Raw genomic sequence first — 72,089 nt, forward strand, 5'->3', positions numbered from 1 at the left:
AGAAGTGTCTTATTCTTTATTCGTTTAAATACCCCGCCACGAGTATTAAGGTGACTTTGTCAAATAGAATGAGAAGTTAAGTAACAAAATATAATGAGAAGTTAAGAAACGAAATATCAAAATTTACCGTTACACCAATTGGCAAGATGGTGAACTTGTGCATGCACATGTCAGGCCGGGTATAAAATTTTTCTTTCATAAAATAAAATAAAGTATTTATGGTCTGCACAAAAAATTACTATGTCAGTAAAAGTACAAGATAGCCAACATGTAAAGAAGTCAAGATTAGGAAACTTACATCACACTCGACCAACGAATTCGGGGTAATCAATTCCTTGAAGAATTGCTTGGCGAGTGGTTTAAAGAAGTTCTCTCGAACCTTGTTGTCCGTATTGTCATCCGAGATCCAGCCCATCATTTCTGTAAGGATATTGTGTGGAACATCATGTGTTGCGTTATATGTGACGATCGCTCTAGATAGTGACGTAGCTACACTTGGGAGAGGATGCTTAAACACACTTTTCTTCTTTACTTGAGCTGGAGGTGTATATTTATCAATAGGTTTCCTCTTACGACTAATTCTTCGAGATTCCTACATAAACAGAGAACAAAAGATTACTCATCAAGAAATATAAAAATATAAACAAAGATAACCGATCAATAAATTACTCACCAGTGTAACTTCTTCTGTGATCATAACAATCCCAGAAGTGTTGGCCTCTGGGATGCCAGACATGTCAGCCTCTGTATGTGGCATGATGAGTAAAGCAGACATGTCGGGCTCTGTTTGTGGGACGTTGGCCTCTACAGGTTTGACGTCAATTGGTGATGTTGTGGTAGTATCGAGCTATAGAGGGGGTGGGAGTAGGTGAAGTGGTGGTATCGGGTTGTAGAGGGGGAATGAGAGTGTCAGAGGCAGTCGCATTATTGGTATCGGGATCCCGAGATGGATTGTGTGACCTTGTCGTCTTCTCATTCATCGTGGAACCCTTTGATTAGTAAAGTAAAATGATGAGTTCACGAACACGTAAAAACTAAGCACATAAAGACATAAAATGATAGTAAATGCAAACCTTGCACATAGACTGCACACGTGACAAGATGGCTGACAATTGCCTTTTCATGTCCGTCATGTTTTCCTCCATACTGGATACGCGACTATCTAAACCCGATATACGACCATCCAACCTCGATAGTGAGTTTTCAATGGTCCGTAGGTACGAATAAATAGAATCGTCGGGATTGGCTTTCTCTTTGCGGCGGGCAGCACACTCAGGACACTTCTCATCCACAAGTCGCTCTTTACGGGATTCCGCAAGATAGACATCAAGTTGGTTCAACTCGTCCTCATCGCGTACGTCCCCCATCATATCATGGAACATATCATCACTAGGTGTGTATGTCTCTCCTTCCACCCTTCCATATTCAGCATCTTTGTGCTCAGAATGCTCAGGTTCATCCCCTCCCTCCACCCTGACAACTTCATCATTGTCATCTCCACGATGATCATCACTGTCTCTTTCACTTTCAGGACTACCCCCATCACTAGTCGACCTATTGCCACTTTCAGAACTATCATCATTCACACCTAGATCAAATATAGGTCGTCTATCCACTGGAGTATCCCGAAACTTCTTCTTAGCATCTGACATGACAGTATCTTCTTTAACCTTTGTCTGCATTAACAACCTAGTAAACTGGTTAGTGTCAATTTAACAACCAGATAAATATATTATGCATAGAGTAAACGCACATTGTTAGATTCGAATATCTCTCTCTCGAGTACTTTGAAGGACACTGAGTGGGAGCATGACCATCGTAATATGCGGGGCAAAGCCACCTTGCTCCTTCGCTCCGCAATGTTCCCAGCTATCGATGAAGCTAGGATCTCGTACGTCCATACCTAAATAAAATTTAAAATATATTAAGAACAATAATAATGTTAAATCAAACAACACAATTATTATGTTAAGCAAATTTACCTGGAATGCTTGTGGAAATCCACGTAAAGAGTACTTCACAACGTAATTTTTATTTCCTTTGTCCCTCGTTTTGTATAGACTGCTTTTATCATTTAACGCAGTCTTTAGGGCATCCGATGTTCTCTCTCAAATAATAGTACCTCAATCAAGACTGTTGTAGTACTCTAAGTTTTGAACGTTCTTAAAACGTTTGAGTTCCACTGCATTTTTTTGTTTGTTTTTTCCCATCATTACAACCTCAGTATAGTAGACTACTGTGATCTTCACAGCATCCTCATCATTTTCAAACTCCAACTCCTTGTATTTTTCTTCAAGTTTACGGAGATGTAAGGTATCCTTCATCACTCGATTACCAAAATACTTGATAGCAAGTTCATACGAGGATTGCTGGTTCTGATCAACTCGTGTTGGGGATTGCCACAAACCAGTCATCAACAAAAAGTCATCCTTCGAAAAAGTGACAATCTTTCCACAAACAGAGAATGACATTGAGTCTGATCTCGTCCTCTTCACTTCTCTCAGCAACATGGGATGGATAATTGGGTTGTTAAACACCATGTCAACGTTTATAAATCACTCAAAAAATGTTCTCTTGAACATGTCTAACTGCCTTGGCGTAAGCTTCTCCTTCACAATCTTGTTTGCATTAAAAATGTGGGTCAAGCTCGTTACTTGATCGAAAAATCGGTCGGCTTTATTCTGAAATGTGTTGCCATCTTAAATCACTCCTGCATGAAATAAAGATTCAATCAGTAAACTTCTTCAGAAAAAAAAAATTGTAAAACAACATTCTATTTAAATCTCACTAGATTCACTCTCGCTAGACTCGCTCTCGCTGGATTCACTCTTACTGGTATCGCTCTTACTGGTGTCGCTCTCTCTGGTATCGCTTTCTCCGGTATCGCTTTCTCCGGTGTCGCTCTCTCCAGTATCGCTCTCTTTGGTGTTGCTCTCTCCGATGTCACTCTCTCTAGCAACGCTCACTTATCTCGCTCACATTCTCTCTTTTTACTCGTCTTCAACCACATAACACATCGAAAACCAGAAAAACAAACAAAAAAACCATAGGTTCACAGTATTTCTAAACCACACCCTTTCTGGTGTCGCTCTCTCTAGTATCGCTCTACCAATTTCACTTTCACTTATCTCGCTCACAACTCTTTCTACTCGTCTTCAACCACAGAATACATTGAAAACCAAAAAAACAATAAAAAAAAACCATATCAGTTTATTTCTAAACCTAGAATGACCCACAAAGCCCCATTATCGATCACTATAAGACATTTTCAGACACAGATTGAAAGATTTACCGATCAGATTCGATTTGTCGGTGACAGTAGAATCGTTTGCAAGCTGAAATGATGGATTCTAAAGAGTTTTTAATTTATGAGCGATACGAAGCGATTAACCTTGGAAAATTTGAATGAAGAGTTTTTAGTTTTATGGGTTCTCAATGAAAAGGTAAGAAGACGAAGAAGTAAGGACAATTTACGTAATTTGGTATGGTGATGATGTCAGTAGAGGGTCAATTGACATTATTTTTTAAAAATGGGTCAATTGACATTTTGGACCCAAAAATTGGGTCATCCGTACAAATTTTCGTGTCTCGTCTTGTAATCAATTACAAACCTTTAAATTCTGTTTTAGAATGGATACATTATCCCATACCAAACAAAAAGAACTTAATTAACCAAATACAAAATGTCTTAGTCTTCTCAAAATTCATATGAAATCTGGATTATGAAAAATTCAAATTGCTGAAGTATAAAACAGTATTCAATGTTCCATTTGGACAATATGAATGAAATGTAATGCCATTCGGACTAAAAAATACCCATTCTGAATTTCAAAATATCACGAATGACATTTTTAACCCATATCAAGAATTGTTTATATTGATGATGTTTTAATATTTTCACAATTCAAAGAACAACATTTTAAACATTTAAAAATATTTTACAAAATAATTAAACAAGATGGTTTAGTTGTTTCTCTACCTAAAATAAAACTATTTCAACAAAAAATAAGGTTCTTAGGATACAATATTTTTCAAGGAAAAATAAAACCAATCCAAAGATTGATGGAATTTGCTAAAAAATTTCCAGATGAAATCATTAATAAAAATTAATTACAAATATTTTTAGGTTGTTTAGATTATATATCAAACTTATTTCAAATTTGAGATAAACATGTGAATCTTTATATCAAAGACTTAGGAAAACTCCCCATCCATGGACTCATCAACATACATGCATTATTAAAACCATCAAAGGTCTAAGAGTCTTCCCTGTTTATCCATCATTAATCCACATGCATCACTCATTGTAGAAACAAATGCATAAGATATAGGATATGATGGCATTCTCAAACAGTCCAATAATGGTCAAGAACAACTAGTTAGATATCATTCGGGTATTTGGCTAGGATCTCAAAAAAATTATTCAACCATAGAAAAGGAAATTTTATCAATTGTTTTATGTACAAACAAATTCCAGAGTGATTTAATCAACAAAAGCTTTTTAATACGTGTTGATTGCAAAGCAACTACAGATGTTTTACAAAAAGACGTTAAAAATATAGTTTCTTGACAAATTTTTGCCCGATGCCAAACAATACTTTCTTGTTTTGACTTCAAAATTGAAGCTATAAAAGGAAGTACAAACTCCCTTCCTGATTACCTCACGAGAAAATTTCTTCAAGGAAAGAGTGAAAGAGAAAAATAAAAGAAAGAATGAATTCTACTTGCAGGAAAGAAGAAAAGAATGATCTTAATAAAAAATAACAACGATCAACACCTCTACAAACCAAAACCTTGTACTCTCAAGCATTTCAATTTCTCAAAGGAGACTCATCATAAGCAATGGAGGATCGAAAGGGGAAAAATCCTCAAACAATACCATTATCAAATAAATTTCAAATTTTGGGATCATCCATTCCTTCAAGGTCTTCTGCCTTGACAATCAACTATTCTCCTATCAAAACTGAGAAGTCATTTGCTCATCCAATCACTTACATCCAAGCCATTACAAACTCAAACTCTCAAAATTCAGAAGTTATACCCTCAAGCAAAATCTTTAATTATCGACCATCTTCATCTATCTCTTACCATAATAAAACCTAATTGAGTCGGAATTCCTAGGTACCTCTATTCCTAAAACAATCCAAAAAACATTTCCGTCAATTTTCCATTTTATTCTAAATCATCCACAAAAAAACTCACTTATTCTATGAATTTATTCTTGTTGATACAGACTCAATTGAAATCACTCATAATGACTCCAATAGAATTGTCTTTTCAAAAGTTAGGATTCTTCATGTTCTAACTCCAACCAAATGGAATCAAAGTATTTATACCGGAAAAAGATTTTCTCATAAATTTCCTCCACAAACTTATTCATACATCAATTATCAAAATGCTTGGTACAATATGATTTGGTTACATAATTTTAACCAGTTTTGGTTCAATGTTTGACAAAACATGTATTCAAAATTTTCCATTATGGTTTAATGATCGGTGAGATATATTTAGCCTTAATGAGACTATCTTACCATACCAAATTCAAAGTTTTAAATATTTTTCAAATAATATTTTCTCAAATTATTTTGACTTAACTCTATGTTTTTCAAATTATTTTCATCTGGCATGGATCTTTTTCTGGAATTACTCAATCACATAATCGAATGGACTCTCCCATCTTTTTCAAACATACAAAATCAAGTGGTGGGACAAATTCCACACAACTATTGCTTCAAAAAATGTGGTGGAAAATGATTTTCCTTCTATCCCCACAACATGAAGCGAAACCTACAAAAAAGTCAACAATTTTTGACTCAAAAATCAAGCATAATGATTGCAATGGCACAAGTATCAAATGAAGAAGAACTCAATGTATCCTTCAACAAATTTCGTCTCAATCCTCTACCAGTTAAGCAGAAAATACATCAAACCTTCAAGAAAAAGAGGATGAAAACGAATTTAGAAATTTTATGCATCACATTTACACTAAAACACAATCCACCAATCCAAATTAGTAGAAGACACAATTCTCAAATTACAAATAAGGACAAATTGTTGTACATATGTCATTTTAAATTTTAAAGTGTCAGTGTATTGTACAGGTGTAATTTTAGACTTTAAGTGACATCTTTTGTATAATGTATCCTACAACCCATGATGTAAAGAATAACGTGTCATTGTAAATTATAACGTGTCCTGTTAATGTAATGCATGAAAAACATCACATCTGTATATAAAGGAAGCTTAGTATGGATCGAGAGGTAGAAGTCTTTTCCAGTCTTTTGAGTATTTTGCCTTGAGAGAAAAAAAAACTTGTACTTTGACAAAAAATTTAATAGAACTTCTTCATTTCTCCACGTATCACCTTGTTGATTCCAACTCCTAATTACAAAATTCAAGTAAGTTCTTAGCAAATTTTATATTTTCAACATCTACTTTATTTATTTAGAAAATCATATATTTTTTTATTATATTTAGATTTTCCAAAAAACTTAACTTCATCATTTCCCATATATTCATCATTTACATAATTTTCTATCCCATACATTCATCATTTCCCACAATGCCATGTGTCAAGCATGCAAACATCCACATATCCTACGATACTACCTCATGCTTCATGTATCTACCTCGTACTGTCCACATGTCACGTCTACACACATATATATACTCACTGTGTCTAATGGTCAATTGGTAAAAAAATCTATTTTACTTTTTCTTGTAGCAGTGACCGTTGGAGGTTGTTTTTAAAATTTAAAAAAAGATTGTTTTATATATTTTATTTACTATTAATCTCAACCTTTGATTTGAATTTTACAAAGATCCAATAGTCCAAATTTAATGTGGTTTTCATCATTTTCCTTTTTCTTTTTTAAACACTTCATTTTCTCTAAATTTTTAACGACAATTTTCCTTATTTTCAATCCTCTAAAAATACAAAGTCTCCATTGTTGCTCTCTCCAAGTTTCAATTTTTTTCTTTTCATCTTATTCTTGAGAGAGATATTTTATGTGGTGAGGATTGGTTTGTATTGTGATCTTAATATTGTAAATCCACTCTATTAAGAGAGTTGTAAGAGTGTTCTTTAACATTTCCAAACTTTTGTAAGGGTTGCGCTTGATCTTGAAAAGAGAGTGGTCGTAACGGTTTGATTGTTATCCGTGAAAACAATTGAGTTTGCTGTTGAACTCGCAAAAAGAGTAGTGTAGCAGTTAGACTCTAATCTGTGGAAAGAGTCGATGAGATTTCTATTCGCATACCCAAGAGAAGTTTGGGAAGTGGATGTAGGCCGGTTGTGTCGAACCACTATAAAAATCTCCGGTGTTGATTTCTCTATCCCTATACTACTTTAATTTTGCAATTATTGTATTATTATAGTTTATTACATGAAATTAATTGCAATATTTGTTCTTGAAATTTATTGTTCATATTTGTTCACTTTGATTGGTAGTTTTTTAATTTGTGTATCTTTTACCAATCTTATTATTAGAATTAAATAGCTTAAAAGTGTTAATTTTTATTTATTATTTTGGATTAAATTTATTATTTAAATTACTTTTTAGAAAAAAGTTTATCAAATTGCTTAATTGGGCCCACTTAATGAAAAAAGTTTTAATTAATTTTAAGAAACCCTATCACCCCTCTAGGGTTGCCATACCGATCCTATAATTGGTATCAGAGCCCGTTACTCTCTTATTGGTGATAAAAATTTTCATAAATCATTTTAGATTGGTACCCATTGTTTGAGTTTTCCATTCCTACAATTGGTATCAGAGCGGGTAGCTCTTTTACATGAAATTAATTATCAAATATTATTTCGATACTAAAAGTATCTTATTAATATTTTGAAAATTTTATTTGAAAGCTTAATTGCTAGAATTTTATGACGATTTTAGAAAGTCAATGTGTTGATACACCTCGTTTCATTAATGGTAAAAATTTTGATATTTAGAAAAAGAGAATAAAAACATTTTTGCTGGCTATTGATTTTAATATCTTGTATGTTTGTGAACATAATTTCTCTAAATTAAATTTGAATGATAAATTGTTCTCTTTTAATGCCCAAACCATAAATATCATATGTAGTGGTTTGGATAATAAAATATATGATAAAATTCCACCATTTGATTATGCATATGATATGTGGAATTTTCTTGACAATAGATATTAGTATAGAAAATTCTCCTTGTAGTATTAATGATTTATTTGATGTGAGGGAGAATTACAATTCTCAAAATGAAAGAAAAATCTATGAAAGGGAAAAAGAAAAATGTGATGGAACTTTTTTGTGCATAATGTCTCATTTGGATAATGATTCCATAGATGAAAGTGACAAAAATGAGGTAATTCAAAAATTCCCTACTTATGATAAACTATGTGATGCATTTAAAAGCATGCAATGTGATTTTGAAAAACTTGGATCTAAATATTTAAAATTATCCAAAAAAATTAAAGCATTATCTATAGAAAATAAATCTTTGGTATATGAAAATGCATGCTTGAAAAATAAAGCTAATAATGTGATGTTTCATAATAAAATTGATGGTTGTTATGAAATGAAAATTGGATTGAATGATCTGAGAGATAAAAATGAGAAAATTGAATCTTTCTCTTTGAAATTAATTGATGATGCTAGTTTGAAGAATAGAATTAATGAGTTGAAAACTAGTATTACTTCTCTAGGAAAAAAAAAACTTTTCTCTTATTGATAAAATTAAAATTCTTGAATATGATATTGATGAGAAAAACAATCTTTTGGAAATGCTTAAAGAGAAAGAATTGTTTGCTACTAAAGAGCTTGAACTTGCATAAGAGTATTAAGGGATTGACTATTGGTACACAAAATTTGGATAAGATTAATGACATTGGTAAATCTTGTAACAACAAAGGGGGATTAGGCTATGTAAAGCAAAATTGTTCATCTACTTCTTAGAGTACTACTTTTGTTAAAACAACCCCTCATATGTCTTAAGATAGTTTATTTAATGTGCTTAAATGTGAAATCTAAGTTAGCACCAAAGCATAATATCAAATTCTATGTATAAAACTTCATACTAAATCAAAATAGGCTCATAATATGAAATTTGTTAGTAAGCATGAAAAGACTAAATTTAAATTTGAAAAATCAAAGTTTGTACCTCATCATTCACATGTCAAAACTAATTGTATGCATAACGATAAATGTGTGCCTAGTTATGGAATTATTAGAAATGTGCATGAAAAATCAAAATTTGTGTCTACATGTCATTATTGTGGAGTTAAAGGTCATATATGATCAAATTGTTTTGAATTGAAAAATACTCTAAGAAAGAATTTTTTTGTTAAGAAGATTGTGAAAAATCAATTAGTTAAAAGTAATTTTTGCCCAATTTGTATGTTATTCCTGTGGTAAAATTGGTCGTGAATATCATACTTGTTGTTTGCCAAAGATAATGATATTAATTTTAGAACTAATTTGAAATGGGTTCAAAAGTCTTTGCTAACTAACAATGAAGGACCCCATAAATGGGTACCAAAATCTTTTAGTTGAGCTTTACTTGTAGTTGATTCAATAAGCAAGTGTTACTTGGACTTCAAATGAGAAATTAATTCAAATTGGAGCAGCTAGTATAACTTGTTTAAATCCAACAAAGAAAAATTGCACATTTGGTAATTCTTAGTATTTTTTTGAATTATTGAGATATTTATTCTTTTGGTATCTTTATGGCAATTATATCTCTTGAATGTTTTTTTTTTTTGTAAGTTTGAATTTAACAGCATGAGCATTGTATGTTTATCTATCTATTTAGCTTTTATCTATTTTGCTTATAATTTGGCTTTTTAGCCAATTAGATATTTGCTCTATCGTTTTGTTTTTCTTGAAAAGTTTTGAGCCAAAAGGATATTGAGTTTAAAATATGTTGATTATCCTTTTAATGAAATTGATTAGAGTTTTTATTAAATGCCTTTTGAGCATGAAGTTATGCATATTCTATGATTTATATTGTTGAATAAAAATCATTTTGATTATTTTATTTGTCCTAGGTTAAAAAGAATTGATCATTGAGCCTTTTTTTTTTTTTTTTTTGAAGAGTTGTTAAATTTTTTTCCATAGGGTAGTACTCATAAAATTGCTACATTCTTGAATCCCTGGTAGCATATTGTTCAAAATTGGTATAAATTCATTTGTGTTGCTTCCATATTTATATTGATTTGCTAATATGGCTTTTCTATTATTTGGTATCATTTGTTTTACAACAATTGGTGTTTATGTTATAATATTTGATATTTTGGTATCTCAATTGTTTGATTTACTTGAACGATTTTGTCTCCTTGGTGTTTAATGATTTTTCTCATTAGAAGGAGATTGCTTGATTTTAAAAGGAGTTATGTATTTTATGTATAAATTTCATGTATGAATAAAATTGATTCCCATATTAGTTTATTGACGTGTGTCCCTCTTATGCATATTGTTTATCCTTTTAGGAGGAGCAATTGTCTTTGGAATAAAATTTTATTGAAAAATTTGTTTGATATTTCTACTCTAAGTTGATATGTGTTAAATGTCTTTTTGTCCCTTATTAAGGGAGAGTGTTCAATTGATTTCAAAGAGGATAGAAATTTGTGAAACCGATCATAAATAGAATTAGCCTACACTTGATTGATTTTTGTGATGCCTCTTGAATTTACATGTTGTTGCTTATTTTTAGAAGTCATATCGATAGGAGAAGAAATATGCAAAATATTGTGTTCAAAATTTTACGAGAAACATTCACGTCTTTATGTATTTTCATAATTATCATTTTTTGATTGATTCCAAAAGGGGCAGAGATAATTAGAAAAATGAAAGCTTGTTGTTGAAATATACTTGTTTTTAAGTTAATTAAAATTATGCATGTGTGTTGATTGTGATTCAAGTTCATATTTTATATCACATATCTTTTTGGAATTCATTTTTCTTGAGAGTTTGTCATCATAAAAAAGGGAGATTGTTGGTTTTTTTACTCTCAAATTAATTAATTTTAATTAAGTCATTTATTAATATTTTGATGATAACAAACTTGCTTTTATTCATTGACAATTTGACTCTTTTGAAGTGTCTATTGTGTAGAGCTTGGAACAACGGTTCCAACGCAATTTGAATCACTCAAATTAGAGTTCAAATAGAGAAGATATAGCCGAAACAAGCAAAAAATAGTGATGACATAAGAGTCAAATTCATCAAATTTGACTCAATTAGAAGATAAAAAGTGGACCATTTGAAAAGTGATACATGGTGGGTTTTGGTTGGATTTTTTTTTTTAAAGTAGATTTTGGGCTTTGGTTTGGTTTTAACTTGAAAAGAGAATTAATATGGGGTTAAATATTTAAGTTAGATTGGATTTGTGCATGTTGAGGTAAAGGATGAGCTTGAAGAAGGAAAATGTTTAAGTATGGAAACTTAGCTCTCGGTTACTTATAATCTGGCTTTATAAAGAGAATTTCTGGCTATGGGCTGATTGTGCTAAAGGGTGTTTAAGCATCAAGTCAGCGCAAGGCAAGCATCGAGTAAAAGTAATCGAGGAAGGATCGAGCATCGAGTAAATGTTGTCGAGTGTCGAGTATAAGTGATCGAGGAAGGGGTTGAGCATCGAGGGTAAGCGAGGAAGGGTCGCGTATCGAGTAAGGAACATGCATCGAGCGAGCTCCCAGTGCCGAGTTTCCCCATCGAGTATCGAATCCTTCCATCGAGTATTTAACAAAAAGTCACATAATTTTCCATCGAGTAGGGACCTTTCTCCATCGAGTTTCCCAATGAGGATCAAGTTGCTCGAAACACTCAGTTTTAAACACTCAATTTTAAATTTCTCTTTTATTTACCTGGACAGATGGATTAATCTCGGCTTTTAATCTCCACTAGTGGGTGAAGTGACTTAAGGAAATTTCATACAAAGGGTTGGACAATAGTATAAAAAGGGAAGAGAACTTCAAGGGCTCGTTTTGGACAATTTGCTCGAGCAACCAGACGAACTTGGCACCATTGAAAAGCTCTACAAGTCTAGGTTCTAAAATCGAGCCTTTGAAAGGGGTTCTCCTTGGAAAGAGGACCGGAGAAGGAAGGAAAAGTCGAAGGTTCATTTTCGGGCGTTTTCGAGCACTCGACGAAGAAACGTAGATCTAAATCGAACCACTTAGATTTTCAAGTTGAAACTTTAAGGTATTATCGTGAACACCAATTCAAGTAAGTTTGTAGAAGGAACTTTGACAATAAAAGGTCTAGGATTCGAGGTACATATTTTGGAATTTAAATCTAGGATCTTTGCTTAAGCAGGGAGTTGCGGTTAGGGCTTTCAGGAAAGATTTGAAGGCCCAGGATAAACCACAAGAAGTTTCACACTAAAACTTTGAGATAACATTTTAATAAAATTCTGAACATGTTTGGAGAAGGAACCTTCTTAAAATGAGTTCTAGTTTTCAAGTTATTTACGTTAGAAGTTGAATCTGGAAATGTTGGACGAATAGGCAACTCCTTGCTAAGTATGAGCTTGGTTAAAAGAGTAGTCTCAAAAGGGAGGCCAAAGTAGCAACTAAACTCTTATTCTTTTATGTGTTGGAGCTACGTCCATTGGGGAGGTCTACAAAGCTTAGAAGGAACCAAGCCCAAAGATCTGTGAGTGACTAAATGTTTTCAAATATGTTCACAAAAGGGACATACGTTTCAAATGAATTTCATGCTAACGTTTATGGGTTTTCCAAGCAACTAAAGTTTATACTTATGTTTTAAATGAGTTTTACAAAATCCTAGCATATGTTAAAAAGGTATGAAAAAGTAATGCAACTACATGTCCATGATTGTGAAGTATACATGTTGTATGGTAATAATGTTATTAGGGAAAAAGCTAAGTAAGTGCTAAGCCTAAAGCTTATGATACTCGAATTTCCTATGAATATTACGTTTCTAATATACCGGGTGCCAAAGGTATGGAAGGCATCCGAGGAAGTACTTAAGGTGTTGACGGTACTTACTATACTCCACGTGCACGTAGGTAGTTCTTCATGAGAGGCCGAAGTATGGGTCTCCTAGTTACAATCTTTATAATGGGACCGACGTATGGGTCTCACGGCCTTGAATGGACATTGGGAGCTTGAGCTATGAATGCTCGTTCTCAACTAAGGTTTGATAGTATGATTGATTATAACACTATGATTAATGTATGATACTATGCAAGTTGCTTAAGATTATTTTCCAGCATGTTATTTATTTACATTAAAGCATATTAAAAGCTTGAGAAGAAATGTATTTCTATGTGTCACTCACTGGGCAACCAGCTCACAGTTTTCAAATGTTTTCCTTTTTCCCAGATGGCGGTCAGTTCCCTCGCAGTTGAACCCACTGCAGTTTGCCACCCAAAGTTTGGTGACCTTAGGAAGAAGCTTAGGTTAAGCTTGTTTTGATGTACACATATTTGGAAAGGAGTTGGAGACTTGTGAAACTTATTTTTTTTTTTCAGATACATGTTTATTCTTATCATCTTATTTCATTGGACATATGTTTGTTTTTGGAACTGTAATTAAGTCTTGCATTGTTTAACTTCATGGTTGTGTTTTTGCCAAGTCGTTTGCATATTGAGGTTTTAAGCAGGTTCACTTAAGTTAGGAAGTAAGTGCTGGCATCTAGATCGTAACTGCTGCCGCCATATACTCTTTCGGTTTTAGAGGGTAAACTAGGAGGGGGTGTGACATTGAAAGTTGTTTTTAAAATCGAAAAAAAATATTTTACTTCTAATTTCAACCTTTGATTTGAATTTAACAAAGATCCAATTGTCCAAATTTAATGTGAATTGAAGGAACTCTTATCAAAGAGTACCTCTGAGCGGAAGTAAGATCATTCCAAATTCATTGACAGAAATACCACATTCACAATCAAACATACAAGTTATGCATCTAACAACAAATTACGGCATGCTAAGACACTTAAAAAACAAAGGTGCGAGAGACATACCAATTGAAGAACTCTTATTCTTTTTAAATCTCGCTCTCGTCCAACAAGCAACTTTCGTTGTCGTTGAGATCGTCAAGCCTATCATCCACCAAATCTCGCTGTCGTCTACTACCGAACGGACTTCTCACGAACAGATAGAAAGAAGGACACAACTACTCAAAAACCTCGATATTCTCGGAGTGAGAATCCAGAAGGTGTGGGCTCTGTTGGATTTGGTAGAGGGAAGAAGGAAGAAACGATCGTTTACCACGACCAAGCAAATGGGAGATATCTGAAGTCTATCGTATAGACGGGTGCTTGATCGTTTAGCAAAAGATGCACGATCGTGTAATAAACTAGGGCTGAGTAAATCGCTCGGGTGCACGATGGCTTAGAAAAAAACTAGACGATCGTTTAGGTAAGACTATGCGATCGTTTAGGAAAAGTGCGCGTGTACACGATCGTTTAGTAAACTTTGAGCTATCGTGTATGCTCTAGTTTGCTAGGTGATGGGTAGTGTACTCAATCGTGAAGTGATTATCTCATCATCTTGCAAAATGAAAACTATTTTTATTTTATCCTTCAGTTACGAAAACTGAATGTAACCTCCCACTATCTCATTCGGTTATGGAGAAAAAAACCAACAATTATATTATAATTGTTTAAATAAAAATAAATATAATCATATTATATTTATAACCTATAGTTTAATATCACATCATATGCAACATATAAACCATAATCCTTTTCTCCTTCACTAGATAAAATCATATTTATATCCTTTTCCTCCAATTAATGTATCTCATACATCATGTCAACCATATCATATATAATTGACCAGTTCAATCATATCATATATAATCGAACTCCCTCTTGTCAATTTGGACACTTCAAACTTACCCAAAAAACTGATTCCCAACTTGAATCCATTGAGCTACCAAAGGGGACCTTATGGACCTATGGCTTGAAGCTCCAACGGTACGTGAATAACTGAGTAAACTCTTTAGCCACGAGATCCACCATCCGTTAATTGTCAGGCATTCTATTAAAGACCGACAACTGCACTCTTCTCACCACAGATATGTGTCCATCGGATATAACCAATCAACAGTACGATAACCCTTCACAGATGCTCGTAAGTACAACTAGGCCAATTTACCATTTTGCCCTTGTAGTTACATTTAACTCCTTAAGTACCACCGATTCCTCTAATGAACAATACAACATAGTCCTACTATGTGTGAACACCTCTCGGGCCATAAGAAGATGTGTGGCGCCACATCGTTTAAGCCCCGAAATCAGCCCTTAAGGGAGCAATCTATCTACTTACCCCTACTTCGGAGAAAAAGTGAATTCCATCTTGTGTAGCTGAGTTCCCAGCTCCCAAATCAGACGAATCTCTAAAGTGGTAGGTTTGAGTTGACAATTTGGTCATTCCCACCCATACAAATTAAATAACCGTCCTCAAAGGCAGGAGTTCCCAACTCACTCAGGATTGAGGTCATGTTACCTATGGTCATTCTATTGAAGTGAAGTTTCTGTCATAAATGCATTATATAACGAGACTATAACACTTCGTGGTCCAATCTTATACAAACTCCTTTGTATAGGGCACCCCCACTCACACGTCTTTACATGAATGATCAGGACCAGACCATCTGTAGCAAGTCACAACACTTGTAACTATTCTACAAAGCGGACCGCATCCATAGCGTTACCAGGATAAAGTTTCCCTCCTATATCCATATACTACAAACTATTTTGGTTATCACTTAAGACATGATCCACCTGTATATCTCCACATACATGTTTAAGTTACAACGACAACCAGGGATCCTTGTTAATTGGTTTGTGGTAAAGCAATTAAAACATCCAATGTTTCATAGAAAAAAGTGAATAAAATATCATATATTATTACATCACAAGCGTTTGTTCAATACAGTGTTTATAAACTACAAGACCCAACGAGAGTTTAGGGCATCATCCCCAACAGTTTTCACCATATTCCTTCTCTTTTTAAACACTTCATTTTCTCTAAATTTTAACAACAATTTTCCTTATTATCAATCCTTTAAGAATACAAAGTCTCCATTGTTGCTCCCTCCAAGTTTCAATTTTCTTCTTTTCATCTTATTCTTGAGAGAGATATTTATGTGGTGAGGATTAGTTTGTTGTAAGCTTAATATTGTAAATCCACTCTATTAAGAGAGTCGTAAGAGTGTTCTTTAACATTTCCAAACTTTTGTAAAGGGTGCTCTTGATCTTAGAAAGTGAGTGGTTTATAATGGTTTGATCGTTATCCATAGGAACGAATGAGTTTGCTCTTGAACTTGCAAAAAGAGCGGCGTAGCGGTTAGGCTCTAATCCATGGAAAGAGTCCGTGAGATAAATATTAGCATACCCAAGAGGCGCTTGGAAAGTAGATATAGGCTGGTTGTGCCGAATCACTATAAAAATCTCCGGTGTTAATTTCTTTATCTCTATACTACTTTAATTTTGTAATTATTGTACGTGTTATTATAGTTTATTACATAAAATTAATTACAATATTTATTCTTGAAATTTATTGTTCATATTTGTTTACTTTGATTGGTAGTTCTTTAATTTGTGTATCTTTTAGCAATATTATTATTAGAATTAAATAGCTTAAAAGTGTTAATTTTTATTTATTGATTATTTTGGATTAAATTACTTTGTAGAAAAAAGTTTATTAACTTGCTTAATTGACCCACATAATAAAAAAGTTTTAATTAAAAACTTAATGAAAAAGTTTTAACCGTACTCACCTTTTTTCCTTTTAGCATTTATGTTTTTTTTAATGTTATGTCAAATTTTTAAATAAAGGAAGAGAATAGGTTTTGTTAGTTTAAATTTAACTTTTTGGTTAAATTTTTTGCTTGAAATTTGTTGAAAGTAAAAGTTGTAAAAACATAAAGAAAATAAGTTTATTTGCTTCAAATTTAATATGCGGGTTGATTTGTTTGAAGTTTGTATTGATAGAAACTTACTTGTTAGATTGGGAGAATTAAACTTAATTAATAACGGTGTGTTAAGGATTAATGCAAAATTAGGTTCTAAATTTACAATGTTTATTTTCTTTAAATTTACAATATTCATTTGTTTTGAATTTACAAGGTTTGATCTAAAAAGAGGGGGATGAGTTTATTTATTTTAAATTTACAATCTTTGATCTAAAAGTGGGCTCAAGTTTATTTGCCTTTTTTCTGTGTGATATTTAGTTTTTATTTGCTTGTTTTGAAATAATTTGATTATATTATGATTTAGTTTGTTTGGAGCTTAATGTGTTTTCAAACAAAGTATACAGCTCTTTAGCTTAGAATTTGGGTTTGTTTGCTTAGTTTATTTGTTTTAAATTTGGCATTTGAGTTTGTTTGCTTTAGTTTATTTGCATTAAATTTTAATTAAGGTCTAACTTTAATTGTTGGATTGAGATTAAGCTTGGTTGTTCAAGGATTGTTAAGTTTTCTAACAAAAAAGGGAGGAGGTTATTTGCTTTAAACTTAGGTATTCTTAATTTTGTTTCTTTATTTGAGCTATTTGGTTTTCATTTACTTATGATATTTTCAAACAAATTAATATAGATATGTTTAGTTTTAGTTTAGATTATGTAACTCTTTCAATACAAACCTTGAAAGAGCCTAATACAAGTCGAAATTACTCTATGTTAAAATATAAGTTGAATATACTAACTCATAAGTTAAGTCTAATTTTTTGTATACTTTTTTTAGGCTTATAAATTTTGTGAATCAAGAGATGGTTGAAAAGTATAATATTAAGAATGAATAAAGATTAGATTAAACTTCGAGATAAATTCTCAATGGATTATAAAGAAGGAGTAGCCCAATTCCTTGAAGTAGCAAAGTCTCATGTTAATGACTGTAAAAAAATAAGATGTCCATGTAAACATTGTATGAATACAATGTGGGAATCATTTGATGGGATAGAACGACATCTACTCACAATGAAATGTCTCCCTTGTACATTAGACGGGTCTATCATGGAAAACCTGTTACTTTATCGAGGGAAATTAGTTTATATGATATAATATAATGTTATTTGTTTTTGTTGTGGTTTCGAATGTAGGGGATAGAATAAAGTTGTGCTTTGAATTATGTTGCTACCTTGTAGTTATAGTAGCAATGAAAATACTTTGTATAATGCAATAAAATGTTATTTGTTTTTGTTATGGTTTTGAATGTGGGAGCTAGAATAATGTTGTTGTTCTGAATATTAGGTTTGAATTGTTTTTGTTATGTTTTAAACATGGGGTGAGTTGTGTTATTGTATTGAATGCTAAATTGAGGATTGTGAGTTAAGGACTTTTGTGTTATTGTTGTTTTGAATATGTGTTAAAGAAATGTATATTAATGGTTTTTGTTTTTGTTGTTGTTTTGAATGTGAGTTGAGAATTGTTAGTTAATGATATTTTGTGATGTTATTGTGGTTTTGGATATGTGTTAAAGAAATGTGAGTTACTGATTTTTGTTATTGTTGTTGTTTTGAATGTGAGTTGAGAATTGTTACTTAATTATATTTGTAATGTTATTGTTGTTTTGAATATGTGCTAAAGAAATGTGAGTTATTGACTTTTGTGTTGTTGTTGTTGTTTTGAATGTGAATTAAGAATTTTTGTGTTGTTATTATTATTTTGCATTTGTGTTAATAAAATATGAGTCCACAGTCATTGTGTTGTTATTGTTGTTTTGAATGCTAAATTGAGAATTGTGAGTTAATGATGTTCATATTGTTTTTGTTGTTTTGAATATGTGTTGAGAAATATGAGTTAAACACTTGATATATATATATAAGTTAAGAAAAGAAGTTTAACTGGTGTTTTACTTATAATCTAAATTTTATATTATTTTTTTTTTATAGGATCAATGTTATGTCTATGACTTCGCAGTGGACCAGGATTGAAATATTTTTATGTCAATGTTGTTAGGTTTTATGCCTTAAAACTCATAGATAGTAAGTGTTATTAATTGACCGTCATCAATAAAGAGTTATTCATGTTAATTCAATAAATGTTATTGTGTTGTTTTCTATATTATCTTAATAACCCTAAATCCAATAAACTAACATCCAAGGTTGCCTTATGAGTCTTGAACTTTATGTGGAGACATACATGGATCAATGTTCAAGATACAACCTAAAAGGTTTATAGTATAAGGACAAAACTGGGTACTTTATCGTGGTAACACTATGGATACGACCCATTTTGTATTTGATACAAACGCAATGATCTAACTGAAGGAACTCTTATTCAAGAGTACCTACGAGTGGAAGCAGAACTTTCCAATTCATTGTGACAGAATTACTGCATATACATTCAAACATACTTTCATGATGCAAAAGGGATAAAAAAATCATACCAGATGAAGATTTCTTCTTCACAGCGAGTATGAAGCCCAACCATCAATAGTCATCACTAGGACAGAGGGCTTCGAAGAAGACAACACCACTTAGAGCCCTCAGTATTCTTGGAGTGAGACTCCAAAGTGTGGGCTTTGTTCAGATTTGGTAGAGGGAAGGAGGAAGAGCGACCGTACACAACGATCAAACAAGTAGGAGAAGAGGTCGTCTATCGCATAGACAATATGCTTGATCGTTTAGGTAAAATATACGATCATGTAGTAAAAGTAAGCGATCGTCTATACGATCAAGTAGGAAAAGGTAAACGATTGTCTATACGATCGTGTAGGAAAAAGGTGAGTGATCGTCCAAAACGATCGCATAAGAAAAACTAAGCGATCGTCTATACGATCGTTTAGTAAATACTGGGAGCTAAACGATCGCTTAGGAAAAATGTAAATAATCGTTTAGATAATAGCATGCGACGGTCTAATCGGTATACAATCACTTGGCAATATCGTATATGTAAACGATCGTGCAGTCCTATCGTATAGGCACTGATTTTCTAAACGATGACACTATCTTTTTCACAATACCCGTGCACACCGAGATCAACATACCATCTGCTATTTATAATGCACTCGTGCGTTATTTTAAACGAAGAGGCACCTTCCCATTTCCTTTAAAACCGTCCAATTAATGTGATCTTATCACATTCATAACTTATAAATTAATATCAAATAGTAATTATAATATTTTTTCCTCTACTAGATATAAATCATTTTTATATCCAATTTCCTCCAAATTAATGTATCTCATACATAAAGTTAATTATATCATATTTAATTAACTCATTCAATTATATCATATATAATTGAACTTCCTCTTGTCAATTTGAACATTTCAAATTGACCCAAAAACTGATTCTCAACTTTTATCCAAGCTACCAAGGGGACCTTATGGACCTATGGCTCGAAGCTCCAACGGTACGTGAATAGCTGACTAAACTCTTTAGTCACGATATCCACCATCCGTTAACTGTCAGACATTCCTCTAAAGACCGACAGTTGAACTCTTCTTGCCATAGATATATTTCTATGTCCATTGGATATAACCAATCATCAGTACGATGACCCTTCACAGATGCTCGTAATTATAGCAGGCCAATTTACCATTTTGCCCCTGTAATTACATCTTCCTCCTTAAGTACCATTAATCCCTCTAATGAACAATATAACATAGTCCTACTATGTGTGAACGCCTCTCGGGCCATGAGAAGGTGCGTGGCGCCACATCGTTCAAGTCCTGGAATCAGCCCTTAGGGGAGCTATTTATCTACTTGCCCCTGCTTCGGGGAAGGAATGAATTTTATCTTGTGTAGCTGAGTTCCCAGCTCCCAAATCAGACGAATCCCCAAAATGGTAGGTTTGGGTCGGTGTTCTGGCCACTCGCACCCATGCAAATAAAAGGACCGCCCTCAATGGCAAGAGTTCCCAACTCACTCAGGATTGTGGTCATGTTACCTATGGTCATCCCAATGAAGTGAAGTCTTAGTTATGAACGGTGTTATATAACGAGACGTTAACATTTCGTGGTCAGGTCTTTTACAAACTCTTTGTATAGGACGCCCTCGCTCGCATGTCCCCTACACGAATGATCAGGATCAGATCATCTGTGACAAGTCATAACACTTGTGACCATTTCACAAAGTGGGCCGCATCCATAGCGTTACCAGGATAAGGTTTCCCTTCTATATCCATATACTACAGACCATTTTGGTTATCACTCAAGACATTATCCACTTATATGTCACCACATACATGCTTAAGTTACATACAAATAACCAGGAATCTTAAGTTTATTGGTTTGTGGTAAAATGAAAAAGCATCTAAATGTGCAAAGTCAAGTAGTGAGTAGATATCATTTATATTATACATCACAAGTGTTCGTACAAAGTTGTTTACAAACTACTGGACACGAGACTTTAGGGCACAAACCCCAACACTGACACATTCATGTAGGTGACATGCGAGTAGGGGTATCCTATGTAATGAGTTTGTATAAGACCAAACTGCGAAATAGTAACCACGAGATGTAACATTGTTGACTAGTTATGTTTCTATTTCACTAGGATGACCTAGACAACTTAGTCTTAATCCTGAGTATATTATGAACTCCTTTTCACGAGGGATTGTCCTTTGAATTGTATGGATAAGAGTGGCTAGTTTGCTGACTCAATAAGCCTACCATTTTGGGGAGAAAACCAAATGGGAAGCTGGAAACATAAAAATATAAGATGAACTTCACTCTTTCCCGTCTTCAGTGTAAGTAGATAAGTGTTCCCTTAAGTGGTGTCTCTGAGACTTGAACAAAGGGCTCTACCCTCTCATTGGCTCGAAAGGGGTTTCTGTTTATTGATTGAACTATAAATAGGTTGTTCATCAGAGGAGCACTGGTATTTAAGGAGTTAAAAGTAACCCAAGGACAAAACGGTAATTTGACTCAGTTTGAGTTACAAACACTTGTGAAGAACTAACTTGCTATTATTAGTCTATATATGTGGACACAAAATATATATGTAGTGAGAAGAGTGCAACTATGGGTCTTTAGTGGAGTGTACCCACAGTTAACGTATATTAATTAACTTGATCAATGAGTTTAGCCAATTAATCTCATATCATTTGAGCTTCTGATCTACAGGTCCACCAAGTCCCCCTGTTAGCTCATTAAAGGATATTAAAGAAGAATGATTTGAATTGTTCAAATCAATTTGAGGAAATTGTATATTAATATGATTAATATATAATTGATTATGGACGTGATCTATAATTCAAATTAAGTTGAAAAGAAACATTTGAATGAGATTCAAATAATTAATTCAAGTGAATTAAATTCACACATAATTAGTTAATAAATAGAGAGGTAGTTAAATGTATAAAAGTTAAATTGGATTTAATGTATAAATAATTATTTAATTAATGTGCTAATTAATTAAATAAGTGTAATTTTATTAATTTTCACAAGGAAAAATTGGAAAAAGACTTAGAGAAAGGGGTTGACCTTTCTCCATATAAAGTCTTTCTTATAGCCATTTTGAGGCAAGCATTCCTTGTGCAAATTTTTCCCTAAGCCACAAAAAGAAATCCTCTCTACTCCCCCAAAGGGTTTTCCTCTCCACCATCTTCCAATGGTTGGATACCACCTATCATTCTATTGGAATCTTTGAGAATAACAAGGTTATTCTTGTGGTCGTGTTCAAGATTGTTCGAGGAAACGTTCGTGTTCAAGATCATTGGAGGAGTCGTTCGTTGGAATATCGAGATGATCGTTTTGGGAACTTGGGAATTTACAAAGATGAGAATGATTCTTTTCTTTCTCTATAGCATGCTATTTCACATGTTTATTCTACACATATTATGTTTTAGTACACTGATTTTGTTTATGTAAAATTGATTTGCGGGATGCAAGACGTTCACGCGCTTCTGCTCGGGATCGAATCCCATCAAATGTTATGTGTTAAACTTAATTTTTTTTAAAAAAAAAAAATCAAGACTCGTGTTTTTGTTATTTCTAGTTCATACATGTCTATTTCATTTTGGAACAATATAAGTTGTAAGGATATTTGTGACTATTTAAATGAAGTTCAATTGTTTTTTGTTTTCAAATATTTTGCTTCATACAAACTATCATGATATTTAACTACAATTGAAGTTAATAGAAATGTAATGTATCTAAAAAAATAAGATAATTAAAAAAAATTAAAGTCAATGCCGACGCTACATAGATGTAGGCAAAGGTCATCTATTCCGACGCTATATGTTAAGTGTCGGCAAAAAGTCAATAAAGACAACATATTCCAATGCATACAAATGTAAGCACAGGGAAAGCATCTTGCCGACGCATATAAATGTTTTTGGCATAGAGGGTCTATGTCGATGCTATGTATTCGGTGTTGGCAATTCCATGAACTTAAATGGCATGAGCATAGACAGTCTATGTCGATGCAAACATAAAAACCGTTGGGATAAGGTATCCCCACAGACCTATCCCGACGATTTTTGCCGACGTTTTAAAAGCGTTGACAAGGTCTTTTGCCAACATTTTTCAAGGCTATTCTGACGCTTCGTAGCATTGGCAAAAGGTCCATTTTTTTATAGTGTTATACAATATAGTCTTAAGAGATCTTGTGACTTTTCGTATCAAATGTGCTATATATAATTTTCAGTCATCTTTGATATGTTTAAGTTATGGGGACCTAAATGTTTCATCTTTTTCTCAATATTTTTGAGAATTTTCAATTGAATTCTACTCAAATACCCATTGGATTATTAGAATATTTTATCACTTTTAAGATTAAATGCAAGTATAGTTTTGAACTTTCATGTTTATATCTATCTAGTCAACTTTTTAAAAGTGTCAATTATATTTTTCTAATTTTCAATTTCCTGTTTTAATAAGTCCTTGAACTTTTAAATTTTCAATAGATCCCTAATCTTTCGATTTTGTGTGACATATTTAAACTTTCAAAAAGTTTCTATTTAGATTTTCAATTGCATGTCTAGTTGATTCGTAATTTAAAAAAATATTGAATAAATCAAAGATTTATAAAACAAAATTGAAAATTTAGAGATATATTGAATATAAAATGGAAGGTACTAGAAGTTAATATACTTTTTTAAATTAAGATACTTACTATATATAAAATTAATTGTTTGTACAGTATAATATATATTTTTTAATGGAAGAGGAAACTGATAATTGTTTTAAATTACACTCTCTATCAAATGATATACTGAATTTATTTTAATAATTCAATTTAATTTTGATTCGAAGGCAAGTTTGTCAGAGCCTCAGAGGAATCCCAACCACTGAATCGTACAGTCTCTACTTCAAATTTTAATTTTAGAAGTTGACTAATAATAATTAAGAAAATACTCAGTTATTATGACAATTAATTAAAAAAATCACGTCGATTTATGATGCGTCATTTTCAAAGATGAATAAAAGAATATTCAAGAATATTTAGAGGTCTACGGCACAATAATTTAATTATTCATGGTCTTTTTAGTCATGCAAGACGAACTTCGGATATTTAAATCGAAAATCACTCTTAATAGATGGATGTAGCTGTGTCAAGTACATGTTACCTTTTTAGTTTTGTTGTTTCTTTTATTCAAAAGAAAAAAATATATATCATCACTAAATTGACATTTATTATTTTTCTTGAGGTCAAACTTTCAATTTTCTATATCTCTACTTATCGTACTTGTAAAAAGAACTATGTTAGTAAGAATATATTGATATATACCTATTCTTTTGAAGTTGTAGCCCTAATCTCTATGCTCATCAAGGTTGTACTGTACTTAAGAAATTGGTTAAAATATTATTTTGTTTTCTATATTTTGAAATTTGTTTAATTTTAATCAATGTACTTTTAATTGTCAAATTTTAGTTATTATACTTTCAATAAATCATAAGTTTAGTTTCTATTACTAGTTTATTGTCAATTTTTCAAAAAAAATTTTGTTGTCTTATTAACATTTTTATTATAAAATTTGAAAATATATCTATTTATTATTTTTTTTTCATAGATATTATTCTTATTATTTAATAATTTAGTAAAAATTAACTTTAAAAAAATAAATTTAAAATTTATTGAAAATATGTTAACTAAACTTGAACCAGGAAAAGTATAGACACTAAAATCATCTCAATAACAATATTTTAACCCCAAAAAAACATTGAACTAAAAAAACTATATTATAAAAATATTCTAAAACCAAACAATCATTTAAATCAAAATCATGACGCCAGAAAATATTTATTTAAATAAATCGATTGAAACCCCGAAAACTGTACGGAAAGTTAATTAATAGTAAAGGCGCCTTCAAGTTTCAAGTCAAAAGATCGAGCGACGGCTCGCTCGCCGGCGAGGGGTTTTGAGCCGCCGATGGTTAGCGGTCCCTTTAATTCTTGATTCCTCCGCTCCGGTCCGCTCCATTGAAATGGTGGGCTTCTGGCCGCTTGATTGGGACGTACGTGTGGACCTTGGCTTGTAACAAGCTCCCATGATCGAGGCATTTCCTTCGTGTTCAATCCAATGATAGAAAAGTCAAATGAGGAATGCCTATCCGATCCCTTACTCAGCGAAATTTTTGTTTGGTTTTGTGTCGATCATTCGGTGCCAATTTGTCGTCAGCTATCTTGTTTTTCACCATTGGGGATTCTTTGAACAGCCCGAAATCGAACGTCTCTGAGATTGCAATGGGAGCCTTTCGTGGGCTTATCCTCTTCTTGAGATGACAGGAAGAGGGGACCAATATTCTCGCCATTAATACGAAGCTTCCTACCTCCCTGTCCGCTGGGGGCTGTCCAACCCTTTTTCCTATTTTCCCATTTCTATATATTAGCCAATTTGAACAGGGAAATTTTAGCAGCAACTTTTGGTTTTTGCTTATTTCTTATCAGAAGTCTTCTACCGGAGTTTGCGGTAAAGAAACAACCCTTTGAAACGAGGATCCAACTAGAACGCTTTTCTGTTTATGGGGACTAATTATGTGGATTGCTGATACAATGAAAATTGGTTAGTTGTTTGGGGTTTTTTATTTTTTGGTTTTTTCTTTTTTCTTTCTATGGGTTTGTTGTGAATCTGTTTGATTTCGTTGATGGAATGTTGGTTTGAAGCTTATTATCTCGTTCTTTCTCTGTTTGGTGGTATCAGCATGAAAGTTTTGAAGGTTTGACTTACTTCTGATGGGCATCTGCTTAAGCGCCAAACCTATATCAGAAAGAGATGATAATACAGGTATTACAAGGCTCACTTTCTTTGCTAATGAGACAGTATGGTGGAAGTTTTTAGGCTTTTTGTTTGTCATTTCCAAGAATTTATTTTGAGATTTCTTATTGATTTACTGAACTTGTTCGCCTTCACCAAGTTAGTTTCATATCTGAAGAAGGGGTGGAGTAATGTCCTTTGTAAACTTGTCTTGTTGAATAGTTTGATATCGATCATACAATGTTCATGAGTTCTTACTTTTATTTAATTTCCAGACTTTAGTATCTTTGATTGAACTGAAGTAGTCTCAACCGAGATTTAAACGTACACATGAGGGTTTTGAGTCATGTGAATGGCCATTAGTTCATTAGAGGGCATGCATTTGTTTGTGCAGGGGTGAAGAATTCAAAAGATGATAGTGATAGCAGTAACGGAAAGGATAATGGTGGTGCAAGTAGCAAGATCTCATTGGCTTCGGTGCTGCCAGCCCCTCGGAGCGAGGGCGAAATCTCACAGTTGTCCAATTTGAAGAGCTTCTCTTATGCAGAGCTCAAAGAGGCAACACGGAACTTCTGTCCTGATAGTGTTCTGGGAGAACCTGGTTCTGCTTCAGTTTTCAAGGGCTGGATTGATGAACATTCATTTACTGCTACGAAGCCTGGAACTGGAATGGGTATTGCAGTCAAAAGGCTTAACCAAGATAGTTTTCGAGGTCACGGAGAGTGGTTTGTGAGTCATATCTTTTAGATTAACTTCAGAGATGTCTCATTGTCATACCTGATTTCTTTGTCTTTTTCTTCTCATATTGACCTCCCTTAGCATCAGATGGCTGTGTACTAACATGACCCATTTGTTAAACAAATTTGTCATTCTATGCTGCACAGATACACTCATGACATGCATTCTTTTATCAATTAGGCTGAAGTGAATTTTCTGGGCCAACTTGTTCATTCTCACCTTGTGAAATTGATTGGCTATTGCCTGGACGATGAGCAACAGCTCCTCGTGTCTGAATTCATGCCTCGAGGATGTTTGGAAAATCATCTGTTCCTTCGTGAGTTTCCTCCATCCTTTGATGTGACTCAATAAGAACATTTAGAAATATTAGTGATTGACACTGAAGTTGTCATTGCAGGGGGGTCCTATTTTCAACCTCTTTCTTGGGGCCTTCGGTTGAAGGTTGCACTTGGTGCTGCAAAAGGGCTCGCCTTTCTCCACATTGATGAAAGAAAAGTGATCTATGGCGACTTGAGAACTTCAAATATTTTGCTTGATTCCGTAAGTCATTGGTGAAAATATAGCTTTGTGCCTATGGTAAAAATAGCATCATGGAATTGGGATCTAGATCCTTCAGTTATTTGTTTACTTTTTTGAAAGATAGTCGTCAAGCCATGAACTTCATTTCTTTTATTTTTAGGACTACAATGCCAAACTCTCTGATCTTGGGTTCTCCAAAGACACAGGAGCAACGGGCAGTAAAAAGAATATGAATGCCTCATATGCAGCTCCAGAATATCTTGCCACAGGTAATATTATGATTGAAACCAAACTATATTGAAATATAAAAGCTGAATTTATGAGATAAATCGAGTAATTTGAGGAACTTGGACCCTCCTTTTCTTGAGATCACTCAAGTCCTAAACCAACTGAATCAATACTTAATTTTCCCCTTCTCCACCCGTGCTATTTATAACAAATTAGCACAATTCATTCTCTAGTCAGTTACTAATATATCCTTAAAATCCTAATAATTTTCTTTGTCCTAATATTATTCCTATCATATTCAACACAACCAGAAAACACTGCCGTCTAATTTTTATATCCACCATTAGGTCATCAAATTTCAACTCGTTGCATCAAGTATCCTTGGTTCTGCTTTCTTTTTCCTGATAAATAACTTTTCTGTGTCATTACTTATCTGAGAAACTTGAGGCTGCTATGTAAAAATAGGTTGAGTTAACTTAGTTCGTTGTATTCTTTCAACAAAACAAGGATTATATTAATTTTCTTATGTTGACCACTTTGTCCTTTCACTTACTGTAGGTCAGGCAACCACAAGTAGTGATGTTTATAGTTTTGGAGTCATTCTATTGGAAATGTTATCTGGAAGAAGAGCCCTTGACAAGAATCGACCATTTAAAGAACACAATCTCATCGAATGGGCAAGGCCCTACCTTGCAAACAGACGAAAGATTGCTCGAATAATTGACAACCGCCTCGAAGGCCAATACTCATTGGATGCAGCCTATAAGCTATCTAGTCTGACACTGCAATGCCTGTCCATTGAGCCCAAGTCTAGACCGAGCATGAATGAGGTTGTAACAGAATTAGAAGAGCTACAAGATTCCACATCCATTAATATCAACAGAAATTCAACACAAAATCGCAGGGCCCGTAGACATAGTGCTGATGATGCCATTGCCCATCATAGTACTCGTGCCCATCCTAAGCCTCCTGTTTCCTCTGATCATACGTAAGGGGACGCAGGTGATAGTTTTACAACAAAACATAGAAGCCTGGCATATACATATTATAGTTGAATGATTATACTTCTGTTGCTACTACTATCTCTTTACCCTGGCAATTTCTTGGTCAGTTTGTTTATAATAGAAGGAATGGTTCATCTGAAATTTTTGTTTGATTATCAAAGATAAGATACTGGGGAAGCATCTGGTTAGATATCTAAGTTTATACTCAGTTTATCCGTTGCTTCTGAAGTGGGTCAATATTCGGTTTCATGTATTTTTTTCATTGTGATTTGTTGGTGTCTCTTGAAGCGAATAGAATGAAATTATGAGTTACACCAAAATTGCTTGAACCGGTTTAACATTTGTTATGCGAATATGGAGTGCACAAAAACGAGTTTGATATATTTTTGGAAATGAAGGATATGGTGTTCTTTTATTATTTATTTACTTATTTTTTACTTAAGCGCACCATTTATGGAAGATGATTTGAATTTCTGACTGTTTGGTCGAGAGTTTATATTTTAACTAGATGGACTATGTTTAAGTTGTACTAGAATGTGATATTAGCGTATGAAATTTAAAAATGATATTAAAAAATTAAGTGTTTGTTTGTATTTACTTGAGAAAAAAATATTTTTCAAAAGGTTCATTTTTATTTAACCATTTTTGATAAAAATTGATTAAAGATTTGTTTGGATTGACTTGAGAAAAAATATTTTTTTAAAAAATTCATTTTTATTTAAACACTCTTGACAAAAAAAAAATATTAAAAATACTTTTCAAAAGTTATTTTGAGTGATTGTCAAGCACTCTAATATTTTTTTAAATAACTTATTTTTAAAATTAAACACTTAAAATGCATTTCAAACACATCCTACACACCCTAAAATATACATGAAATGCTATTTTGAATGGTAGTCAAACATTTTAATATTCTAAAATGACTTTTTTTAAAAAAATTAAACATTTGAAAATGTAATTCAAACTCACTCTAATATGATTGTAAGTACTATATATGTATTTAATTTTTTTTTTTTTGGTAATCTAGAAATTATTTAAATTTGCGATCTTTTATAAGGATTAATATAAATTTTAGTTAAGTATCCATAAATTTATTTAAAGTTCAACAATTAGAAGTTATCACAGGCAGTTTGCGACATGTTAATGTCTAATTCCATTTTTCAAAGTTCACCAAGTGCCAACTTGTTGCGTTGTGTGTTTCAATTGTGTTTATGATGCTGAGGATAAATGATGATGAAAAAGATGTTTAATCTATCTCTTGATATGAAGATGATGCTATGCGTTGGGTGATGATAGATCTATGAGCGTGCACACCTTGCTAATACATACAAGTTCTCTTAAGCTAGACCAAAGTATAAATCTAACTTAAGCGTCCTAGTAAGCCCATGGTCGAACGCGGAGACTCTAGAGTATTTTAACGCAGGTTTGGTCTTTGGATCTATTGTAAAGGTTTCCTAATTGTTTGATATGCGTTGGTTATGTACACTAAACGACTGACACGCATGCAAGAGGAAAATAAGAGTTCAAAAAGAGGGGAAAATGTATCATGGATGAGTGGTTTAAGCGTAGATGGTATGTATTGATTTCCTAGTGGTAAAAACAAACATATATAAGCACAATGACATTGAAATGAAAATGGTATAGATGTCTGTACAATCTAAGTGTATGCGTGATGCATTGGAGATCTGTTCTTTAATTTATGTTCAACATCTTTTGATGCAGATGCCACACTTATTCTATCTCTAAGTGCATGTGTTGGTTAAAATGAACAAACAAGTGACATAAATAATTCTATCTCTAGAATTACTTCATGCCCTAGTTTGATGCGTTCAACAATTAGGTACTCTCTCGAGTGACTAATTGCGTTTTCACTTCAATCAACTGATCAGATAGATTAAAGTAATCAAATTTATGCATTCATCAAGCTAGAAAATTTACAAACACAAACAACTTAGACAATTAATAGATAGAGATGTGAAGAATGGTCGGAAATGAGATTGAATTAATGATATAAGTTTTGGTGCAAATATCTTAGTTCAATCAAGTGGAATGAAGAATGAGAATGCAACATAAAAGAAAGAAGTCAAGCTGTAGGGTTCAATCTCGTCCCCTTTGGCTTGTTTTTATGCTTGCTATGACCAACTCGATGGAGGGGTTGAAAGAGACGCCTCTCTCGAGCTTCTCTCTAGCAGCACCTCGTCACCAACGATGGAGAATGGCTATCGTCCCTCTTACTTGCTTGCAGACAGCAAATGTGAAAAATGACTCTCTCTCTCACTACTGGCTAATTTTCTAACTTCCTCACTCCTTAACTTGCAGATAACTCCTCCTTATATAGGCAATCAACTCAGCCACTTGGTAATGTGATTGCATTAAATTCCATACCCTAGGACAGCCACTTGCCAGTTTACTTCGATCAAACGCTGCCAGTCAGATGCCCATTGCTGCAAGTTGTGATTTGACATGGATTGCACGAGCCAAATTTATCTTTCATGCGTCGAGTAGTCTGGATGCATGCCCCTTGCGTGGGCCTTGTCTACAATACTTAGTGAATTTTCTGATTCCTACATTAAAGTGTGTAGTTTTTCACTTAAGAAGATACTTTTGCATGAGTTTATCACATATATACAATTTCATGTGTTTTCCTTCATCATGAGTGCGTTTACATAACTTATAATCCTAATTATTCTAATTTTGAGAGAACAATAACTTGTGTTTCTACAAGTTATCACCAACCACGACATATTTCAACTAATTGAGATATATATCCGATCAAAAGTTTGTATCTTTCATCTGACATTGTTGTTGATAAAAAGCAAAAAAACCACTCCTTGTGGAGCCAACCACTCAATCGCTTAAAGTATATGAGAGGTTCAATTTCTTCCCATATGTTAATTCATTAAAAAGTTAACTAATTATAGCTAATTTAAGTGTATATTTGAGAGTCATTATTAAAAAGTTAAAATCAATTTGTTATATTTAAAACTTCTATCAAATATGTCTCTAATCACTTAAAATTAATTTAACATTTATACTTTTAAATGTCATTTTTATATATTGAAATTAATTTTAAATAACTAAAATCGTATTTAATAGTAATTTTAAAAATGATAAAAATGATTTTAATTATTATAGATGTATCCCAAACATAACAATTTTAAAAAATTACGACGTTTGACTTGCTATCTTAGTCTCCAACGGCGAGAATGTTTACAAATTTGGTGCACATTGTTCCTGCAGGTCGCTTGAACCTTCAGCTTTTTTGGGGGCAATACTTCAATCTTCAGCAATAATTTGTTAAACCCATCTTTGATTCTTCTTTTTGTTCGGCATTTCTTCAGTCTAAGTATGCGAACGGGGAATTTTCTCTCTGGGTATAGGCTCATTCAAGCATTTCGTCGAACAGTTGCTAGCACTTCTTCTACGGTCAGTACAATCCCCTTCCGATTCAACTTTCTTTGCACTCAAATCCCTGATAACTCATCGGCGAAAGTTCTAGAATCAGAATTGGAGGGACCCAAGTGCTTGTCTTTGAGAATTGAGAGAATACCGAAGGGAGAATCGGTTGGGTATGCCTTCAGGAGCTGGATGGGCGATGGTTTTCCTATTCATCGAGGCGACATTTTTCATGCCATCAATCGCCTCAGGAAGCTCGAAAGAAATAAGCGCGCACTCGAGGTTGCTATCTCCTTCTCCCTTTTTATATCTCTCTTTTCTTTTCTTGTTTTCTTAGATGTCGTGAATTCTAATCTGTATCATGGTAGAGTTGGCTGTAGTGATTAGTTTTTTCTTATGCATTTAAGGATGTAATCAAGAACAAAACATTGAAAAATAGAAATTTCAAGTATTTTCTAAATCATTAAGAAGCTGGAAGTTGCGGAATGTGTGAATTTGGTTGCAATATCTTCTCCACACTTGGCTTTACCGGTTAGTTAGGATGTAACTGAGAACAGAACATCGAAAAATAGAAATTTCAAGTATTTTCAAAATCATTAAGAAGCGGAAAGTTGCGGAATAGATGATCTTGGTTGCAATATCTTCTCCACGCATTGTGGAAGTTGAGCATGAGTAAAGACTATGAGGATGTGAAGCCGGAGATTGTATATTCTTAGCTTCCATTAGATGTCATCATTTCACAATGCATATAAGAGGACATTGTTGTTTCTTGAGTACTCTGTTTCTTAGTGTAATGTTGTATGTTGTAGTTCATTATCTTCGTTTCTGTTGATGAGTCAGAGTGATGTAGCCATATCAGGCCTGCTTTATGATCTATAAAGTGATCAAGAATTGCCCTTGTCACTTGAGTAGATAACAAGGCCCCTGTTATTAATTTGATTAATCTCTAGAAAAACAGGAGAAAGATTTGTCTTCTGTTAACGGGGCCCTTTTGTTAATTTGGATTTGTCTTCTGTTCTTGGCAGGTTATGGAATGGGTGATCAGGGAGAAACCGTATCGAGTAAATGAATTGGACTACTCCTATCTGCTGGAATTTACAATCAAACACCATGGCATATCACAAGGTGAGAAGCTCTTTTCTAACATCCCTGTGGAATTTCAAGGAGAGTTGCTCTTCAACAATCTGGTGATTGCATGTTTAGATAAGAGAGCAATTAGACTCTCACTGGCTTACATGAGAAAAATGAGGGAAGTTGGCCATTGCATATCACACTTAGTTTTTAACCGCCTCATAATACTCCACTCGTCTTCCCGTCGTAGGAAAATTATCCCAAAAATTCTTACCCAGATGAAGGCTGATAAAGTGCCCTTGCATGTTTCTACATTTAACATTCTTATGAAAATAGAAGCCAATGAACACAATATTGAAGGGTTGATGAGGGTATTTGGTGATATGAAACGAGCTAAAGTTGATCCAAATGAGGTGTCTTATTGCATAGTAGCTACTGCACATGCTGTGGCAAAGTTGTATACTGTAGTTGAAGCCTACGCTGAGGCTATAGAAAAATCTATCGTTGGGAGTAATTGGTCGACCTATGATGTCCTAATCATCTTGTACGGCTATTTGAAGAAGGAGAAAGAGCTAGAAAGGACTTGGGGTACCATACAAGGATTACCCCACATCCGGTCTAAAAGTTTTATACTAGCAATTGAAGCATTTGGCAGAATTGGTTTACTAAGCCGTGCAGAAGAGCTCTGGTTAGAGATGAAAACCAAAAGAGGAATTAAAGCCACGGATCAATTCAATTCTATTTTATCTGTGTATTGCAGGCATGGGTTGATTAAAAAAGCAACAGAAATCTTTAGGGAAATTGAAGCAAATGGGTGCAAACCAAATGCCATAACCTTTCGAAATCTAGCTTTTGGTTGCCTGAAAGCTGGTTTGGTGGAGGAAGCCATGAAAACACTAGATCTGGGATCAAATACAACAAGCAGCAGCAAGAGAGTTAGAAAGTCAACCCCATGGTTGGAAACCACTCTTTCAATGATTGAGATTTTGGCAGAGAGGGGAGACGTTGAAAATACTGAAAAGTTGTTTGAGGAACTCGAGGAAGCAAGGTATACGAGATACACATTCGTTTACAACACTTTGATCAGGGCTTACGTGAAAGCCAGGATTCATAATCCAAATCTATTGAGGAGGATGATCATAGGAGGAGCTAGGCCTGACTCTGAAACCTACAGTTTGATCAAACTCTCGGAGCAGTTTCAAAGCTAAATGAATTTGAACCATTGATATAATTTCAACGGTCAGCATTGGTTGAGAAGCTAACGTCATGGTGGTCACCTGCCTAAGTTTTTAATATTTTATGAGTTTCTTTGCCAAATACAGTAAGGTCATACATTAATCAGGTGCATGCAAATTAGCTCAGACTATAGGTAATGCTTTTATGAATGATCCATACTTCACCTCTGTTAGATTCTTATTACTCTATCAGGCGTAGGCAGTCTTCTCCCTAGCAGATAAGCCGTGGGTGTCTCGTGCCAACTTGGCTGACAATGGATGGTTGATTCACGGGCAGCACCCCCACCCAGCCTACAATGCAGACTTCTCTAAGTCCAAGAAGGAAGCCAAATTTCAAAAGTAAGTAGCCATTGACTTTGTTTGGATGAGGGGAAAATTTTGGATATCCTAATCTTTGTTTATGACTTAGGAGTGTTTGGTTTCTAGATTTTACAAACCCTGAGAAGAAAAAAGGACACCCCATTTCACTCCACACAAAACACACCCTCTTCCCCTCTCTGTCTTTTTCTGCTGTAAAACTCATCACATCCTCAAAATGAAGATTTATTGGATCATCATATTCAAGCCTCAGAAAACCACATGATGAAGTTTAAGACAAAGCATTTACTGACAATCACAAGAAAAAACACAATGAAGATAGGGACAGATTTATTTGCTATTGCAGATAGATTTTTATTCAGCTTTTTTATTGTCTTTACTTTTAAAGGAAATGTGTGATTCATGAGTGTAGGACATAACAGGACAGGTGATTGAATGATATATCAAAATTGGGGTCCTTTCTTGTGAATGTATTTGCAAAAGATAGCTGAGGAAGGACTAGGGAGGGCTGTCCCACAAAGGAAGGGCCTCTGAAAGGGAAATAAAAAGGAAGAAAAAAAGAAGTAAAGGGTGCAATTAGCAAAACATGTTGGTCCCTTTTCGTGACATTATTTTGGTTGAAGAAAAGAGAATTATTTATTCGATAAGAAATAAAGTTTTAGTGCACGTTCTTTGGATTAGTTTATCAATTACAAGATATTTCAAATGAATATTGTTGGGTTTTAAATGGTTTTTTTTACTTAATTTTTAAAATTTATTATTATTTAAAAAAGAAAACAGAAAAAAGAAAAAGAGAAGGACCAAACGATGTTTAATATAACTCCACTCTTCTTAGGAGCCTATTATCTTTCACATTTTAGTTAGTGAATTTTTTAGTTTGGGTAACAAAGATCTCTAATTAAAAAGATCTATTAGGTCATTTATTCAGTCTCTAGATTTTTAATTATGTCTATTAAATCTACGACATATTCAAATATTTTAAAACCTAATTAATCTATTAGATTTTAAATAAAAATTTGTAACTAATAAAGAATCTTATTTTTTTTATTGTGTATTTAAATTTTTTAAATTAAAAAAATAGAAAGAAATGGTGAAGTATTTATCTGATGCATGATAAAAAAAAAATTCATTGAATAATTGTTTTAAATAATAAAATTATTGAAAACATTTTTTAGTATAGTAAAATGTCATTATGGGATAGACCACAATAGCTTTCTATCGTGGTATATCGTGGTCTATCATTAATAGACAATGACATTTTTCTATAAATTTGTAAATAAGTTGGTTAATTTTCTTTAATTAATAAATCATTTTCAAATGTTTGAGAATTTTTTAGACATTTTTTGAATTTAAAAATCATCTATTAGACACGAACTTAAAAGTTCAAAACAAATCATAAACTTTTTAAAACTAAAAACAACATTTTTTTTTTTTTTTAACAAAGAGTACAAAACGATAAGAGTTAAAAAGTTAATAACACCAAGTCACATCCTAGTCAGTACCTCGTCCCAATGAATTAAATACTTTAACACTCATAAAACTCATTCACATGTCACCAATTTATGCCAAATACAAAGAACATTGAGATGCAAATCATGCTGTAGTTGATCTCAAACTCTCCATTTTTATACACACAAGAAATTTTTTTTCAAAAAAATCATTTTTTTCTAGAAAAATACAAAACTGCCAGGAAAATATTTTCCAAATACAAATACAAAAACACAACTCACAAGAGAAAACAAAATCACAAAATTAGTTTATTTCAAAACTGGCTGGCTTAACACCACACTAAAAAAGCCAACTTCCCATTGGATTATCCAACGAGTTGTGAGAAGAAAAAAGAAATGAAAGAAATAGAAGTCAGCAGCCGACCTTTTGCTTTGGACCATTGGAGAGGCAACTTGGCCAAGTGTAAGGAAGAAACAGAGCCCCAAAATTTTGATGGGTCACGAGGATAAATCATGGTTTAGGTGGAAAGGGATCGAGGAGCTTTTATTGAGATAGATTTTTGAATCGTCAAGTTGTCTAAAGTTTCCATCGTAGGAAACAAATACAATGAAAGAAAGCTTCCAAAGCTCTTAGCCGTAGACCCAAATCAAGCGGCTCAACAACTATAACACCACCACCACCCTTGCATTCTACATATTTATCTCGAATCACCCCCCATTGATTCAAAATTTCCCCATCTCAAATCCTCCGTCAATAGGGACCTTCAGAGAGTATTGGGAACACAGAACAAACCCTTTTTCTCTATTTCATTTTTGTTGCTGATTGATTCAAGAAGAAGATGTGAGTTTCATCGTTTTTTATTCATTTCTCCATATGGGTTTGGCTTGTTTTTATCTTGTCTTGTCATGTTTTGCTTTAGATATCAAGTTTTGGATTGGAAAAGAGGTTTCCTATCTTGTTGTTGTGTGTTTTTCTTCATTCTGCTGGAAATTTCTTTTGAAAATTAGGAAAAAGTAGTCATTTGTGCAATTTAAGAGTAGTGATTTCGTGTTTAATTCTCTTCTTCTTCCTTTTTTTTGGTTGTGTTCAGTGCTAAACCTCTGCAGGTTGGGGAGTTTCTTGGCTTCTTCTAATGGGTGTCTGCTTAAGTACTAGAATCAAAGCTGAAAACTCATTTAATACAGGTACTTGAAGAATTTCTTTACTTAGCTAGTGAAACAATTTGGTGGAAATTATTTGGATCTCTTGTTGTTTAGTTGAGGGCTTGTAGAATTTTAGATTTATGTAGTTAGATGTCTTCACTTTTAGTCTTTTACCCAGTGGTTAGTTATATGGTTCAATTGGTTAGTTTGAAGTGAAAGGTGGATGTTTTGCAAAATCTTGTGAACATCGAGATAACGACTGTATGATGTGCAAGATTACCTGCCTTTTATTGAATTTCCAGACATCAAAATTTCAATTTTATAAAACTGCAAATGCCAGAGTCTCGGTTTTGGTTGATTCGATTAAACAACCGCAAGTTTGTTAGAAGTCATCATTTCTTTGTGCAGGGGTGAATTCTAATGCTGTGAGTACTGATGGGAATGATATTGGTAGTACAAATAGCAAGATCACTTTGTCCTCAATGCCACCAACTCCACGAACTGAAGGCGAAATCTTGCAGTCCTCCAATTTGAAGAGCTTCAGCTTCACAGAGCTTAAAGCAGCCACCAGGAACTTTCGTCCAGATAGTGTTGTAGGAGAAGGTGGCTTCGGTTCTGTTTTCAAGGGCTGGATTGATGAGCATTCTTTTGCTGCAGCCAAACCCGGCACCGGAATGGTTATTGCAGTCAAAAGGCTCAACCAAGATGGTTTTCAAGGGCACAGAGAGTGGTTGGTGAGTTAGCTCCTCAAAATAACACTCTAAGATGTCTCCTTCTTGTACTTGATGTGTACTTTTCCACATTAGCTTTCCTTAGCACATAATTGATGCTCTTAGTGTAACTATCTGCTGGTCAGTTTATGCTTTATGGATCCAATTATTATCTTATGTTTTGTTTCTTTGCATAGGCTGAAGTGAATTTTCTAGGTCAACTTTCTCACTGTCACCTTGTGAGGTTGGTTGGATATTGCTTGGAGGATGAACATCGTTTGCTAGTTTACGAATTCATGCCTCGAGGGAGCTTGGAAAATCATTTGTTTCGAAGTGAGTTTTTTTCTTATCAGCTACCCTCTGATTCCACTTAAGCAAAAGGACTTCATTAATTTTAGATCTTTGCATAATATTCCAGGGGGATCCTATTTCCAACCTCTTTCTTGGAGCCTACGTTTGAAGGTTGCACTTGGTGCTGCAAAGGGGCTAGCCTTTCTCCACAGTGATGAAAGAAAAGTGATCTACCGTGACTTCAAGACCTCGAATATCCTTCTTGACTCTGTAAGTAATTGTCGAAATCGTGCTCTTTTCAATCTGCTATATGAATGGTAACTTGCCTAGTAGTTGATTTCTTTTTTGTTTTGAAGATGGCCTGAAACTTGGTTTAATTTTCATCTGCATTCAGAAATACAATGCCAAACTTTCAGATTTCGGGTTAGCTAAAGACGGGCCAACCGGTGATAAAAGCCACGTCTCGACCAGGGTGATGGGGACTTATGGCTATGCAGCCCCGGAGTATCTGGCTACAGGTAATATTCTACATAACAGAAACCCCTGCTGTCACGTTGTCAACATAAATTGCAACTTGAGTTTTCATTATTTCTTGATAAAGATAAGTGCAAATTTTATATTGCCAATTAATATCTTACGTTTGATAGTCAATTTTCTTTCTCACTGGCTCCAGGTCATCTAACTACTTGGAGTGATGTGTATAGCTTTGGAGTTGTCCTACTAGAAATATTATGTGGAAGAAGAGCAATCGACAAGAATCGACCAGCTAGGGAACACAATCTTGTGGAATGGGCAAAACCTTACCTTGCAAACAAACGTAAGATTTTTCGAATCATCGACAGTCGTCTTGAGGGCCAATATTCATTGGATGGAGCCTACAAGGCATCTATGCTCGCGCTAAGATGCCTATCTATTCAACCCAAACTCAGACCAACCATGAATGATGTTGTAAAAGAGCTGGAGCAACTACAAGATTCCGCATACCCTACTAGCAACAGGAACTCAACCAATAACCGTCGAGCTCGAAGGCACAGTGCTGATGATGCCCGTAATCCCAATAGCACTCAAGCTTACCCCCGGCCTTCAGTTTCAGCTCTCTATGCATAAGATTGTGATCAGGCAACTAGAATTAGATGGTTTGCAACAAAACTGAGGAACTTAGCAGATGCATTCCAATGTACAGAAACTGTACAGTTTTCGTCGTCATCCCTCTGTGGTGATTCTCGGGTTGGTTCGTACACAAGTAATGGTTTGTTTTGAATTCTTTGATTACTAATGTATGATTTCTCTGATAATTACCTACGAATCTAAATCGATAACTGAAGTTCCATCTTGTCGCTTTCGTTGCTGCTGAAGTCGAGATGGGGAAGCATATACATCAAGATTTTACTTGCTGATTCAATTTTTATTCTGTAAAGAAGTTGCACGGTCGAGCGTTTTTTTTTATTCCTTTTTTTTTTCTCTCCTTTTTTTCTAGTTGGGAAAGGGAAAAGAAACTTACAAAGGGAAACTTGAATGTAGTAGATCACTGATGAGCAATAATGGGATTTACCTGCTTTCAAATTTGTTCACGAGGTATGGAAAGTCCAAAAGATTTTGGTTGTATTCAGCAAACACATTTGTTATTAGCAAGTGTAAAAAAAAAAAAAAAAAAGGACATTAAATAATATTGTGCATCTGGATTGGGATGAGTTTTTCATATGGATTATCCATTTTAAAAGATTCAAATGAAATCTGACCCAGTTTTTAAAAGTATGTTTGTTGACTTTCTACTTACGTCATATTAGTATGAAATGATCAAAACGAAATATTGTGCACTGCAGGTAAGTTAGGATTTCACTCTCACTACTCACTTCTTAAGGTTTAGGTTTTTCCACTCGTCGCTCTCTATTTTCTCTCACAATCCGTTCTCTACATTGTTCTTTGCTCTCATCAGTCTTTGTATTAAAAGAACGTGACTAACAAGAGTTGAGATTGAAAGCGAGGAAGTAAAGAGCAAGAACAGCAAGAATCAAGAGTTGAGAGTCCAATAGCAAATAAAAAAGAGTAACATTTTAGTTTTCATATTTTAACTTTTGTTTTATATCACACCAATCTTCTTTTAGTTGAAATTCTCAAAATATCTACTATTTTTGGTGATTCAACATTATAAGTATCTTATAGATACTTTATTTTTATTTTATTTTAACAACTTAGATATGACAGATCACATTGATTAAAAAAACATGAATTTAAAATTAGTTTTTTAGATATTATATTGGCTGATAAGCATAAAAAAAGGGGCTAGAGCTTATACTATTTTGAGTGCAACGTATTAATTCATTACAATTTTCAACACATCATAACCACAAATAATTTGTTAGGTTTGGATATTTTTATTCCTTATATAGATAAGCTATAATGAAAAAGACAAAAAGAAGCATTACGTCTAAAATTTAACCTTATTTCAATAGACAAAATTTATAATTTGATTTCATTGCAAAATATTTGGCTACAAAATGGATAGGGAAGGGACTTCCACAAAATTATGATTAATTATATTTCATGGGGTCTCTGCAAATTCCTAGTTGGTGGACGTAATTTATTTTATAATTTTAAATTAATTATTAAATATTATTGATTTGATTTTGTTTTTGTTATTATTATTATTTTTAGAATATACGTCTTAATGATGTGACATAAAGTTATTGAATGTGTTTCACAAATATTTTGGATTAAAGGAGTATGCTTTTTCTATCTAAAAAAAGGACTATGCTTTTTAAAATAAGTGATATGACATCTACTTAAAAGGTCACATCATATCAACTCAATTTAAAAGTACTCTCTCTTTAAAAATGAATAAAATAAAATAAAATAAGATTTAAAAAAATTTAACAATGTCAAACTATTTATAAAAATTATAAAAATAATACTGATAGACATTGATAGATTTCTATTAACGTCTATCAGTGATAACTTGTATCGGTTTCTATTAGTCTCTATTAAAGAATATTAAATTTTACTATCTTGTGTAAATAATTTTCTTTATTTTTTTTTTAATTTTTGAAAATCCTCCCAGATCTTAAACTAATTTCATCCCAAAAAACTAATCTTAAACCTATAATTGTATCTATTAGCTTAGATATTTCAAATCTTAGCGAAGCAGCCAAAGACGTAATTTTTCCTACACACCCATAATTATGGGTTAACAATTTTGAAATGAATTTCTAACTTGTGTCTAAATTGATTTAATTATGAAAGTTTAGAGTTTTAATGGATACATTTATTATTATTATTATTATTTTAATTCAATAAGTAGGATGAGAATTCGAACCTAATATCTTTTGGTCAAGGACATATATCTAAATCAAACGGAACTATGATCAGCAAAGAACCTAAAAGTTCAAAGGTATAAATTTATTTTTTGTTACTAAATTTTATGATAAAATTATGTTTAAATATTACTTTGGTTCTACAATTTCAATTCATGTTCATTTTGGTCATTGTATTTTTAGTTTATATACTTTCATTTCACTAGTGTACTTTCGACTTTAATTCATTTTGATCCTTTCATTATCAGTTTTTAGAAGTACATAGACCAAAAATAGACATTTTGAAAATATGATGACTAAAATGAATCTTTTAAAAAATATAAAGACTAAAATAAACTAAAATCAAACCTTCGAGGATCATATAATTTAAACTTAAAAATTAAGTTCATGTAGTCTTCTCGAAAATGTAGGGATATAAAAAAAAATTCCAATTCGATGAGGGCCATTGGTGAAGATCTAGAAGTTTCCACCAACTTTCCAAAGAGCTCATAATTACAACAAACGATGACCCTCAAAGAATTTAGACCTTTTGCCATTTACCCATTCCAACTTATGATATTTCATATTTGGCAACGCCTTCTTCAATATCAAAGTGGGGAAAAAGAGTCTGCTACTTTCTCTCTTTTTCAAGGTGTGAAGATTAAGTATTTGACCAATTCGCTCTTTCGGAGAAATTCATGCATTGACTCAATTTCTATTTATTGCGTTGGAAATAAAATCAAGAAGTAAACATAACATAAAAGTGTGAATAGTAAATATCAACACAGATTTACGTGATTCACTAACCATGTGTTAACTACCATCACGAGCAAAAGATGAAGGCAGTTTTATTGGTAGATAGAAGTATCAAACAATACAAATCAAAAGATGCCGATAAGATTAGAGAGCATGTATGGCACCGTTTTAAGAGTCCAATTCACTCGGAATGCTAGATAACAAATCCAAAGCATTCAAACATGCATGGTAGTGATAGTCAACATCATTAGGAGTGCAGTTTAGACTATTTTTTAAGTTAAAAATCTGTATATATTGACCCCTAAGAAAATTTGTTCCTCAGAAAGGAGAAATTTTGGAAACAATGTAGTGAAGTGAGCCAACTGAAATCTACTATTCCCTTGGATTTTTACAGGTATACCATAAAACAGAGAAAAAGGAGGAAGGCCCTCCATATATTATGCTTTCATTACCAAAGTAGGAGAGTAAAAGAATGAGCTTGGTTTTTCACCAAGTTCTCACCAATCCAGGTGTCCAATTTCTCCAATCTAACTTCCCAAAAGATTTGTTTCTTAAACTCACCATATCTTTAAAATCAAAAACCTTCTTTAGATGACTATTTCTATGTCTCATACTAGCAGGTTCAACTTCGGCCTCCTCTACAGTTTCTTCCTTTGTTTCGACGGTTCCCTCGACGGGTTGAACAACTGTTTCATGATCTTGACATGTTTCGCTGATGATGTTACCAAGAATATCGACGACTTCACTCATTTTTGGGCGATTCTTAGGCTGCTTCATTAGGCATTTGTTAGCCAGTGATGCAAGTTTCTGTGCTGACTTGATGTTGCATTCTCCTTCAAGCCGTGGGTCGACAATGAGGTGGAATTTCTTAGGGTCTGAGACATATGGTTTAATCCATTCCAAAAGCTTCTGCTCGTTGCGAGGTAGGTTTCTCTCCACGGCTCGTCTACCTGTAATGAGTTCATAGAGAACTACTCCGAAACTCCACACATCGCTCTTTGCAGTCAGCCGGCCAGTTTGAACATACTCTGGAGCTGCATAGCCTATTGTGCCCACAACCTTCAAAGACAAGTAATTGTCAACACATCAGAAGCAAACATGTTCTCTGTACTTAAGAATTACTACAAACCATTAGTTCAGAGGTAATCAGCCAATGACTTAAAAGCAATAATATAACATATACCTATTTAGAAGCTAAAATCCAAAAGAACATACAAAAGGGATAAGTATAGTACTAAAACACTTTCCAACCCAATAAGATTACGGATTTGTTTGGATTAATCTTGAAAGTACTTAAAAACCATTATTTCAGAGGTATTGATCCAATGGCTTAAAAGAAATAATGTAACATATGCCTATTCAGAAGCTAAAATCCAAAAGAACATACTAAAGTGATAAGTATAGTACTAAAACATTTTTCAATCCAATAAGATGAAGCATCTGTTTGGATTGATCTTGAAAATGCTTAAAAACCATTACTTCAGAGGCAATGATCCAATGGCTTAAAAGCAATAATGTAACATATGCCTATTTAGAAGCTAAAATCCAAAAGAACGTATTAAAAGGATAAGTATAGTACTAAAACACTTTCAAGTCCAATAAGATTAACGATCTGTTTACATTGATCTTTGAAGTCCAGCATTTAGAAGTTTTTAAGCACTTAGAAAGTCAATCCATACAAATCGTAGACATACCGATGTTGACACATGACTGATTCCTTCTGGAGGACCCTGTCTGGCGAGTCCAAAATCTGAAAGCTTTGCATTAAATTCTTCATCTAGCAGGATATTTGAAGCTTTTAAATCGCGGAAAATTAGCTGCATCGTACAAGAACAAATACGAGTCACTTAAATATGAAAGCCACAAGCAACTATCAACCACACACATGATTCCCACAAGACAGAGAAATCTGTATTCACTTCACATGGCAGACAAGATAACATTTGAATCGTCAAGGATGGTAACAGTAGAATCTAACAACCCTCAATCAGATTATTGTTGTCAATTTCAGGCAACAAAGCAGAATATGATATCATTTTGTACCTGAAAATCCATTTCTTCATGTAGATATGCAAGGCCACGAGCAGCATCCTGAGCAATTTTAAGCCTTGCCAACCATGACAATGGTGGAGATACTCTAACCAAAAGATGGTCTTCCAAGCTCCTGTTGCGCATAAGCTCATAAACCAAAAGCCTTTGCATTCCCCTTTCATCATCTTCTGCACAGTATCCAACCAATTTCACAAGATTCGGATGCTTCACCACGCCCAAAAAGTTCACCTCGTTGATCCACTCCTTGTGCCCCTGATTACTAGAATTTGTTGGAAAATTCAATCAGATTTGAATCATTCCCAATTTGGGGTTTCAATACATTTAAATCCCAGTAGTAACAAAACAGATTCAAAAGTAGCATTCAATAAAACAAGAGACAAGAGATTCCAATCATTGAAGAACAGGAATGAACACTAAGAAGATAAAGAAGAAATAGAAAGACATGCCTGGAAGCCATTGCGATTGAGCTGTTTAACAGCAACCTCCATCTTCAAATCCGACTTGGAATTAGAGCCACCATTACCATCTTCAGAAGCCCTAACAACTCCTTTAAATACACACCCAAAACCTCCCTCGCCAATCAACAACGCTCTACTAAACCCTCGAGTGGCCGATCTCAACTCGGAAAAAGAAAATACCCGCAAATCATTGGCTCTCCGGTGAGTCAAAAACTCATAAAACCCAATCGAGTCAGAAAAATCCCTAGAATAGTCAGAGTCAAACTCAGACCGTCTGGTATCAAACGTGCTAGAAGCCATACTAAGCGAGCGAGCCCAGGAGACCTTTGAAGCTCTAGAAACGACACCGTCTTCATCATCCCTTCTCTCACCATTGGTGAAGTGGAAGCACTTCATAGCTTCAAAACAACTTATGGGGTTGCAGAATCGGAATGTTGGAAAAGGGAAAAAAGGGAAAAAGGGGTTGTGAGGAAGAAGATGACTGGTCAAATGAGAAGAAAATGGGGAAAGACTAAGTGGGTTTGGTTGAGCCAAGCGTTTACATATTGTAATTTGAAAATGGAAGAGCGTTAGGTAACAGCGCAAAGAAAGAGAGAGAGATACCCATTTTCGATTTGGGCCATTGTCGTTTATAGATAAAGAATTGGAGGATCACGAGGGCTTGCTTTTGCTGCAGACTCAGACGCTGAACGCCAAATATGGATCAGGTAGCTCAGTTCAAACTGGAAACAAGGGTCCCTCCCAGTCCCAGCCGTTCGTTGAGGGACTTGCTTCAAAATTAGAACTTTCTTTAGGGATCAAACTGCAATTTCAGTCACCTTGTTTGAACTGGCGTCGAGCTACATGATGCAAACCAACCGTGCGACCAAGGGCCTCTTTTTTAAAAGCTGAAATACTTAAAAGGCTGCTGAAAGACTCAATTTTGAAAAGTAGTTTCTTTTCCATTTTTTGGTTTTTTTTTTTTATTACTTTTTCTCTTTTTAGTTGAATTACAAATTTAATAATTTCTTGAAATTTAAATTTTTCGGAATACATCTCTCAACTTGGGACATTTGAGGTAAGGAATGAAGTTATATGGAGTTAATGAGAATATTTTTAATCTTGGGCCACAAAGTTCTTAGACCAAATCGAAAACAAAATTTAATCCTCTTTTATATCAAACATTTCAAAAAATTAATTACTAAATTTTCAATTTTTATTTATAATAAGTTCATGACCTATTCAATATTTTTTAAAAATTTACAGATTTAGTATATATAAAGTTGAAAGTTCAATTATCTATTAGATACAAATTTAATTTTATGGATAATAGATTTGTTAATTTAAAAAATATATATGTTATGGATTTTAGAAATTAGATAAAAAAAAATCAAAAATTAAAGGACCTATTTGGCATTTTAAAGTTTAGAAATCTATTTGACACAAAATTGAAAATTTTAATAACTTCTTACATACAAACATAAAAGTTAAGTGACCAAACTTGTAATTCAACATTTTTTTCTTTTCAAAGAAGGTGGTCAAAATTACCAAAATATCAATTAATAAATGTTGCTAAAAGGATTAGGCTTACTATTTTAATCATTATATTTTTAGTTTAAATTTATTTTAGTACTTTCAAAAGGTGTAATTTAGCTTATCTAGTTTTAATTTTAACTTTTGTTATCTTTAGTCGATATATTTTGAAAAGTTCATTTTATACTTGTAAAATCCTCATATAAACTCCAAAAGAAAAAAAAAATCTTATAAAAAGAGAGTTATAACTACTAGATAAAATGATTATATTATTGTTGTTGTTTTTTTCTTTTGAATGTAGATAAAATGAAATTTTAATGTACCAAAATCAACCTTAAAAATTCAAAAATAAATTTAGACTAGTAAATAAATATTTTATGATTTTTAAATAAGTTAGTAGGTCTATTATTTATATTATATTTACATTATTAACATTTTGTTACTTATTTTTATATTTTATGGATTTGTCTACGATATAATTGAAATATCGATTATGTCGATGTCAAATCTATGGAAATATGGAAATATCGATGAAAATATATGAAAATTTAATACTATGAAATTAAAAATATCAAAATAATAATTAACCCAAAAAATTATTTACAATTCAGATTAGAATTTTATACGTTCTATTTAAGTTATAAATTAGTCTCTTTTATGACATTAATAATTATCATGCATACGTCAATGCTTCTTTGATAGTCGTTTAAAACCTTATTGGAATATTGGAGTCCACGTATTATTTAAATTAAGTGCTTACTAATTATTAGTTGCATTTACTAAATTAATTAGGTTTTGGTTAGGATTAGTAATTTTTCCGCTTACTTATTTATACGAAATTTGTAACACTAATTTTAATAACAGTAATAACAATAATAATTATTATTTTCCCATTTATTGTTTTTGAAAACTTTTGGAAAGTTATTTTTCGATATTCCTTTGAATTAGATCGTGTTCTTGAATTCAAACAAATTATTTCAGTTATAAATATCTTATCAAAATAATTATACTCAATTTAACTATATAACATTTAAGTTCGATTTTATGTCCTATTTTATAATTTTTTTTCTTTTTAATATGGAGTTTATAATCATGGTTTTCACCTATGTCGTGTGTTTCTTTGTAAAAAATGGAATTTAAAATTTTGGTTAAAAATACACGTGCAAATGAAGAACCCCAATATACCTTTTGAAATATAGTAATTAGATGGTTAAATAGTAGAAATTTGAACATCTTATGATCTAATCTAATTTTTAGTCGTTTGAGTGTTTTTACTTTTATTATTAAAAAAATCAATTTTATTTTATACTACCCATGAACTCAAATTATTTTTTCTTAGTGGTGTTAGGGATGTTCAAAAAACTCGATAACCCAAAAAAATCGATTTATTTGAGTTGGATTATCAACTCATTTGAGTTGGGTTGGGTTCAAATAAATGAAAATTTTTATGTGTTAAATTGGATTAAACCAACCTGAATTTATTATTGACTTAATTTTTTTTCGTACTCGTAACACAATTGTTTATACATATATTGATTTAATTCCAATATTTTTTTGAATAATTTATTCTTTAACAACACTTAAAAGTAGTTTTTTTGCACTTTAGAAAGAAATTTTTCACTATATAAATTGAAATTGAGTTATTAATCTAAATTCAATATATGAAAATAATTAAATTAGATTTTTACATATTTACATTTTGTTTTTTTAGAACAAAATTTTAAATAGATGACCCGATTAACCCGAACCAACCCAACCCAAATATTTCATGGTTGGGTTCATTTTATAATAAGAGATATTTGGGTCGAAGAAATTTACAACCCAAACAATTATTTAAAAAGTTTTTCAACCCAAGCCAAACCAAGCCATAAACATCCCTAACTGGTGCTACTTTAGAAAAGTTATCAAATAAGAATTAGGGTTATATTTTTTTTTAATTGAAAAACTGACTTTGAGATTGATTATACAAATACTTTGCTAATTGAACTATATTCATTTTGGCAAATTGCGAGTTTAAATTAAAAACAACATTATTCTCGAAGAAGAGTTAATTTATTAAGAAAACATAAATTCCTAAATCTAAATCATACCTTAGTGTTTCCAGTTTATATGAAACACTAAAAGTAAAATTGGACCTAATAAAACAAGTAAATGTCGATAGAAGGTTAGGAAAAAAAAAGGGTTCAAAGTGAAAGCAAACATAAGTCCAAAACTCACCAACATGTAAGGTCATCTTGACCAATTGAGTCATCATTCTTTTACCCTAAAACTTGCCGAGTCTTCTGTTTCCATCAAATTATATATGATAATTATCACACTCAGTGTACCTCTTAGTTTTACATTATATGTCATGTTTTTTCAAAAAATTCTAAATACTTGCAAATCAAGCAGATTCGATCAAACACGATATGTGCATCAACTATCATAAAGTACATGCCAACAAGAGTCCAGTTCATCTGGCATATCTATATGTGTTGATGATCAAGAGATATGTAATTCAAATACCTCATCCCATCCATACTAAAAATAATAATAATAAAAGACATGAGTTTGACGAAGGGATGAAAATGAATGAGTTCAATCCATGGTGGCCATATACTGATTATTTAATATCCTACGAGTTTTCTTAACATTCGAATGTTGTAGACTCGAGCGAGATGTTCCATGAGATTTAGACTTCTAACCGTTGAAATTATATATCTCTTAACTAGTCGAGTAACATTCAAGTTGGATTTTTTCTTGAATATTCAAGATTTGATTTTCGTATTACTAGAAATCATGAGATTGTTTCTTTTTTCGATACTCATTATTAGAAAAGTAATGGGATTGGGATTTGGATTGGAAGAACATTAATTCGACATTCATAATGAAAGAACATGAAGCTCATACACCTTTCCCTCACTTACAAGCAACTTCCATTACTTCACCAAAATGCAAAAACAGCAATCAACGTCATTATAAATAATTCCAATAATTGTGTCCAATTCCACTACCTTTTTTCTAAAAAGAATTTATGACCCTTGTACCCTCTTTCAATGTGGGCCGGAGATTTAATTGATTTGTTGGGCCCAGAATGTGGGTCACCTTTAAGACTAGGCCCAAGTTGGAATGCCCGTTTAGACTCAACTTCTTACGTGGGCCACTTCCAATTCCATGTAAGCCCAAACCAATATGGCTAAAATTATTTAATTAAAAACAAATTTTTCTTTTTCTTTTTTAGTACAATAATTTAAGGTGTGAGATTTGCATAATTAAGAGATCAAGATTCAAGAGCGTATACTTTACGCCATTGTGTTATGTTCATGACAAATTATTTTCTTTTTGAATTTACAACAACAGATTCAAAAATTTTATATAAGAGGACTGTATATACAAAAGTTATAAAAATGTAAAAAAAGTATCAATAATTTCATAAATTATCTAATTTAATATACTAGAATTTTCCACCACGAATTTTCATATTCGAAAAACAATTCATGATTTCGAGGCTAGTAATATGGTAGAAAATTTTTATCAAAATTTTGGTAGGAAAATTTAATTTTCTTCCATTTCAACAAAATTTTGTTTTTTTTTTTTTTTGGAATTAACCGTGTTAGTTAATTTCTAGTTTTTTCAGTTCAATGATCTAATTATATGCAATTGTATAGTTTTAAAATTGTATTTCTCACAAAACGATGAAGTTTTTTTCAATGTGCCATTTTTTCAAATTTTAGCCTTATTTTTCAATCCAAAACTTTAATTCCCAAAGAAATTGAATTGTAGAATCCCACATAAAAAAATTTATATTTATTTTTAATCTCATTCAAACTTTTTTTTAACTAGATTTTCACATCATTTCACTTCAAAATATTCTTAAACTTTATATTATTTTACAAATATATTTTCATTTTTTAAAAATATATGCTCTCACATCCATGCTTACCATGACATTTGCAATATACATTTAAATGTTGTTTTACTTTATAGAAACAATGATTAAAAATGGTAAATTATAGTCCACTTAAACCACAATCAAGATTTCTTTAACTATCTATAATAATTAACATCAATTTTCATAGAGTTTTTTTCGAAATTTCCATCGACATCAATATTTTCATAAAATTGGAATCTTGATAATTCCGTCGACATTGATATTTTAAATGTCGACTAAAATGACATTTTAATAAATACGCTGTGTGAACTTGATTGTCAATATTGTAATTATAATCATAATTATTATGTCATTTTAGTCATTAAAATGTTTGAATTTAGCTGCTTTTTTTAAAAAATATAATAATAATAAAATAATTGTAAAAATAGGTAGGAAAATGAAAAGAGTAATTGGGAAGGAGGAGCGTGGCAGACGCTGACGCATTCCATCAGCCATTCGATAAGTCTAATCGTAACATTTAGGATTTATATTATTTTTAAATTTAATTTAATGGGTTTAAAAATAGAATTTCAACTTTCTCAGTCTCTCTTCGTACTTTCTTACACCTTTTATGTCAGTTTAATCTTTCTCTTCACCCAACCGATTTACTTCTGCATTCATTGCTGACACTTTCCTTCCCTTTTTGTTTAAATATTCTTTTTTTTTTAGAATATTAAATTTTAATTTATAAAATCGTACTCGTATTCTTTAATATAATTTATTTAGTTTGCAAAAGATTATTTTTGAAATAGTGTTCTTCTCTTCCTTAATTTGGAGTTTTAATAGTAGACCATTTTATTTCATTAAAATACTGTCATTAAAATGTGGAGTGGGGAATCAAATATCTGAACTGAGATTGATAGTATAAGTACTATACCACTTGAGCTACTCTCATATTGGCATTTCACGATTTTTTTTGTGAGATTTCTAACGTATGTTTAACATTTTTGTTTGTTTCACATAATTTCACTTTTTAAAAGTTAGAACATTATTAAACAAAAAATTTTAAAATCAATATGGCATGGGTTTTTTAATATATAAAATTAGATATATATTGCAAGTTTTGAAAATAATTAGAAAAATAGTATAGTTTTGAAAATAATTAAGAAAATATTGTAGTTTTTGTGATTTGAGGAGGTGTGATAAAATAATAGATGGAGTGTTGAACACTTGGCCTCTTATTTATTTATTTTTTCAAATATATATTTTTTCAAATGGTGAACATTCGACCTCTTATTTTTTTTTTCTTTTTTAATTTTATACTCTTCCTTTCTTCTTTTTTTAATTGAAAAAAAAATGATTTTCATTTTATACTCTTCATTTTATTTTCTTTTTTTTTTAAATAGAAAAAACATACTCTATAAAAACTTATCATTTTATTTCTTAATAATAAAAAAATTACCATTGTATTTCTTAATAATAAAAAAAATTACTGTTGTTCATAACTGAAAAATAATAAAATGTAAATTAAAATGTCTATATCAATACAACAATTTAATATTTCTCATTCATTTAAAAATAATAATAATAAAAAAAATCAATGTGTTTCACAAGGTGGACGTTGTCAATTTCGAGCTAGTTGTCCTCATCGACTCTAAACTCTAGGTTGCTCTGGTTCCTCTTGATGTTTCTTTGGTTCTTCTTGATTCTCTGGTAGCTCTGATACTCTGTAGGCGCTTCATAGTATAAATATTCGCTATGCTCTCCACTACCGCGCCCATGTCCATGCATGTGTGAACACGATGGACCGACCTCTAAATCGTAATATCCTGAATCAAATGCTGGCATCATCATCATCGGACTAACATAACAAGTCTGACTTTGCAACTATGTCATATGAGGCAATTTTTCCACATTCTGATCGACCTCATCAAACTCATCTTCTTCTACTCGAGCACGTCCCTTACGCCTAGGAACTGATGGAGGAGCAATAGGTATATTGTACATATAATGTATCTCCTCCATGTAGCTCTCATTATTACTACATACAGTAAGGACATGGTTTGGATCATTTGCAACATCATGAAGGCTACTATTACTCGACCTCTATGATTAATAAAATGATTGGACTATATTTAAAATAATTCAAATTAAAAATAATTAGAAAATATTTAATTATGTAGTAGATGACTCGCAACTGCTTCGGAACGAGTAATGTAGCACTTTGTAATATTATTATAGAAGAATTTTCAAAAATAGAAAAATAAGGAAAACTATTAACATAGAATAGCAAAATTTTATTCTTCTTCGATAGAGGCTGATAGAAGCCTATCAGTGTCTATTACTGATAGAAGTTCATAAAAGTCTATCAATGTCTATCAATGTTTTTTTTTTGTTTACTATTTCTGTAAATAGTTTGACATTTTTTCTTTCTGTGAAAATTTTCCATTATTATACCAATTCATATAATCTTAAGTTGCATCCCTATCAAATTTCCCAATTGGAACCTCCACTATGATAAACCTTCTACGATAGTGTCATTGCACTACCAAATGTGCAACTTTTTCAGACCAATCTGCAGTTCTTAGGTTGATGTCATGCAGTAGGGTTCAAAATTGCATTATGATGGAACATCTTGTTGGAAGCCAAATTGTCTGATCACCCTGTCAAGAAGGCCATTCACTAATGTGAAAACATATGAGAGAACTTATCGCCCGTCATATGTCTTAACCATTGTACCAAAATTGGGCAAAGTGTCCATGACTGCTTTGTAAGACTCCCAAATAATCTGAAACATAAAATATAAAAATATTAAAGACAAGTACATTAAAAATATGTATAAAAAAATCAATTAGGTTAAGTTCCATGTACCTGATCATGTTGAAGCATATCAAACATGTATCTATACTGATTAACTACATGTGTAGCTGACCTAGTTACACAAAATTGGTCTCTCCACCTATATTATTAAATTAATATTTTAGATTTTAGATTAACTATATCAGTTATATAAAAATATTTGTTATATTAAATTAAATTAAAATAACATACCGAGAACCGTAGGCTCGTCCAGGTAATTGATCATCATTGACAAGTAGAAGTTGTGGAACCATTGTTGGAAATCGTTCCTAAGCTCATAATTGCAGAAGTATCAGAGACTTAGCGATTTGACGAATGTCAGGTTTTGTTGCTTTGCCTAGATGTCTATAACCATGCCAGACATGCCCCATCCCAAGAATACCGTCTCGTTTCATAGAGGTTGGCTAACAATGACAGGAACATCAAACGTACAAAGTGACATTATTTATCAGAAAACAGACTTTTACCCATCATCTATAGTATATATGCTCGTGTATATCTCATGGTAACTTCCTCGTCTACTTCATCAACAAGCTCACGAAATTGTATCTCTAACCACGTTAAACTTAATCTTGATCCTCTAATTTTATCAGTAGGTGAGGTTAGTGGGGTTAGCTTTCCCCTGACCTTTCTTCTTCTTCTTTCACTTTTTAGTGCCGAAAGAAGAATGTACAAACTTTGTCCTAGAGGTCGAACCTCTGTAGAACTTCTTGGAAGACGAGGCAACATTTGCCTCACCCTTCTGTTCCTTGACTTTCATCCAGAAATGTTATGTCAACAACTTATTGAGCATGATGGTCAGGTTATAGCCAAGCTTGTTCATAATAATATTACTATGAAATTGGAGGACTCAGATAGAGTTTCCAAGATAAAGGTAACCTGACTAGCCATGTTGATGACATACCCATTCATCTCTGCCACATTAAATGAACCATCATGTTCAGAACATGTTCACGAATAGATGCTCCCCTTTCATACAAGCATTGAAGATGTACTTAAGAGTGTCATGCCTGAGCTGTGTGGATGACTGTCCAAACATTCCTATCATGGACTCCATGATCTAGGGCTATGAGCATGAGACCATGCTTCTTGGCCAAAACTTTAGATATGCTAGCCAAGATATACGCTCGGGCCTTTTCATTCTCCTTTACCTATCGTTCATATGCCTTTCAAACATTTTGGGCTGCATTGGCAGCTAAGACTTGAGGACGCTCCTCAACCAGGACGAATCTTAGGTCATCGATAATAAGCACAATATTAGTGGTATTTTTCTAACTAGTATAGTTATCACCATTAAGCTTATCAGTGGAAAGCAAGTTAAGTGTAGTGCTCGTCATAATGAAATTGCTGAAACCATACAATTCATGTATATTAGTTATTGAACGCATTACCCAATTAAACAACCAATCAATTTAGCAAAAAACTAATGTATCCTATGTGACATCTATTTTACAATGATGCTTTAGTAGGGAAGGATAAAAGCCACCATAAGGTGATTAATTACCCCTTCACTGAACTGAGACAATCTCAACTAATAATTACACAAGAATAACTCTTATTCTTATCATTATTAGTTAGCATTGTTTGATCCAAAAATTATTAACCTAACAATTTTTTGTAAGTGTAATCCCTCATTTTAGATTCTAAAGTGTCGCCCTAATGAACCAACCGAAGGAAAAAATCGATTGGAGCAAAAAACTAAAGCAATCCTATCCATTTCTTGAGTTTGAATAAAAATTCATCACCATCTGTAGGGGGACACAAGGAAAGGTGTCTCAAAGTCGAGTATGAAAGTTTATTGTGAACCAATGAAGTAGACTGTGGGATGTGTTGACGCACATCTCTCTCCCACTTGCTATATGTAATTTCTCCATTCATCTTGTTATTGACCTACGTAAATACCACCCGTAGGGGGACACAAGAAAAGGTGCCTCGAGGCCGAGCATAGATCTCACAGTGTGAACTTTTAGGGAGAAACCTGAAAAGAAAAAGTGAAGTAACATATTCCACATTTATCTCCCACTGAATGTTTTACCCAGGGTCGATTAACTTAGAAAAATTCGGTTAATAATTTTTACGAAGTGTTTGTTAACTCTGTCCAATGTAACATTTACTCTGGATAGTTTAACAACGTTGATTTATATTCATTAAACACTTTAATAAACATTAATCACTCATTGCATGCTTATAATAAATTTATCTATTTCACCTTTCAGGTCAGTTTCCAGGTAGGGGTGTTCCGTTTTTTATCAGCTTAAATACCCAAGCCTAATACCCCAAGCCTAGACAGAACTGTCATAAGACAAAGACCCCTTATAAATAAATTTGTTCTAAATTTAACCTTTTAATTAAAACCAATTTAATCATGTTAAACAGAATTAAAAGATTAAACCCATTTCTAAGCATATTAGAAACTTTGTGAAAATAGGTCTAATATGAAACCAATTTAAAACTATTTAAAATTGATGAATATAGGTCTAATGTGAAACTAATTTTGAACTATTTAAAACTGATTTAACCTATGTTTGAATGCAACTCTTTATTATAGATTTTAATTCTAATTTTATTTAACTTATAACAATTATAAAAATTAAATAAAACAATTAAAACCTAACCATGCACTTAATGACATACTTTTAAACTATAACAACTATAATTTACTAAAATGGTGTCATGCATCATGCATTTCCTTTTTCATTACATTACATACATAACAATAATATAACAAGGTAATGAAAAATAAACAACATACATCCATACATCTAAACTATATATTATAACATTTATACTATAAATGATGCATGAAATGTTATTTATGCACGCAATCATACTTTATAACATTTATACAATATGATGCATGAGCATGCTTAATGAATCATGCAACTTTATAATATAACATTTATATTAACATGATGCATGAATAAATATTTATCCTATGGTAGGATTTTTCTATATGACATACAATATGACATATTTTTTAAAAAATATAACCATACATCACATGCATAATTAAAAGAAACATTTGGACCAAGATTGACTTCCTAAAACATAAATCAAATTAATATAACACTTTATATTAATTAAATTATGAAAAAACAACAAAATACTTAACTATTACAAATAATAATTAAAAAAACAAAGAAAACCGCTGCTTGAACTACTTGGGAAGCTCGAACTGTCGGTCAGGATCAGTCCTAGTGCTCACGCCTCACGTATGGAGCACAACGACGTTTGACAGCAGTGTCGTTTTTTTTGTTTGTTTCTGGAAGTTTATGATATTTGAATGTTTTTGTTTTGTTATAGGATGCTGTTCAGAGATGAGGTTGGACGATTGTTGAAGATGCTGTGTTCCAAATGTTGTTGACGTTGTTTTTGATAGGATATACTAGCGAGTAATGGAAGCAAACAGAATCAATAAGCACTCTAATTACATTTAATTTGAGTTCTAAAACATGCTTTTATAGAAAATCACAAGAGAGTTTCAAATAAACACACCTTTGATAAATTCTTCCAATTCCAAGACGCTCTTCACATAAATTCAGCTCCAATTGACAGTGAACCACCAAAAGATCTACTATTCTCAGCCTTGAATTTGAGTTGTGGAACTCGAATTTGAGTGAACTTGTCAAGGTTTACTTTTGGGTTTTTTAGAGGAATAAGACATGTAGAAACTTTTTTTTTTTTTTTGCAGCCTTCAATCTCTTTGATCTTAGTAAATTGGAGGAGTTTTATCCACCTCTATCATGCAAGCACTGAACAAACATCTTCATGCCAGCTCCAAGTTGCAATTCCAAGTGGGAAGTGTGTGCGTTTAATGTGGAAACACCTCCTACTTCAAAGAAGTGGGTGTTTCTAGTTTGAAAAATCAAAATTCAATTTTCATATTTTCAAAAACTTAATTTCCATCTTTTATTCAATTCCAAATTAATTAAAACCAATTTGATGAATTCACAATTAATAAAATTCAAAATTTCAAAAACCAATTTCTCAAATTGAATTGAAATTGGAAATTAATTTGATTTTTGATTAATTAAACATATTTAATTAATTAAATAATTTAATATAAAATATTAAATTAATCACACTCTTAATTTTAAACATTAATCCTATTCATGTAATTAATATTTAAATATTATAAACTCTCCAATTTCGTTTAATTTTACAAATTAAACGTTAATTATATCAAATATAATAATACAAACCCTAATTTGAATTAGAACTTGTTTAAAATCAAACCCTAATTTCAATTTGAACATTTTCAAATTGAAATTCAATTTGAACAATTCAATTTGATATTATTCCAAATTCACTCAATTTATTAATTCAAGGTGTTCATGTTTTACGAGCTAGTAGAAGGACCTTATGGACTTACAGATCATGAGCTCCAACGATTTAAGATTAATTGGCTAACACTCTTTAGAACAAATTAATCAGTATTTGTTAACTATCAAGTCACACCATTATAGCTTGATAGTTGCACTCTCTCCACTGTAGATATATTTATGTCTACATGATTTAACCATAATCAGTAAGTCGACCATTCACAGGTTGTTCGTGATATCGGCTGGGTCAGAATGCTGGTTTACCCCCGATATTACGTCTTAATCCTTAAGTTCTACTGATCCTCTAATGAACAATTGGTTTGTGATCTAATCGCTAAACCAGATCCACCTCGGGCAAATGAGAGGGTGGGGCCCCTTGTTCAAGACCTGGATTCAGTACTTCAGAGAACAATTTTTTTTCTATCCCTTAATTGGGTAGGTGTGATTTCCTTATTACACCCTATGTCTCCAACTATCTACCCGGTCTTATCCCTGAAATAGGAGGCTTATTGATCCGACGCTGTTGAGCCAACCCTCACCTATGCAAATCTAAGGATAATCCCGAATAAACAGGAGTTCATAGCTAGCTCAGGATTAAAATTGAGTTACCTAGATCATCTAAGCGAAATAGTCAGTCTTAAATAGTAAATAGCATTGTAAAGTAAGAGTGACTTATTTCTTGGTCCGATCTTATGCAAACTCATTGCATAGGATGCCCCCATTCCTCATGTCAATACATGAACGGATCAAGATCACTTCGTTAGTAACATCTTTACAACAACTTGTAACAACTATAGAGTGGGTTGCATCCAATTGTGTTACCAGAATAAGGTACCCAACCTTATTCGTATACCATAGATTATTTTGACTATTTACTTGGACCTGATCCACTTTTATATATCCACATAAAGTTCAAACATTCATATAATAGCCATGAATCTTAGTTTATTGGATTTTGATTTTATAAGTGCAATTTATAGATTCAATAACAACTTTATTGAAGTAATGTCGAATAACATATTTTTTTGTAATAGAATATGTTTAACTTTACAAACTGCGAGTTTTTAGGACATACAACCCAACAGTTTTATTTTCTATATTTCTGAAGACATATTTCTTGATGTTGTTTTCATCTTACTTCTTTAATGTATTTCTGAAGACAAATTTTTTTATAAACTATATTGTAACGTTTCTTTTATTTTTTATAGTATGGACTTCGTTTGTTTTATTTATTTATTATATGAATCTGTTTGAGTTGGTTAATGATGTTCTACAGGTTATTCAGATCAAATTAAAAAAATTACAAATTACAAACTAAATAATTTTAAAAGTTAATATTCAACCATTGCAATTGAATTACAGACGCATGGAAGGGACTGTCGGGAGTTCTTAGAACACCCCACACATTAGTGGACCGTCGGGAGTTCCACTAACTCTCACGCATGGAAGGGACCGTCGGGAGTTTCTGGAACTCACCACGCATTAGTAGGTCGTCGGGAGTTCCACTAACTCCTGACGAGTGGAATAGTCCATCGAGAGTTATAGGAACTCTTGATGACATTACCCGTCGGGAGTTCCCATAAGTCCCAACACCCTATACTCGACATCGGGGTTGGCGAACAACTCCTAACGGTTCTTTTTTAGCGTCGAGAGTTTTACTCCCGATGGATTTCTCCCGATCAAACTCCCTACAATCGTCGTCGGGAGAGGATCTTCGATGCATTTTCCACCATTTCCCGGTGATTTTGAGCGTCGAAAAAATTGTGATTTCTTGTAGTGATTTTAGATCCAACATTATGGGAGAAAAAATATAGATAAAAATTATAAATTTACAATGATTAGTTTTTAAAAATTAAGTATATTTCCTTTCAATTTCTTATAATATGCATTTTCTTAAGTAAAAAAGCTGAATTCTTAACCAAATTTCAGAAAGAAAATCAGAAAAAAAAAATCAAGCTTTATTTTTTATTTTTATTTTTAATTTTTAAAAATTTGATTTGGTTTTTGAAAGCATTGATGATATATATATATATATATATTATATATATATTATATATATATATTATATATATATAAGAGGTGGAGAGAGGTTACTAACTTAATTTAAAAGAAAAGAAAATTTTAAATGATTGCCAAATGAGATCTTAATTTTTGTTTTGCTTATTAATCAATATATGACTATTTAAATATTTGGGCAATATGTTCTTTTCTTGTTTTATTTTTCTTAAAAGTTTTTCATTTTTTTTCTCTTTCTCCATCAAAATTTCAATTCAATGCCTAGAAATATTGTCATAGTTATTCAGTTAGATTCAAACTACTTCCAAGTTTAAATTTCATTTTGATTCACATACTTATCGTATTTATGATTTTTTAGTGTTGAAAATGGCAGGACCCTTAGAACGAAGAACAGTAAACCGTCAAGGCACGATAGTCAAGCGAAGAGCAAAACCTGCAAAATAGAAAACTCGTTATAGGCTGAGTCGTGGAGCTCGCTCTCTTTAAGGACGTTTTGCGGCTCTGCCCAAGTGTGCAAGCAGGTCTGAAATTGCCATGTCGTCCCTAAGATAAAACAACCAAAAAATCCGAACAGAAATGCACCGTTACCGATCATAACACACACCCTTTCTAAACTTACTGCTCGAAAAGCTAAGATGGAGGAGGATAGGGAGAGGAAAAGAAGTGATAAGTGAAGAAACAATTTGTACATCTTCGAACTGCTGAAGGCCAGACCTTTTATAGGCCTTCGGCAATGAACCGTAGGGAGCGAGAAGGGCTCTCCGCCACAGAACGTGCACAGACGAAACGGAATGGGTGGACGAACGCATACGGATCGGGTGGACGAACGCGAACGCGAACGAAACAGACCGTTTCCTCCCCTTTTTTGGTTAAAAAATAATAAAAAATAACAATAAAAATATAAAATAATATTTTTATTAAAATGGACGGCGGCGACGGCGTGTGTGGGACGTCCACCGAACTTACATTGGTCTATCTCCTCACTCCCTTTAAAACATGGGTATCCCTTGGGGCCCAAGCCTAAAACTCAAGATTGGAATACATAAAGGAGGCTTCCAATATCAAATTTTCCAATGTGGAATTCTCCAACCAAAAAGATTGGTTCCCTCATTGTTTTGAAAGTTAAATTTTCATCTAACAATCCCCCACTTGGAAATTTAAACAAAAAGAAAAAGAGAGAAGAGATTTTCATCGAGCAGTTTCAATCTATACAATACTGTGCATAAGCAAAGGTATCTTATGACTTGAACCTTTACATAGTGTAGATGATTTAGAATATACTAGAGTAACCCTTGGTTTTGAACTCTATCTCTAACAGCATCTCACACAGAGTGTTATTAGGGTGTAGTACGAAAGCACGTGCTTTAAGGCCTAACACGTGAATCCCGGTTTAGTGAATGCTCTAGAGAGTTTGCCTAAGAACTCCATAGGAAGCGACCCTCGCTTCCACATTCACACAGGTGAGTCTATCTAAAGTACTCCTGTAGCTAGGTACCCCACTTGTCATCAAGTATAGATCTCATTAAGAACTGAGTTCAACCTTTCTTACACTTCAGGATATCATGTTCAGACTTTAAGTCATAGGAATGGAACTGTATATTTGGTTTAACATGATTCACTATATATCGCTCGTGATTAGTTATTACCCGTTGAACTTATTTCTTGGGATCTCCAATCTACAGGTTGGGTTTTCCTCAGCTGTGATTCATCTTTCGATAGGCACGAGTCACATTCTTTCTAAGGTTCTGAAAACCTTTTCTCTGGCCAGTTCTTTCGTCAAAAGATCTGCTAAATTTTCATCAGTCCATATGTGATCCACTCTAACTGTACCAATAGTGAGAAACTCTCTAATGGTACTGTGCTTACGACGTATTTGACCTCTCTTTCTATTGTAGTAACGGTTCTGAACTTTTGTGATTGTTGCAATACTATTGCAATGGATCAATATGACTGGTACCGGCTTTTTCCATAAGGGAATTTTTGATAACAGACTTCTAAGCCAACCTGCTTCTTCACTAGCTGTCGCTAGTGCTATCATTTCTGACTCCATCGTAGATTGGGATAAAATAGTCTGTTTCTTGGACTTCCAAGAGACAGCTCCGCCAGCTATATTAAAGATATAGCCATTTGTAGCCTTTGAATCATCCGAAAGAGAGTTCCAATCAACATCGCTAAACCCTTCCAGGACAGTGGGAAACTTTTGATAATGTAATCCTAGGTTTTGAGTTTTCTTCAAGTATCTCATGACCTTTTCTATAGCATTTCAATGCTCTTTACTAGGTCTGCTTGTAAACCTGCAAAGTAATCCTACAACATAAGCTATGTCAGGCCTAGTGCATTCGACAGGGTATCTAAGACTGCCTATAATGCTCGCATACTTAGATTGATTAACACTATCACCAGTGTTCTTGAACAACTTGACACTAGGGTCATAAGGAGTACAGGCTAGTTTACACTCAAAGTAATTATATTTCTTTAAAATATTTTCTATATAGTAAGATTGATACAAAGAAGTTCCCTTTTCAGACCTATTTACTTTTATGCCTAAGATTACACTAGCTTTTCCTAAGTCTTTCATGTTGAAGTTCGCACTCAATATTGATTTTACATCATTTATGACGTGCATGTTCGACCCAAAGATCAATAAATCATCTACATATAGACACAAGATAGTGCAGAGGTTATTATCAAACTTATAGTAGATGCATTTGTCACTTTCATTGACCTTGAAACCTTTAGATAGGATAAGGTTGTCAATTTTTTCATGCCTTTACTTAGGAGCTTGTTTTAGTCCATAGAGAGATTTGTCTAATTTACACACCTTATTTTCTTGACCTTGGACAACAAAACCCTCAGGTTGTTTTATGTAAATCTCTTCTTCAAGTTCACCGTTTAGGAAAGCGGTTTTTACATCCATCTGATGTACTATGAGGTTATAAAGGACAACGAGAGAGAACAGGACACGGATAGAGGTAATTCTAGTGACAGGGGAGAAGGTGTCAAAGAAATCTACGTTTTCTCTCTGTCTAAAGCCCTTTGCTACTAACCCGGCTTTAAATTTGTCGACAGTCCCATCAGGTCTAAGTTTCCTCTTTAAGATCTATTTGCACCCTATTGCCTTACATCTTGGGGGTAGATCTACTAAGTGCCAAGTCCTATTTGACTCAAGTGAGTCCATCTCATCATTTATGGCTTCTTGCCATAGGTTGGCATCTACTGAGGATAGAGCAACTCTTAGATCTTTAGGGTCTTCTTCTACATTGTAGGTCAGGAAGTCATTTCTGAAATCTTTGGCGGTTTTAGCTCTTTTGCTTCTTCTAGGTTTTGAGTCAATTTCCTCTCTAGGGTTAGGATTTCTAACTAGGGTTATACCACTTGATCTAGAGCCCCCACTATTCCTTGATTTAAAAAGAAATCTATCTTCAAAGAAGTCGACATCATTTGACTTAATGATCACTTGGTTCACTAGATCATAGAACCTGTAGGCTTTACTATTTAAGGCATAACCTATAAAGACACACTCGTAAGCTCTACTAGCCAACTTTTTTCTTTTTGGGTATGGAATCCTTACAAAGGCTAGACTACCCCATGGTCTAAAGTAGGACAAGTATGGTTTCTTATTCTTGAGAATTTCATAAGGTGAAGTTTTATTTTTAGATTTCGGGATTCTATTTAGGACATAACACACGATAAGGATGATTTCACTCCACCAATAAGACGCAGCTCCTGAACTAAGTAAAATAGCAACTACTAGCTCAACTAAAGTTCTATTTTTTCTTTCGGCTTTTCCGTTCATTTCAAGAGAATAAGGTGCGGTCTTTTCGTGTATTATTCCATGAGAGTTAAAGAACTAATTAAAACTGTCCGAGTCGTACTCGGTTCCCTTATCATTACGAAGTCTTTTGACCTTTCTATTAAATCAATTCTCTATTTCAGAAACAAAATTTTTGAAGGCTTCAAAAGCATCACTTTTGTTTTTCAGCAAGTATACAAAAGTAAAATCAAAGCAATCGTCAATAAAGGTAATGAAATATCTTTTGCTGTTTCTAGTCAAGATGCCATCAAATTCACAAACATCAGAATGAATCAAATCTAGATGCTCAGAATTCCGAAGTACAGATTTATGCGGAATTTTAGTAATTTTAGCCTGACTACAATACTCACATTCATCAAAATCATTCGTAGATAACTTAGGTATCATTTCCAACCTAATCATGTTACTAATTAAATTCTTATTCACATGACAAAGTTTAGCATGCCAAATATTCATAGAACACAACATATACATGGAAGATTTCATTTTATTAAGGTCTAAATTTAATTTGAACATTCCCTCAGTTGCATACCCTTTCCCTACAAATACATTATTTTTGGTAAGGGTATACAGGTCTACCCCTATAGTTTGAGTAAACCCGACTTTGTTGAGGAGATAGCCCAAAACCAAATTCTTTCTTATCTCCGGAGTGTGCAGAACGTCCTTCAACGTGAGGGTCTTTCTAGAGGTAAACTTCAGTTCCACCTCGCCGATTCCAGCAACTTTCTTGGATTGGTGATCTCCCAACAAAATATTCTTATCCTTAGTTTCAGTATAAGTTTTAAATAGACTAAGATCGTGACAGACATGGCGCGTAGCGCCAGTGTCTATCCACCACCTTTCACAACCACCGATCACATTTACTTTTGTGATCATGGCGACTAACGGTTCTTCTGTCAGGTTCGCCTGACCAGCAGGACGACGCCTGTTCCTATAGTTCCTAACCATGTGCCTAGGTTTATTACAATTAAAGCAGAGGAACTGTACCGTTTCTTCTGAAGGGGGTTTTTATTTTTTCTGTTGGTTCTGGTTGCTGAAACCACGGTTCTGACCATTCCTCTTTGTCCCCTTAGATTTTTGGTTAGGTTTTACTATGGCAGAGGTGAGTTTCCTAAGTACTGCGTTCACTTCCTTCCTCTGGTTCTGCTTCTGAGCTTCCTCCTCGATCCTTAGCCAGGTTATAAGACTCTCTAGCTTGGTTTTATACCTCAAAGTGTTCTTGAAGTCCTTCCACAAAGGGGGCAGTTTATCAATAATAACAACAACTTGGAATTGTTCGTCTAGAGGCATACCTTCAATAATTATCTCGTGGGCTATCTTCTTGCAGTTCATGGGAATGGGCCTCCACCTGTCTCTTATACACATCTAGATGTGTATAAGAGACAGGTCTAGAGGCATACCTTCAATAATTATCTCGTGGGCTATCTTCTGGAGTTCATGGGACTGGGCCTCCACGGATTTTTCATCCATCATCTGGAACTTGAGATAACGGCTAACTGCATATTTCTTCGACCCAATCTTCTCGGTGTCATACTTCTTTTGTAGGGCATCCCAGACCTCCTTCGTTGTCTTCATTGTACTGTAGTAGTCATACAGATCATCAGTCAAACCATTTAAAATGAAATTCTTACAAAGAAAGTCTTTCTCCTCCCACTCAGTAGCTTCTTTTATTTGTTGTTAAGTTGGTTCTTCTAAAGGGACAATCGGCTTAGCTCTGGTACAAGTTTCAGAAACTTTCTTGACGGTGAGGAAGAACAACATCTTTTGCTTTCACCGCTTGAAGTTCGCTCTTTCAAACCGGAATGGATGGTTAAGGTCAGATATCATAACGTCATTGTTGCTATTGAGGGCCATTGATGATGCGGCAAAATCATCTTAAAATTGTTGGAAACGACAGGACCCTTAGAACGACGAACAGTAAACCGTCAAGGCACGACGGTCAAGCGAAGAGCAAAACCTGCAAAACAGAAACTCGTTATAGGCTGAGTCGCGGAGCTTGCTCTCTTTAAGATGTTTAGCAGCTCTGCCCAAGTGTGCAAGCAGGTCTGAAAATTGCCACATCGTCCCCAGGATAAAACAACCAATAGAACCCGATCGGAAATGCACCGTTACCGATCGAAACACACACTCTTTCTAAACTCATTGCTCGGAAAGCTAAGATGGAGGAGGAGAGAAAGAGAAAAAGAAGTGATAAGTGAAGAAACAATTTGTACATCTTTGAACTGTTGAAAGCCAGACCTTTTATAGGCCTTCAACGATGAACCGTAGAGAGTGAGAAGGGCTCTCTGCCACAGAACGTGCGCGGACGGAACGAAATGGGCAGAAGAAATGGAACGGGCGGACGAACATGTACGGATCGGGTGGACGAACGCGGACGAAACGGAACGGACCGTTTCCTCCCTTTTTTTGGTTAAAAAATAATAAATAATAATAAAAATAAAATAAAATAATATTTTTATTAGAATGGATGGCGACTGCGGCGTGTGTGGGACGCCACCGAATCCACATTGGTCTATCTTCTCATTTTCTCCAAAACATGGGTACCAGGCCCAAACCCGAAACTCAAGATTGGAGTACATAAAGGAGACTTCCAACATCAAATTTTCCAATGTGGAATTCTCCAACTAAAAATGTTGGTTCCGTCTTTGTTTTAAAAGTTAAATTTTTACCAAACATTTAGTCTTTCAACTTTTAAAATCTCTATTTTAATCTCAAATTAGTGAATGATGTAACTTTGGAATAGGTACATATTGATCAATGAATAAAATTTTTACTATAAAAAGATACATAGACAACTCAAACGAGAAATAAATTAAATATTTCTTATAGTACAAAAAGTAAAAAGGTAAGGGGATTAGAACTTCCAACTGAAAGAATACATATAACATATCAATTAATGTTGAGGTATAGTTATTACTCTAACAATCAAATAAATATTGAGGATCATAATAATTTTTGAAAGGGAGATATGGTTTATTTATAGCATCCCTTCTTCCACAAGTTAAATTATGTAGAAGAGTGTAAGAGAGAGGGTATGGCCTATGGGCCAAGGGTACCCCACTAAACTAGCTGCCATTTGCCTATAAATATGTAAACAACATCAGCTAGCTTTAAGGCATACACCCTCTAATATTTTATACCATATGCCCTACACTTACATTTATTCTATAGCTACCAAATCTTCTCATTCTCTTCCTACAATCAATATTATTTGATTCACCAATTTAAAATGGTTTGAATTCTTATAAATGGAAAACTTAACAATATGTTTTTGTTAAGTGTGTAGCAATGGGTATCTATATCAGGTACAATACAATATGTTTTTGCTGTATTTTATGCCCTAAACTCGTAGTTTGTAAATATATAAATAAATTTATGATGATTAATAAAATAATTTTTATTTTATATTATGTCTTCAATTTGCATAACTATATCTAATAAAGCAAAATTTGAATTTTTTGTATGAAACTTGAACAGTATATGTAGGCTAATCAGTATGGCAACCTTAGAGGGAATAAATAGGGTTTATTAAAATTAATTAAAACTTTTTCCTAATGTGAGCCCAATTAAAAAGCTTAACAAATTTTTTGTTAATAAACAATAAATTCATACAAATAAATTCAAACTAAAATAATCAAAAAGTTAATAGTACTACTTTAAAGCCCTCAAATTGGTTCTAATAACAAGATTGATAATAAATATAGAAATTTAAGAACTACCAATCAAAATATACAAATATAAACAATTAACATCAATAACAAAAACTGCAATTAATTTCAAGCAATAAAATTTAATAACAAATTAAATAGGAGAAGGATAGAGAAATTGACATTGAAAATTTTATAGTGGTTCGGCACAACCGGCCTACATCCACTTTCCAAGCTCATTTTGGGTATGTTACGATGAACTCGACTCTTTTCACGGCTTAAAGTTGAACCGTGCAATGTTCTTTAACAAACTTGATCCTTTCTATGGTTGAGGATCAAACCGTTACAACGACTCTTTCTCCGGAATCAAGAGCAACCCTTATAATAGTTTGAAAAAATAAATAGCACACACTCGACAACTTCTCTAAAAGAGTGGATTTATAAATTTAGCACTCGGTGAATCAATCCTCATAACATAAAATATCTCTCTAAAAAAGAAGATGAAAAGAAGAAAATTGAAGCTTGGAGAAAGAGTAACAATGGTGACTTAATGAATTATGGAAGATTGTAAAAAGATACGAAATTGTTGTTTTAATTTTGGAGAAGATGAAAATTTTAAAAAGAGATGGGTAGGTGAAAACCAAATTCAATTTGGGTCATTGGATGTTGGTAAAAGAAAATTGAATTGGTGAGATTTAAACTAAACAGGCCATTAGACATAAAAAGAAATAATATAATGATATATATCTTTTAAAATTATTTCATTTAAAACCCAACAAAAAGCAAATGCCCATCACGTGCCCAAAATTAGCCGTTAAACACAACCTAAAATATATTAAATTTATTTTCTTCCAATTCAAAAATCAAGAGTCCACCATGTGTCACTCATCCATTGCTCCAAGTGGCACCTTTCAATTGATCCACTTTGATGAGAAAACTTATGCCACTCATCAGCTCGGGTTTTTTCTTTTAAGCTTCTTTCAGTAATATCGTCTTCGTTTAAACTCCAATTTGAGGGCTTAAATTGCGTTGGATTTGTTATTCTGAGCTTTATGCAATAGAGACTTCCAAACACTAAAATTATTGATGAATAAGAGCAGGTTTGTTATCATCAAAATATTAGTTAATTAAAATTAATTAATTTGAGATTAAAGACTAAAAATCCAACAATCTTCCTCTTTTTTACGATGACAAACTCTAAAAAAAAATGAATTTCAAAGAGATGAATGATAGAAAATATGAACTTAAATCACATTCAACACACATATAATTTCAATTTACTTGAACACAGAATACATTCAATAATAACATGATTTCATTTTTCTTATTGTCTCTTCCCCTTTTGGAATCAATTAAAAAGAGTAGGTAAGAAAAATAAACAAAGACATAAAAGTTCTTAAAAATATGACCATATAATTTTGCATATTTCTTCTCCTATCAACATGCCTTCTAAGAATAAGCAACATTATAAATTCAAGAGGCATTATAAGAAATTTTAAGATCAATTTTATAAATTTCTCCCCCTTTAAAATCAATTGAGCACTCCTCCTTAATAAGGGACAAAAAAACATTTAGCATATATCAACTCGAGGGTAGAAATATCAAAAAAATTTCAAAACATATTTTATGAAAGACAATTACTCCCCCTAAAAAGATAAACAATAATATGCATAAGAGGGTACAAAACAATATAGCAATATGAGAATCAATTCCATTTAAACATGAAATTCATATATGATCTCCCTAAAATCAAACATTCTCCTTTAAAAAAGAAAAAAATGTTAGATACTAAAGAGATATAATTATTCAAGTAAAATTCAAATTATGATACTAAATAATAGCGAAGCAACGCAATCACATAATATGCCACAAAGAGAATGACATTAAAACAGAGATAGCATTTGTAGCATTAGAAATAAAAGGATTATACCAATTTTTTGCAAATCACAAATAGGGATTCAAGAAAATATCAATTCTATAAATACTTCCTCCATAAAAAAGAATTTAACAACATTACCATTCACATGTACCTTTCCAAAATAAGACAAACAGCATACTCAAAGTGATTTCTATTCAACATTGTAGGTCATATAACATGCATAACTCATGCTCAAAAAGGCATCAAACAAACTCTAATCAAATTCATTCAAAAAATTAAACAACATAATAACTATCTCTTGCAAGACTCGATATACTTTTGCTTAAAACTTTCGAGGAAAAACACGAGGATTAACAAATAACTAACTGACCAAAAAGTCAAAATATAAGCAATAAAGACAATGCCATATAGATAGATATACAATCATTTTTCATGGCATTAAATCCAACAATCAATGTAATTTAAGAAATCAAATTCAAACTTTCCCTAAATCATTCCAGAGATATACTTTTCATAGAAATACCAAAAGAATAATTACCTCAATAATTCAAAAATAAAAAGTTACAAAATATACAATTTCTTTCGTTTGATCCAAGCAAGCCTTTTAGTTGCTCAAATTTGAATTAATTCCACAATTGAAGTCTAAGCAACCAATTGCTTCTTGAAATCACCTACAAAACTCAACTAAAAGATTTTGGTACCCATTTCTTAAGTCCTTCATTGTTAATGAGCAAAGACTTTGGAATCCATTTCAAATTAGTTCTAATATTACTAGCATTCACTTTTGGCAATAACAACTTTGATATTTATGAACAAATTTGCCACAAGAATAACATATAACATTAGCCAAGAATTTCTTTTGCACCTTATTTTTATTCAACAAATTCTTGTTGAGAGCAATTTTCAATTTAAAACAATTTAGTCTAATATGACCTTTAACTCCCCAATAATGACATGTAGGTACAAAATTTGATTTTACATGCAAATCTCTAGTATTTACATATTTAGGAAATTATGCGTATATGTAGATTTTTCATGACAATATTTAGGCACAAACTTTGATTTTTCATGCATAGGCCTAACCTTTTTTCATGCTTATCAACAAATTTCATACTATGAATATATTTTGATCTAGCATGAAATTGTTTATGCATAGATTTTGATTTATCATGAGAATTTTTAGATTTTTCTATGTTTTAGCACAAATTTAGATTCAACAAAATTGGGCACATCATGTAAAACATCTTTAGACATAATAGAGGTGGCTTTGATAAAAGTGGTACTCTTAGAAGTAGATGAACATTTTGCTTTACATAGTCTAATCCCTTTTTGTCATTACATGGTTTAACTAAGTTAATAATTTTATCCAATTTTTGTGCACCTATAGTCAATTTTTTAATGCTTTCTTTAGCATATTTAAGCTCTTTCACAAGGATCGACTCTTTTTAACAAGTTCATTACTATCAAAGAAATCATGTTCAAGAAATTTAATTTTATCAACAAGAGAAAGTTTATCTTTTTCTTGAGATGTAGTACTAGTTTATTTTCCAACTCAATTATTCTATTTTTCAAACTAGAAACTCAATTATTCTATTTTTCAAAGGTTTGAGCTTGACATTTTCAATTTTAAGAAACTTGAAAATTTTTATCATCACAACAAGAATAATTAACAATGAGATATTAGCCATATTCTTTAAATAAGAATTTCATCAATCAAAGATTTATTCTCAATAGACAATGCTTTAAACTTCTTTGATTAATTTAGATATTTAGAATTAACTTGTTCTAAATCACATTGCATGCTTTCAAATGCATCATATATTTCGTCATAGGAAGGTTTTTTTTAATTACCTAGTTTTTGTCACTTTTATCTCCAGAATCACTTTTGGAATGAGACATTATGCACAAAGAGGATCCATCACATTTTTCTTTTTCCACTACATGGATTTTTCCTTCATTTTGTAAATTATAATTCTCCTTCACATTAAATAAAACATTAGTAGTACAAGGAGAATTTTCTACACTATACATATTGTAACACCCCACACATTTTTTTAGTAATAATGTAATTTCAATAACTTTATTATTTGGAATTTCAGTAATTGTTATTAGTTGGAAGGCATTTTTGGAATTTTGGACTTCAAGTGTAAGTGCGTAATTTAATTGTTGGCTGTGAAATTATCCAATTTGAAAATTAATGGGCAGGAATAATTTCTTTGAAAAAGAAAGGAATTTAATAGTAATCAAGTGGAATAAGGAAAGGACACTCTAAATATAATTATACTTATTTCTTTTAGTTTTTTCATCATTCATCATTTATTATTTTTAATTTAACCTTCATTCCTTTTCTTCCTCATCTATCCATCGCGGTAACCCAACCCCCCCCCCCCCCCCCCCCCCCCCCCCAATTTCTTTTTCCTTCACCGAGCTACTATCTTCCAGCCCGCTGCACTGCACCGCGTGGCTCCGCCCGTTGCATGCAGCGTGTCAGCACAGAACGGGTGCCTCCGTCCCCCCTCCGCTGTGCGCCTATGCGCATACATATATCAGCGGGTCGTATCGAGCTACACCTGCACTGTGTCACTCCGTCACCATTAGTCGTGAACGTTCGTCCACGCCGTTCGAACGCCTCGTTCGGTAGCCCCACCATGCCTAAATCGAAAGATTTCCATCGCTGACCGTCGAGTCGTCCCGTCCCGTCATCCAGGCCCGATCCGTCCAGCCTGGTTCGCTTCACCTAACCGTCAATTCCGCGTCATCACGTCGGATTCGCTGCCTAAGCCGTCAAATTTCTCCTGTCTGTCGCCAACGTTGCTGTGCCAGATTCTCGAGTCCTTGGGTAAGATAAATTTTTAGAATTTTCTTTGGGGATTTTAGAGTACTCGTTAATTTTGGCTAAAATTGTGATGACCATCATGTTTGGCCATAGATTAAGTGTTGGAAGAGTTTCAAGTCGAAAGTGGATCGTCGACTGTTGCAAAGTGCTTCGGGTTGTCATCAAACTTTTGATGGATTTGACCTTGACAACAAACTTTGGTAAGTTAAATTGGGGTTCGTTGGATTAAATGTGGTATGTTTTGGTTTTGGCTCCAAAGATTGAATTCTAGTGTTTGTGTTTTGTGCTAGGGGAATTAATTTGAGAGTTACTTTGTTGGAGATTAATTGCTTGGGTTAATTTTGGATTTAACTTTGAGGTAAGTAATCCTACTACTAGAACTGCCCACGGGCCAGACATTAGATGTATGCTAGCATGATAAATGAATGTTATGGCAGAATGATAACATGATAGACTGATATTATAATATGATTAAAGTATGTTCTGGTACGAGATCTGAATTATTTATTTATGCACATATACACTTGAATGCTAGTATGAGATGGTATGTGCTTCTGTATGGTTGTAATTGTTCTGATGATGTTGAGGTATACATGTATGTTGTAGAACC

The 72,089-nt window shown here is 33.0% G+C and overlaps 4 protein-coding genes across 5 annotated transcripts; 3 read left to right on the forward strand and 1 right to left on the reverse strand.

Moving 5' to 3' along the window:
- Positions 1 to 25,432: 25,432 nt before the first annotated feature.
- LOC120088432 (probable serine/threonine-protein kinase PBL9) lies at positions 25,433 to 28,896 on the forward strand. Its single transcript, XM_039045722.1, has 7 exons — positions 25,433 to 25,895; positions 26,034 to 26,117; positions 26,482 to 26,816; positions 27,006 to 27,141; positions 27,223 to 27,365; positions 27,505 to 27,613; positions 28,131 to 28,896. Exons 2-7 carry the CDS (start codon positions 26,066 to 26,068, stop codon positions 28,562 to 28,564), a joined length of 1,209 nt encoding a protein of 402 aa, XP_038901650.1. The 5' UTR covers positions 25,433 to 25,895; positions 26,034 to 26,065; the 3' UTR covers positions 28,565 to 28,896.
- Positions 28,897 to 31,744: 2,848 nt separating this feature from the next.
- LOC120088854 (pentatricopeptide repeat-containing protein At1g07590, mitochondrial) lies at positions 31,745 to 35,251 on the forward strand. Its single transcript, XM_039046299.1, has 3 exons — positions 31,745 to 32,254; positions 32,998 to 34,617; positions 35,009 to 35,251. The coding sequence occupies exons 1-2, from the start codon at positions 31,925 to 31,927 to the stop codon at positions 34,249 to 34,251; spliced, it is 1,584 nt and encodes a 527-aa protein (XP_038902227.1). The 5' UTR covers positions 31,745 to 31,924; the 3' UTR covers positions 34,252 to 34,617; positions 35,009 to 35,251.
- Positions 34,479 to 39,889, forward strand: LOC120088856 (probable serine/threonine-protein kinase PBL9). 2 transcript variants are annotated; one of them, XM_039046302.1, is made up of 7 exons: positions 34,479 to 34,617; positions 37,136 to 37,229; positions 37,596 to 37,921; positions 38,095 to 38,230; positions 38,316 to 38,458; positions 38,583 to 38,706; positions 38,862 to 39,889. In XM_039046302.1, exons 2-7 carry the CDS (start codon positions 37,178 to 37,180, stop codon positions 39,293 to 39,295), a joined length of 1,215 nt encoding a protein of 404 aa, XP_038902230.1. In that variant the 5' UTR covers positions 34,479 to 34,617; positions 37,136 to 37,177; the 3' UTR covers positions 39,296 to 39,889. The 2 variants fall into 2 exon arrangements, with proteins under 2 accessions (XP_038902230.1, XP_038902229.1); XM_039046301.1 differs by lacking the exon at positions 34,479 to 34,617 and adding an exon at positions 36,580 to 36,885.
- Positions 39,890 to 42,502: 2,613 nt separating this feature from the next.
- On the reverse strand, positions 42,503 to 45,625 carry LOC120088855 (serine/threonine-protein kinase PCRK1). Its single transcript, XM_039046300.1, has 4 exons — positions 44,733 to 45,625; positions 44,278 to 44,538; positions 43,929 to 44,051; positions 42,503 to 43,293 (listed from the first exon to the last, which is right to left on the reverse strand). Exons 1-4 carry the CDS (start codon positions 45,138 to 45,140, stop codon positions 42,721 to 42,723), a joined length of 1,365 nt encoding a protein of 454 aa, XP_038902228.1. The 5' UTR covers positions 45,141 to 45,625; the 3' UTR covers positions 42,503 to 42,720.
- Between the last annotated feature and the right edge of the window lie 26,464 nt (positions 45,626 to 72,089).

Source organism: Benincasa hispida, chromosome 10, assembly GCF_009727055.1.
Source record: "Benincasa hispida cultivar B227 chromosome 10, ASM972705v1, whole genome shotgun sequence".
In the NCBI taxonomy this organism is placed as follows: domain Eukaryota; kingdom Viridiplantae; phylum Streptophyta; class Magnoliopsida; order Cucurbitales; family Cucurbitaceae; genus Benincasa; species Benincasa hispida.

Coding starts and splice junctions, on each gene's coding strand:
- LOC120088432 (XM_039045722.1), top strand. CDS start 26,066: ATGGGCATCTGCTTAAGCGCCAAACCTATATCAGAAAGAGATGATAAT. Junction 27,142..27,222: donor GGAAAATCATCTGTTCCTTC/GTGAGTTTCCTC, acceptor TTGTCATTGCAG/GGGGGTCCTATTTTCAACCT. Junction 27,366..27,504: donor CAAATATTTTGCTTGATTCC/GTAAGTCATTGG, acceptor TTTTATTTTTAG/GACTACAATGCCAAACTCTC.
- LOC120088854 (XM_039046299.1), top strand. CDS start 31,925: ATGCGAACGGGGAATTTTCTCTCTGGGTATAGGCTCATTCAAGCATTT. Junction 32,255..32,997: donor GAAATAAGCGCGCACTCGAG/GTTGCTATCTCC, acceptor TGTTCTTGGCAG/GTTATGGAATGGGTGATCAG.
- LOC120088856 (XM_039046302.1), top strand. CDS start 37,178: ATGGGTGTCTGCTTAAGTACTAGAATCAAAGCTGAAAACTCATTTAAT. Junction 38,231..38,315: donor GGAAAATCATTTGTTTCGAA/GTGAGTTTTTTT, acceptor ATAATATTCCAG/GGGGATCCTATTTCCAACCT. Junction 38,707..38,861: donor CCCGGAGTATCTGGCTACAG/GTAATATTCTAC, acceptor CACTGGCTCCAG/GTCATCTAACTACTTGGAGT.
- LOC120088855 (XM_039046300.1), bottom strand. CDS start 45,140: ATGAAGTGCTTCCACTTCACCAATGGTGAGAGAAGGGATGATGAAGAC. Junction 44,539..44,732: donor TCAATCGCAATGGCTTCCAG/GCATGTCTTTCT, acceptor TCTAGTAATCAG/GGGCACAAGGAGTGGATCAA. Junction 43,294..43,928: donor TCAGTCATGTGTCAACATCG/GTATGTCTACGA, acceptor TTGTCTTTGAAG/GTTGTGGGCACAATAGGCTA.